The sequence below is a fragment of the Panthera uncia genome (genome assembly GCF_023721935.1).
Source record: "Panthera uncia isolate 11264 chromosome D3 unlocalized genomic scaffold, Puncia_PCG_1.0 HiC_scaffold_8, whole genome shotgun sequence".
Lineage (NCBI taxonomy): Eukaryota > Metazoa > Chordata > Mammalia > Carnivora > Felidae > Panthera > Panthera uncia.
In genome coordinates, this window is record NW_026057586.1 from 30,006,650 (window position 1) to 30,078,738 (window position 72,089).

A 72,089-nucleotide genomic window follows, 5' to 3' on the forward strand; every position below is an offset into this window, starting at 1 on the left:
ACAAAGAATAGAATAGAATAGACCAGAGTTAACCACATATACAGAGGTCACATGTGGGGAGAAGAGATTACATAGGTTTTTCTAATTGTTGAAGTGACACATGTTTATTAGAAGGGAATGGACACAGGAAGAGCAAGTTAACTTCTAAATAGTCCAAGACACGGTGTTGTTTTAAATAAATGGAAATGAATATTTAACTGCTAAGGAGGGCCAAATTCCTACATTTCACAGGTGGCCACAGTCAAGGCCCTCCACTGGTGCTAAAGCTGTAAAGATGAAGAAGTCTAACATAGCCTCTCTTCAAGGGTTAATTGAATTGTAGCACCATTTTTGATAATTCACTCAGTAGGTTGAATCATTTTGGTCACAGTTTATTTGTAAACTATTAATTTCTACCTAGTGTGTAAACAAGTACTTAATTGTATAGATGTTAATATATTTAAAGATAAGCCTGTAAATCCTGGCATTTCTGATAATGAGAAATAAGTACCTTGAAATTAGTTCTGGTGGGGTTTTTTTTTGTTTGTTTTGGGGGGGGTTGTTTGTTTTTGTTTTTGTTTTGCTTTATTTTCTAGATTCTAGATATTATGGGATTCTATAAATGTTGCTTAATTTGAATCCTGTACTGTCCCCATTTACTAGATTTATATGTGATAGACCGATCTCCTGCCATGAAGACCACATAGTGTTCAGGCTCAGTTTTTATGCTTTTCAGATGAAGTTCATTTGCACAACTCATGGATTTGTATCTATCTAAATATTTATTAAGTTGACATGTTGATATTGAAGGAAATTCTTTCTGAAAAATTATGTTCTAAAGAGAAACAGGAAGTAATCAGGAACTGTGCAACATGGTTAATGAAATTTTCTTCTATATGTTTCCAACATGCTGCCTCAAGAATAAGCTTTATAGGGGTGCCTGGGTGGCTCAGTTGGTTGAGCGACCGACTTTGGCTCAGGTCATGATCTCACAGTTTGTGAGTTCGAGCCCCACGTCGGGTTCTGTGCTGACAGCTCAGAGCCTGGAGCCTGCTTTTGATGCTGTGTCTCCTCTCTCTCTGCCCTTGCCCCACTCATGCTCTGTCTCTCTCTGTCTCAGAAATAAATAAACATTAAAAAAAATTTAAAAAAAAAAACAAGAATAAGCTTTATAAAGGATGGTTTGGGCAGCATTACCTTACCTCATAGTCTCAAAGTCAGCTTCCCCTACCTGAAGGAACATGGCACACTGAATATTCAAGCCCTCCAATAGGTGTTCACAGTATATTTTTTAAAATAATAAAGAAAAAATTAATAGTATAAGTTAAAAAAAAAAAAGAAATCCCACTTATCTAAGAAGGACTTTAAGTACCTACATTTGATTTTACAGTGAAGAGAAAGGAGACAAGTGAATTCTAGAAGCTCTGTAATCCTGAGGACTTTCACTGTTCAGAACGGAGGAGTAGATGATAGGGCAATTAAGGAAAGTGGCTCTGGTCATTGCACACTTCTATAAAAAAAACCTTTTGATGATTGTACACTACAGCTTTAATATAAACTCCTCATCTAGGTGCTTGAATAAATTTGCTAAGGCTGTTGTAACCAAGTGCAACAGACTGGGCTGGTTAAACAACACTTTTTCACAGTTTGGGAGCCTGGAAGTCTGAGACCAAGGGCAGAGCTGGTTCCTTCTCAGGGCTGTGAAAGAAAGGATCAGTTCTAGGCCTCCTTCCTTGGCCTATAAATGGCCATCTTCTCCTTGTGTCCTCCCTTTTTATCTTTCTGTGTCCAAGCTCCCCTCCCGGCCCCCCCAGGACACCAGTCACATTGGGATGGACTTACCCTAATTACTTCATTTTAACTTAATTACCTCTCTAAAGACACTGTCTCCAAATATGGCCACCTTCTGAGGTACTGAGGGTTAGGTCTCCAACATAGGAATGGGGAGGGGCACATGTCGGCCTATGACAGTAATGACTCTGTATACCTTCAGAAATAACTATTTACCAGTGAGGAAACCAGTATTCAAGTTAGGGGAATGGTCTAAAATCACAAAGCAGTCAAGGGGCACATTCAGGACATGAAACTGGGTATCTTGAGTCTAATTGGGTCTTCCTCCTAGTTTCGCACTGTCTGAACTACAAGGAACTCAGAATATGGCCCTGCCTCATGCTTTTCATTTTACCTCTTACTTGCCTTTGTTCCTTTGCAAATGTCTTTCGATTTTCACTTCTATCTCTGCCTGTCAAGATTTTATCTATCCATAAAGGTTCTACGTCAAATATAACCTATTTCATAATTAAACACCTGATAAGATTTAGAAAATCTTGATGTCCTTCCTACAACCCATGCCGATTAAGTCAGTATCTCTGGAGGTGGAGAACACATGAGTATTTCTTAAAGATCCCTGGTGATTCCCATGTGCAGTTAAAGTTGAGACCCACTGCCTTAAAATCTTTTCTCATTATCAACATTTTTATCTTTAGCAACATTTTTCTGTATTAGATTTTTATACCAGAATTACCTTTTACTCATTTGGTCTTCTCCTTGCCCAATTCCCACCAAACACAATGCCTTACATATTTCAGAAATTCAGTAATAATATTCTTAATGGAAATGAATTGGATTCACCAGAATGAGTATGGGGAGGAAAGGGAGTGGTTATGGACTCATTCTTCAGGAAATAATTTTAAACTTTTTTCTTTGGAAAAGCAACTTGAACTTTTAGCCCAAAGACATCCATTAAGCCAAACATAATTCAAACATTAGTTCATCTTTTAAGACTTCCCCTTATGATGTTTTCTGGCTTATTCGTTCAGTTGAGACCCTTTAAACTTAATGCACACAATTTGGAATTTACCACTTAAAGCAATTACCCATTCATTTGTAATATCTCTCTTATATTAAAGACAATATGATAATGGCCTGAAACTATATAGCTGTCATGCATCAGAGTATTTATATTTCCAAGAAAGCCAGATGAGGACATTTTATTCTGATTTACTTTATATCTTTTATTGCAATATCCATTGCTTGTTGGTGCTACAGAAATGTTCTCACACATATCTCTCTGTCAAGTTGTTATTAATACTATCTCCACCGGCATCCTCTTCCTCCTCATCATAATCGCTTCCTAGCTATTGACCTCAGGGAGTCATTGTTGCTCACTTTGACTATTGCAGGAGATTCCTACTTCATCGCCTGCTCCCCTTCCATTCTCTACTCTTTCTTCTGCTTAGCTTCCACAGGTACTTCCCGGATCCAGATTTGCTTCGCTTAGTCCGCAGCTGAAATACCTTCAATGGCTCCTTCTTCTCATAGAATCATGTTAACACCTGACATGCAATACCTGGCATTCAAATTCCTGTCAAATATGACTTCACCATGAAATTTGCCTTATTTCTTTTCATAATATACTCCCTACCTTGTACCTTATGATCTATAGAGAAGCAGTCACCATTCCCTGAATATATCCCAAATATATTTTGCACACACAATATCTGTCTGAGGAAATCCGAAAATTGCTTTAAAATCACATGAAATTGATTGACTGGCATTCTGTGGCCTCAGTACTATGTAACTTTTCTCTAGCAAGTTAGACAATACATGTATAAGAATGAGGTGGCCAAGCCAACTGAGCAATATCATAAGGAACTTTTAAAGAAATACTAATTTAATTTTTGAATTAAAAAAAATTTTTAATGTTATTTTTAAGAGAGAGAGAGAGACAGAGACAGAGCGCAAATGGGGTAGGGGCAGAGAGAGAGGGAGACACAGAATCCAAAGCAGGCTCCAGGACCTGAGCTGTCAGCACAGAGCCCCACACAGGGTTCCAACTCACGAACCATGAGATTATGACCTGAGCCGAGGTTGGACGCTTAACCAACTGACAGCCCCCAGGCTCCCCAAAGAAATACTAATTTTAAAGAAATACTGATTTCCAGGAACAAGCAGCTGACATTTTAAAATAATAGTGGAATTCACCATCAAAAGGGTTTGAATTCCTAATGAAATAAAGACTCTGCTGGATGAGAGAAATGCGAGAGTATTTTATTTTCCTGTCTGCACCTCTCTAACACCTAATCCAGTTCGTTGAGGTAACTGGTACTTGATATCAATTTATGGATTTCATGATTAACTAAGTAAATGAAAAGTGCACATGTGATGGAAACATATATATCTCCTGGTGATAAATTGCTGAAAATGGCAACATGGTGCGTTTATATCATCTGACCTAGATGGAGCAGCTATGCCTTAGGTAAGAAACGTTTGGAAACTATTTCCCTTTACCCCCCACTACATAAGAAAAAGTGAGTTATTTTTTACAGATCATGCAACTATTGCGGTGAAAATACTAGACCAAAAATAAGTAGTATCCCATGTGCATTAATAGCTGAAGGTAAACTCTATTTGGCACCAATTTATCAGGACCGTATCGCTGATGGGTTATGGCACAGCATAGGTGGTAACTGTGGAGAGAAAATCAGACAAGAATGTGAGAAATTTTGCCTTTGAATCAATGCTTAATATCTAACCTTCAGCACTTTTGTGACCTTCTTCTAATTCTTTCAACACATCTCGATTGATAAAGCAAAAGAAAAGGGGTGGTGTTAGCTTAAATACTTCACAACAATTTTGGGTGGACCTAATATTGGAATAGGTAAAAGTGAATTTTATGACAATGTTTGATGCCCAGGCTAACTTCTTACCATTACTGACATTTCCTAGATGGTAACAAACAAACAAGCAACAACAAAATTGTACAATTAACTGGGAATTTTGAATTGGAGCTTTGAGAACTGTGGTTTCCCACCACCAGTGGACACCATGGTGGGGGGATGACAGCATTTTCCAAAGTTAAAAAGTGTTAGAAAGTTAAAAAGACATATTTCCTGTCCTTCAAACATGCATAATGTTTGCAGTGTTTAAGTTGCCATAGGCCATCACTGCTGTAGGAGCAATGAAACCAGGATCCCACCAGGAGGAAGAGCTTCCTAACAGCATGTTCTAAGAAGAAAAATCAGTCTGGATTCTTAGTTTGCTGTGATGTATGGCATAGTTTCAGAACAACCAGATAAGGTGTCTGTTGCACTAGCACATTTCATACAGAGGCAGAGTTGGAAGCTTCATCCAGCCATAGGAAAAGCCCATTATCCTGGTGAAGGCAACCATCTGACTACAGAAAGAGCAGGAGGCTGGCTCACAGCAGGACTTGCCACATTAGCTGATGACAGGGCAGAGAGCCCTGCTTGACCACCCCAAACAAAGTAAGCCCTGCTCATCTGATCCAAAGCCTGTTAAAAACCACCATCATTCCACCATCTCAGATGTTTAAGACAGGTACTTTCTTTAATTTGGGTCAGGATAAGTAAATATTGTTTCTTAGTCCCTTCGTGATTGCTTTGAGATGCAGTATATGCCGATTGCCATGGTTGTTGTTAAGGTATTGTATGTTTGGTTGCTTCTGCCCAGATTTGCCACAAAACAAAAATAGCTCTGAAGTGCGGGCATACTATAGAGATCTTTGGTACTACAGAGAAGCTATATCGGCTGTGTAGATCAGTGGTTCTTAACTCGGGTGTGACCTGGAGGTGACTTGTTAAAACACATTACTGACCCCACTACCAGTGTGTATGATTCAGTGGGAATAGGTGCTGGTGTAGGAGCTGGTGATGCTGACCCTGCTGGTCCAGAGAACACACTTTTAGAACCATTGATGTATGGATCAGAGAGGAGATGTAAAATTATGAGGAAACTTGTGCCAGTTCTGACGTATCTGTCACTTTTGATATGGGAAGATCTTGATGCTGTCCATGGACATGCTCAGCTTTGGTAGTCATCTATTCATCCATGTCTGTTTACCTTCCAAGAATGGAATAGATTTGTTCCAGTGTAGCTACTCCCTTCACCTGCTTCCTTCTCCTCCAGTGGTGGTTGTTGAGAATCATCTAAAAGGCTACCAACTACTCTGAAAGACACTGATTCAGACCAGCTCAAGGAATGAAATATGAACTTAATAAGGAAAGTATGTTTTCCCCTATTTTTAATACAAGAAGGTATAAAACATTAATCCTGCTATATTTTTTTTATGTTTATTTTTTCTTGAGAGAGAGAGAGACAGAGTGTGAGAGGGGAAGGGGCAGAGAAAGAGGGGGAGACACAGAATCCTAAGTGATCTCCAGGCTCTGACCTGTCAGCACAGAGCCTGATGCAGGCCTGGAACCCGGGAGCCGTGAGATCATGACCTGAGCCGAAGTTGGACACTTTACCAACTAAGCTACCCAGGCGCCCCAATCCTGCTATATTTTAAAAAGGAACACTAATCATTTTCATGTTTTCCCTTTTCTTTCTTTTATTTTTATATTTAGATTTGCAAGTTTAGTAGGCATAGCCATGTGAATAACCACACACACACACACACACACACACACACACACACACACACCCATTGAAAATCACTTGCAAAGAGAAGATCAGACATCTAATCTGTTTGTTTTATGCTTATTTTAAATAAATGTAACCGTGTTTTTCAACCATACCTTTAATTAGCACGTTCCTTTGGGGAAGACACCATTTCTCTTGGTTTAAATCTTATCTCCTGACACTTGCATGACTCCAGAGACTAAGTTCAAGTTAGCCCTTGAAACTTCTCACTACTTGTTTATGGGTCTGTCAACTTAGTGTAAAATTACAAAGACTATATACTTTCATAGCCTACTTCTGGAGAAATATAGTGCTGTTTATTTCCTTTGTTTTTAAACTCTTTCTGAAAATACTAAAAAATTACAACATATATCTGCCTAAACAACCATATATATTTTTCCTGAAATAGATTATTTCCTACTTGTCCCATTTGAATTTATTTTTTCAAAGAAACTCTTTTTACTTAATTTGTTTGGTTTTATTAGCTAAGCTATGATAAATCTAAACCTAAAAGATTCACATTTGCTCATAATGTAGAGATATTAATTTGTAAAACTCACTTTATGGCAAATATTTGTTCTTTAAAAAAACAGAATTGTCAGAGACACATTATTAACATAGGAAATTTGGGCAAGATTTTAATTTTTTTCTTGTAAATACTTTACATTCTCGAGATCTAAAGTGAATGATAAAAGTGGGATTATCCAATTTGGCATCTGTATATTCTGCATGTTAAATAATTGCATTTTGATGAATAGCATTCCCTCTGAGAAGTTGTGGGGCCAGATTTTTTTTATATATTTAAAAACTTCCTTTTATGTTTGTTAAGATTCAAGAAATGTAACCAGTATGAATGCATACATAGATTGGTATGGAGAACTGACATAATTTAAAGTGTGGCACATCTTTAGGTACCTGATAAGACAGTTATGTGCAGGGCACAGTGGGCAAACAACAAAATAAGATTCATATGTGTAGGGAAAAAAACAGAAGGATACACATATGTTAACAGTATTTTTGTTGTAGTTTTTCTGTTTATTTTTCTAGGTGACGGAATTGTTTTTTTTTTCTTTTGCTTTCCTTTGTCTGTTTTTGATGATTATGATATAGTGAATTCATGTTGCATTCATAACATTCTTGAAGGTCAGTGATTAAAAACACCCTAATTATGACGGTCACTGAGCATAATGATACATTGAAGTGTTACCTTCTTTGAAACTGCTAGTAGAAACTTGGAAGTATTTTTGGTTTGGGTGGTCAAATTGTAAATTTATCCCAGAAAGTCAGAATGGCAGATTTTTTTCAAACTATGACATCAATGTCTATATTATTAAACAGACACATAATAGATACATGTTAACCTATTAGTTTAGTGAGTCTAGATTTATTAATTGTTTTATCAACTGTGTTTAAAACATGTCAAAGAACTGTTAATAACTGTTAATTAACTTTGGCAGGATTCTAGACTATTCTATAGTTTTTTTTTTTTTTAAGTAAGCTCTATACCCAATGTGGGGCTTGAATTTATGACCTCAAGATTAAGAGCCGCACACTCTAACAATTTAGCCAGCCAGGTACCCCTGTGGCTGTATTTTAAAATTCTCCCTGACTCATTTTTATTTAATGTTTATTTATTTTTAAGAGAGAGAGAGAGAGAGAGAGCACACACACACAGGTGTGCACACACATAGGCACACACACACATTCACAAGCCGGGGGAGGGGCAAAGAGAGAGGGACAGAGGATCCAAAGCAGGCTCTGGGCCAACAGTAGACAGCCCAGTGTGGGGATCAAACTTGCGAACCTGCAGGGCTCAAACTCGCAAGCCATGAGATCATGACTCAAGCCAAAGTCAGAAGGTCAACTGACTGAGCCACCCAGGTGCCCACTTACTCCTGTTTCTAAATTAGGATCAGTTATGGCATGTTTGTAAGATGTTAATGTATTTATGACACCATTCTTTTTACTTTCCCTACTCCTCTATCTTACTTCACATATGGGCTTCTATTTCTCCTCATTTCCACCACTACCTCTCTTGGTTGAGAATAATAATTATAACTTCCTTATTAGTTATTCCTCTCTCCACACAGTTTGTTCTACTTTTCAATCAGTTCTACACATGGTTGCCATATTAAACTCAATAAACAATGAATTTCTAGTCTAGACAGATTTCAAAGGATTCTATGAATTAACCCTAAAATGCTTTCAAATTCAACTTACTCCTAAATCTCTTTCATGAGCTGTGTACTGTGGCCAAATTTAACTATTCATCTTTTCCTAAACAACCCTTAAGCATCTGTATGCATAAAGGCAAAGTACTTTGCATAAGCTGGCCCAGAAGAGGTGCTCAGAAATGCTAGCCTTACTTCCTTTTTAGTTGTCCATATTCTCTCTTTACCTACTGTGATAAAAAATCCTGAAAAAATGCCATTGCATTCATAGAACCTTCCCTAAAGTACCCTTACTAGAACTCGTCTGTCCCTCTTTTTGATGGTCATAACACTTGGTTGTAGCATTCATGACTATTACCTTTTGTACCCTGTGACATAGCCATTTCTGTATTCCTCTTTATTGAACTGAGTGCCCTGAAGTTCATGGTTTTGATACTCCGGTGTTGCTTAATACACACTTCCACGTTGTAGGTACTCAACAAGTATCTATTTAATTAAGGAATAAAACCTGCAGCCTCCTGGAGATCCTAAGTGGGTTCCCTTATTGATCTCAAAAGTAATCCTTTTCCTGATGATTTCTTGTCAAAACTCAGAATTCAGTTTTTTGAAATTGTGGTTTCAGGAATGGTAATTTAAAACTATCACTAATAATCATTTGTATTTTTAAACCACTAAAAAATAAAAATTCTCACTTCAGAAAAAAAAGTAAATTCTGTTTTATTTCTATGATTACAAAAATATATGTACCCAAACATGTACTTTTTTCTCCAAGATTTCCCACTGTGTTATAATTAGCAACAATGTTATTTTTCTTAGGGAAATGTTTTCATTGGTTAGAATAAGCAGAATTCTAAGCATCAGGCCTACAAAATTTCTGGAAGTAGAGGTTGGAAATTTGATTTTTTATAAGCTCCAGAGATTTATGCAAGCTAAATCTTGAGAAATGAAGATTTAATAGGCTATTTCTCTTGAAGAACAGTGACATTCTAAAAGCTGTTTTTTAATTACTGACTCTACATGAAGTGCTAATGATACAAATATTAGCTAAAGTCATGACTATTGTAAGGGTTCCCTTCCATCTCTAGGATGGTTGGTTCTGTTCTCTTTGGTTCCGTTCTCCTTTAGGAGTAGAAATCAGGAGTTCAATGATAAAATTGTTTAAAAATTTGAATATTCTTTGGTTGTAGGAAAATAGTTGCAGCTGCAAGTCTGCTTGCTACTTGATGAGAACTAACAGTGAAAGATAAGCATATAGAAGCGAGGAAGAGCTGGGAGGAGTAAAATCACGTCACATTTGCTTATACATTTAGTTGGATTAAATGTATTGGATTTTACTCCATTAAGGAGCAAGGAGTTTCCATTTTCTTCTGACAAGTATAAAAACAAGAATGATTGTCGGTACCATTAATTACTAAGTAACCATTATCCAGAACTACCTTATTATGAATGGGAATTGCCATCCCAAACCTGTCTAAAGGATGTTAATAAACTGCATTAATTATCAAAGATAGCAAGAAAATAGCAAGTAAGAAATTGCTTACCAGATTAAAATTTCCAACATTTCAATTATAACAAGCCATCGAACATATAAATGCAATGAGCCTTGTAACACGTATGAATTATGTTCTGGCTATGGGAAATAGCATCCCAGTGTCTCCACCTGATAGAGTAAATAGCATTCCATTCATTAATAAAGGCTGGCAATGCAAATGTTAAAAGGCTGTTGGAGTGAATGCACACTCATCAACACTCTATCGGTGTCCTAGGTCATTTCCTCTTTTGCCCTTACCTCTTCATCATGTTTCAATGTCAGTGGCATCTCTGCAAAGAGAAGGAACTTCCTGATGCTTTTTTTACTAAATTCAGCCAATGTTAGATAGTGATTATTGTGAGCTAGGGAAAGCCATTTGATCCTTAAAGTAATTTAAGTAATTAAAGCCATCCTTGCTTTCTTATAAAAATACATGGACAATTTCAGCCCAACTGTCAGAAAGAGCAACTTTTTTTTCAAATGTTTATTTATTTTGAGAGAGAAAGAGCATGCATGAGAATGCACTCATGTGCAAGCGGGGAAGGGGCAGAAAAAGAGGGAGAGAGAGAATCCCAAGCAGGTTCCACTGGCTGTGAGCTCAGAGCCACGTACAGGCCTCATTCACATGAATGTGAGACCATGACCTGAGCCAAAATCCAGAGTTGGATGCTTAATTGACTGAGCCACCCCTGCGCCCTGAAGATCAACTTTTATGTGAGAAATGGATATACATTTTTTCAGTTATTTAATGTATTTCTGCCTATGATTCATTCCTTTTTTCCCTAAGATTTTTTTAACAGTTTGAGTTTCTTTTCTGCTGTATAATAACATGATAATATCTCACTTACTGTTTCCCATATTCTTGGTAATTAATACAGTATGAGTATCTTTTAGGTAAGCTCAGAATGACAAGGATAATACATGGCAATGGTAAAGAAGTGCCACAGTAACAAAAGTATGTAAAGAGTGGCAGAATATGGGGTGCCTGGGTAGGTCAGTTGGTTTAGTGTCTCACTTTGGCTCAGGTCATGATCTCACGTTCATGAGTTCAAGCCCCGTGTCAGGCTTTGTGCTGACAGCTCAGAGCCTGGAGTATGCTTCAGATTCTGTGTCTCCCTCTCTCTGCCCCTCCCCCACTCACACTTGTCTCTCTCTAAAAATAAATAAACATTAAAAAAAATTTTTTTTAAAGAGTGGCAGAATATGCCACCCCCAAATATGCCATTTGGGCATAAAGATTATTTTGAGCTAAAGGCACCTGAAAAACAGAAGGTACAACAAGGGTGTCTATGAGTATTCCCTTTTCTTCCTGAAAATAGGAGATAAAAACTCCAATGTGAAACATGCCTTCCTTGTACTGGAGGAAAAAAAGTAACAGTTTTTGATGAAGACTCATAGCTGAGAGACTTCTGCACAAACAGACCTTGTTAAAATAATTCTTATCTTCTTTTAACTTTCCCACATAATTTGGTTACTTTTCCACAATTTCTTCTCTTTGTTCAACTTAATAAAAAAGACTTCAGATTTTGACATGTCTTTGAATCTTTGTTTCCTTCTGAGGGCTCCTGTGTCACATAAACCTTATATAAATTGGTATGCTTTCCTCCTGAAAATCTGTCTATGTCTGTTTAATTATTAGGCCTACTCAAGAAACCCTAACTTTTGCCTCCCCTACATGTGTGAACAGAAAAACATTATTCCTCCTATATACTTGCTGGAGAATACCATGTTACATACAGTAAAGCCAATTTTTTTTTTTGTTTTCTTTTTACTTCCACCTCAACACCTTTGTTATTCTCCCTAAAATAAGTTCTTGCTAAGATGAGGCTAGTTGTAGCCTATAGTTTGTATCTTCCACTTCCAGAAAAATGTTATGAAGCTAATCCCACCCCCAGATATTCTGTGTGTTTGTGGCAGTGGAGAAGGGTGTTACTCAGTAGCTCATGGATCTGTACTATAAGCATTATTGTTGTCCACTGTAGATCTGCAGAATTTAAATCTCTTGTGTAGGGCCCTGCAGTCCTTGTTTTAACAGTCTCTCCAGGTGATATTTATGCACAGTGAAGTTTGAGAAGTCCTGCTTTGATTGTACTTTGTATCATTGACTCTTTTGGGAAATATTTATTGAGCACTTTTCAAATCAAGGAGCTGGTCTAAGTGGATCAGATAGAAACCCTCTCCTGAGAGACTACACACCATCTAGTAGAGATGGCAACTAGTGTAAATAAATGTTTGAAGTGGATATTGTCATAAGAGATTCAAAGTACTATGAACAATTACATAAGATTAAGATTCTTTCCAACTAAGATGCTTTGAATAAAATCTTATGGAGGGGTGGATTGCAGCAGGACTTTGATAGATGAATGGATATGGAGCTACAGATGGAAAAAGGAAAGGCCAGTGGTATGGAAGACAGAAAACACAAAAGTACAAAGTGGGACCATAGGCAAGAGCAGAGAATAGCAAGTGGTTGAATCTGAATGAAGCATAAAGCTTGTAAATGTTAATGGTTGGAAACAAATTTAAAGAGTATGGCTATTCAGAGAAGGTTTTGAAAGAAAGTCTAATACATGTATATTCTACGTTATTTTTCTATATTTCCAGTTTAATCTCAGAAAAAAAAACATGGTATTAACACACAATGAAAATTCCTTAAAGGCTTAACATCTTTGTATCTACAGTTCCTGGCATGGTTCCTAACACACTTTACAGACTTGATATATATTGTTATGTAAATAAGCAAATCTTTATTTGGAAAGTTAAACATTTAACTAAAGGCAAATAGCAGTTTTAACTCTGTACACAGTTTCATGCATCTGGTTAAAAAATTAAAAGTCCCAAGGGAAATTTAGATGGTTAGCTATGTCCAGATAATAGACATGCAAAATAATGGAGTTCGTCTAAGTAATCACTTTTATGATTTATAAAAGTATAGCGGCAGTGAAATGCTTTTTGAGGAATTAGAAAGATGTCAGCATATGCTGTACACGTTCTCACAAGTCTAGTATTGGATTCTACTTCACCTCTTATGGGCAACAGGCAAAATTCTAAAACTTCAGACAAAAAGAGGAAGTTATTAGTTTTTCCAGGACAGATATCACATTTATTAATCTATCCCACATAGTGTCTTGTACATAACAGGTGATCAATGAATGTTTTGTTTTTTAATTAAGTAAGCACCCAGAGAAGTGCTTGGGACAGCCAGATTTTAGAAGGTTTTAAAGACATTACAAATTGATAATGGTTATGACAGAAATAAAAATTTCTGGATTAAACAGGATGCATTTGCAATGGTAGGTTGAGGTGGGGATTTTATTGCTATGCGGGGAAAATACGTTGTCAGCCTTGCTGGGAAGTCAGAGGGTCAGCAGAATGACCCATGCACATCTATAATCAGAATTTTATTGTTGCCCTGGGATTTGGACAGCAAATAGAGACAGTTATGAAGCCTTTTTTGTGAACACAGTATGTCCACCTTAAATGAGCCAAGATAAGTGCAGTAATATTCCGTACCTTCCCAGAAAGGGGTCGTGTTACACTTAGGGCTCCAAGATAGAAGCTAACACTGTAATGGGGCAGATCTTTTTTTTTTTCTCCTCTCTTTCTTTTACAATTGTGGCTCAGCAATATTGCAAAGTTTGTTGCTTAATTACTCCTATATGAGTCTCCAGGGTAGGTTTCTTTTCAGAGCTTTCAGAAGAAATGGAAATAGAAATAATGACTGTCTCAGCCACTTTTTTGTTGTGAAAAATAAGAAATGAGCAGTCACCTCAGCCTGTAAAGTAGCTAACAGGCAAATCTGTTTCATACAACAGGGCTAGAATTTGATAGTCTTGTAAAGAAAATAATAGTGTAAGGGCAAAATGAACAAGTTCTTTCTCTCATCCACTTTTTTTTCTCTTTTCTTCCCAAAATGATTGACAGCTCTATTAAATATCTCCTTGGCTAACCGGGAAGACAAATGGTTTGTCACAGAGATTGCTTATCCTGGAAGACATTAAACCTTTGTCTACCAGACTGGATGTGCTGTCAGTGGGGGCGAGGAAGGTAACTTGTTAGGATCTGAGTCCTTTCCTCCTTTCTGTACCCAGATAGAGAATCCCATTTCCTATGGTGGGGGATAGCTAACTCCAGATGCTCAGATCTTTTCTTGGGGACTTTGAAGTAAGCATGAAGGGTAAAAACTGTCATTTTGAATTATTTGTAGGCTATGATTTAAAGCGGTGTGTCCTTTTAATGATTTGAAAACCACTTGCAATGTAGTGCCATGTAAGAATACTTTGAACTTCCTAGAATTGAAACACTCTTTCTCCCAATAATGTTTCATATTACAATTTCAAAATATAAAATCCCATCTAAGTCCCTATTATATGCTAAGGAAAATGTTAATAAATTATGTAGCTTATTCTCTCTCTCTCATTAACTATTGCCCCTCTACCACCCCACTCCTCAAACAACTACCACCAGCCAGAATATAAGTTCCAAGAGAGCAGAGTTCTTTTGTCTGATTTGTCAATACCTGCTTCCTCTGCTTAAAATTGAGCCCAACACTTAATAAGTGAAAATATTTTTGAATAAATTATTCCCATACAATTAATAAGGAACATGTTGGTTGTATCTTACTCAAAGTAACTTACTCAAAGTTACAGAGCCACATGGAGTTGAATTCCGTTCTCAGCCTGGGGCAGAAAAAGAAGGTGTTTCTTTTTTGATACTCACAAAAACAACACAGGTGCTGGCAGCCCTTGTACCAGAGAGTCTCTGAGCAGGAGTGATCAGCTCAGTTCTCTTGATTTAACAAACTGTGGAGGCAGGAGGCCAAACAAGTCCTGTATGACTTCAGCCATGCTTTCTCTGCTATATCAACAGAGAAGTATTCACTTTTTGGTCAGTGCTCTGTACCCATTTCAGAGTTATAAGGTGGTGGGGAGGTACCAGTTCTCTTTGGAAAACTAGTCAAAGCTCAAAACTCTAAACCCTCTCCAGACACACACACACACACACACACACACACACACACAAACACATTTCTGCACAATTTTTTAAAGTTCACAAGAGGACATGAAGCAAAGATTAAGAATGCTTGATTTAGGGGCGCCTGGGTGGCTCAGTGGGTTAAGTGGCCGACTTTGGCTCAGGTCATGATCTCACGGTCCGTGAGTTCGAGCCCCATGTCGGGCCCTGTGCTGACAGCTCAGAGCCTGGAGCCTGTTTCAGATTCTGTGTCTCCCTCTCTCTGACCCTCCCCCGTTCATGCTCTGTCTCTCTCTGTCTCAAAAATAAATAAACCTTAAAAAAATTAAAAAAAAAAGAATGCTTGACTTAGACATTACTCTTATATAATTATCACTCGTGCCTGTTGTGAGCCAGTTTGGAAATTGTACTAGAACACCTCCTTTTTCTAATAAGCACCTATACTTGATTTTTAATGTAGAATCTGAAAATAGGTTTAATGTTTCTCAGTAGCTCTGGAAGCCTTATGGGTCAGTGTTCAGGTTTTCCATTGGTTCCTTGTCCCCTGGTCAACTCCTGTTACTCAGTGAGCACTGAGAAGTACACTTTTCAAGGGCAAATTTTATTCATCATAGCACTGCTAGTTTTGAAGCATTCTTCTTTTTGTCTGAAACAGTGTAGCCATGATGTCAGAAATGTGACAGTTAGTTCCAAACATAGGTAACACAGGGAAATTCATTAATAATAAAATGGAAGATATGTACCTAATTTTAATATGTAAATTTAGTTTTAAAATCTCAGTAGAGATTTTTAGTATTTGAAGATAAAATCTATTCATGAATGTATTATCTCTTTGGATTGAACATTCAACTTTTGTTCCTAGGAATCTAAATTAATAAAATGATAACAAACTTTTAAAAGTTGGAAAACATTTATGAGCTGGACTTTTGTTCTTAAGACCTGATTTACTGACCTAATAATTGGTCAGAAGTACATCTAGCCAAGGAGGCTACTTCTGATCTAAAAAGGAAAATAAGGATATTTGCTACAGAACTTCATGGTTGCCATTGAGAAAATCTCCCAAGTGGTAAAGGATATTACTAAGAAAATTCTTACTTAACAATCCACTGAAATTTTGTCTAATGTCTTTTTAGAACTAGTTGTTATTCACAAAGAGAATTATAGAGTGATGTTCTTGCTAAGCAAATTTCTGTTTGATTCAAGATAAATGATTACTTTCATCATGGCATTTCCTGGTAGCTTCATTATACCCACGTGTAAAGACCATTTCCTGGACAATAGTTACTTCATTTGCTTATATCTTAAATGGCTCATGGATTTTTCACCTCTTATTTAAATCTCTTAAGTGCAAGTTGTAATACAGCACATAAATGAAATGAGAATAAGGTCTTTAGCAAAGTATTTTCTACTAACAAGTGTAATGATCATGTGTTTTTGTTCATTTGTTATCTAAATCCTAATTGCATTTCTACCCTGAATCTTGACACAGTAATTTGTATCTCAATGCATTCCTAATTTAAGCATTAAAAATAAAAGCAAAATCTGTTTTTGGTTCTTGAATAAAAAGCACCATAGCACCATAATTGTAATTAGTGACAAACAGTGCTGTAGTTTTCTTATTATAGTGATAGATAAATACTATAACTGCATTGCTGTCTCCTAAATGAAGTATAATAAGCTCTGTCAGCACAAGATGGTTCTCTTTTAGATATGAATACATTTTGCCCCATAAAACCAAAAAATCCATTTTTGCTGCTATTAATTTCTTGATTATTTATTATACAGAAGACATTTAAATCATATTCCATGAGATAGCTTCACATTGTCCTGCATCCTTTGGTCCCAGAGAATTTTCTCCCTTCCCATCAATGCATACTAGCTATGATAACAGAAATCTAGTCAATTCGAGTATTAAAAACAAGCATAGAAGTTAATTGATTAGAAATGGCTGTTGGTCCTATTCTTGAGATCATGTAACCTCATCTTTTTCTTTGTTAATGTACTGATTGTTCATTGCCTGATTTGTAGGGTAGAGTGGTAACTTGCCTACACAGAGATGAAATAATGACAAGAACAGTCTCCTCTGGCTATAGTATAATTTGTCACTAATTTAAAAGTTATATCCAAACAGGTTATTCAATCACTGGTGTGTGGAGACTCGACCTCAAGATGTTATGCATTCCTTGATTCTGGGTTGAGACATCTTTTCTTCTACCAGGCCCTTGGGAATATCATGGGGTCATTAATTTTCAGTTTGCTTTAACAGCAAGATTTCTCATGCTCACAAAAAGGGAATTGAACTCTGTGCCCCTTAGTAATTTGGTTCTTTGTGTTTGGGATTGAGGGCAGGGGAATACATTGGAATGCATTTACATCCAATCAATATTTATTGCTTATACAATATGGTAAGGTAAAACCTGGCTGCGATTAAGCCACAGGCTGTTAGAATCTTCCCAAATTCTGTTATATGAGCAACTGGAGGAAAAATGAATAAAGGTGCAACCCCACACCTTAGAGTTTCTTTACAGAGATCAAAAGGGAGCTCGTAGAAAATGCCTGGGCTACCATTGCCTCTTCTTCCTTCAGTTTCTCCATCTTCTGTACCCACACACATAGGCACAGCTTTCTGGGCAATATGTAGCACATACATCATCCCAGATAGCACACAACTTCAGCAAAAAATTACGGCTGCAGAGAGTACATTTTGAACTCTCCCACAGCCGAAAAGCTGTTTACCATAGGATTAGTTGATTTGAGCAGGGGAGATTCAAGCCAGATTCATTCTTCTTGTTTGCATGCCAGGAAGGCAGAGGCCACCCAGAGCCTCCCAGCCCACAGCTGTTTCAGAGAACTACTTTTCTGCTTCTGAGTGCAGAGGTGGTGCCATCTGCACTGCTTGAGTTTTTCTTGTGGGCACATTCTGTACTCTGCTACAGGCTTTTTAATTAACTGAAAGCCAGCTAAAGGGATGCTCATCTATTGAGGCTGCAGAGTAGGAGAAACAAAATCACAGAAGATGAAGAAAATGAAAAAAAAGTCTTTATTATCAGAAGACTAATATTCTGCAACAGTACCTTGGATGAGGCCCAATGTTTTGAACCAGCCACCAGGGAACAAGATCAATCCCATAAGGACAAAAACATTTATGCTGTATTAAGAAGGGGAGCAAATCATCATAGTTATGCAAAGCAGGCAGAGCATTATGCTATAGGGCTCTATCCATAAAACATAAGTGTTTGATAATTATCATAAAGGTAAAATGCATTCGCTAAAATAGTGTGCCTTGGAAAGTAGCATGCACCACACAGTTTACTTTTGATTTTGCTGGAGGTGTTTTCTTAAATAGTTCAATTAAAATAATTTTCTCTACTTATGAGTTAAACTCAATGTAAGTACAAATCTGTGCATATAATGGCATAATTCAAACCTACATCCATATCTAAGTACTGTAGAAAAAATTCATAATTCTTTCTTATTGCTTCTGCCAACTCCCTGCCCTGCGGGCCTCCTTCACAATATTCCCTCCCTGCTCCCAATCCAGCAGACTTTCCTCTCCCAGCTCTTCTGGGATTTTTCCTGCAGTCTTATAGATGGTTTTCTTTAAGCAGTCACATAAGTTGTTTAAAGGTCAATTTTGATTGAATTCTAATAAACACTTAGTTATTGCTATTAATATTCTGTGTTTACATACCATAAGTACTACGCATCACAATTATTCTTTTTTTTCAGTCACCACAAGTGACTCTGAAAAAAATATCTGTGCCTGGTCTGATACAACTCTAAGGCAACCGAGTTGCATTTCCTTTTGATTTTTAAAAAAGAGGAAACAAATTGGACCTCTGCAGTCAGATTTAGTCTGTGTAAATAATCCTCACTGTTGATAAGAAAAGATTCCATAAAAATACAGGATTTGTTAGTCCAACAATTTAAATCAGTATTCTTTATCACTGTATTCCTGGAATAAACCAGTATTTGTTGAACATATTGAAACAAATGAATTATTAGTTCTTCATGGGTTTTCTTCTTGAATCCCAATTTCAACTCTGGGTTTCAACCCTACCTTTCTAAAGGCTTGTTGGATATTTCTGTTTGCAGTTAGTTAGCACTGCTCTCTCACTTAGCAACACCTTCACCACTAAACCTACTTCCCTTTAAGACTACCCTTCATCCAATTTCCATCACTAATGGGTTGAATGTACCAGCCACCAACATTCATGAGTTTGGTGATTTTCCCCTCTCCCTCTGTTTGTGTCTCATTTGGGTTACTGTCAGCCCGGGTCCTTGAGAGAATGCAGTGAGCACTTCTCTGCTCACCCTTGTTAGGCAGGTAGTGTGAATAAAATATGAGTTTTTGGTTTTTAAGCATCAAATATTTTGTGGTTCTTTGTTATCACAGAATAATCTAGCCTGTTCAGACTAATATAATCATACTGAATTCTACATAAACAATTTATCTCAAGAGTAATAACAATTTAATGTCTTCCTTTTAAATAACCCTATTTTATAGGTTTTTCTTGTCATAGAGCACTAGCCAAAATCTGCACTATATTATTGAATGAGTGAGGATATAGTGCACACTCTTGTTTTCTTCCTAATTATAAAGAAAATACCATTTAGTATGAGGTTTATCTTGAGCAATTTTGTCAATACTTTTTAGCAGATGAAAATAATTTTCTCTTCCATTCCTAGTTTGCTAAAGGAGTTTAAAAGAGAACTTTCTATTACTTTTATGTACAGAAAATTCAGCAGCACACACTTAGCTCAGTTTGGTGGCCAGTTCTTTAGACTTTGCCTTTTCCAACTTGGTAATGTGAGCCATCAACTATGGACCCAGGATGCTGCCTCCCCAGTAAAGATGGATCTCATCATATCTGTCATTGTCATTGGTCCCAATAGTTTCCACCAGCTTATCCAGAGCTCCTTTGTTTTCCCAGTTAACCTGTGTGAAGATGTAGGTCTTCCTGTGGACAGGGTGCCCCAGCCTGGCTTTCCCCTTGATGATGCAGTAGGGAACCCCATCTTATGACACAGCAGGCAGGAAGACAATCAATTCAATGGGATCCACATCATGTGCAATCACTACAGGCTGAGCCTTCTTGTTTTCCACCAAGGTGGTGACAGTATTAACCCCAGCTCAAATGACAGGCAGCCTCTTAGTGGGGACATGCCCTTTGCTGGCAGCTTTCTTCTCAGCCCCAGGGGCCAACAGTCTCTGCTTCTTCTCTTGCTCTATCTCTGGTCTGTATTTGTGAGCCAGCTTAAGCAGTTGAGTAGCTGTTTGGTGGTCCAAAGCCTGGGTGAACTGGTTAATTGCAGGAGGCACTTTTAGACATTTATGGAAAATAGTCCTTTACTACTGCAGCCAGAGGTAGTGGGGTCATTTGACAAAGTGGGTAAGGTCCCTTTTGGGGTGGATGTCCTGTCTGAAGGCAGAATTCTTGGACCTTTTCTCAAACAGGGGAGTGACCACCTTCTTGTTCTCCTGCTTCTTCACGACAGCAGGAACCAGGGCCACCTTTCTCCCCTTAGCCTTCTCTCCTTTTTTGCATCTTGGATGGCTGGAGGAGACAACTAGACTTTTTTTAAATCATCAGTGGGTTGTCAGATCTTATCAAATGATTTTCCTACATCTGTTGACATGCAGATATAGTTTTTCCTCTTTTAAGTTTTTAATGTGGTGATTTTATTACTTCATTTTTCTAATGTTAAACCAAACTTACATTTCTAGGTTTAATTTAACTATACTATCCTTTAAAATGTATTGCTGGATTCAGTTCATCAACGTTCTTTTAAAAATTTTGTCATTTATAGTCTTGATCAAGATTGGTCTATAGTTTTCCTTTCTTATATTTTCCTTGAGAGGTTTAGGAATCAAAATTACAAAATGAATTGGAAAGTATTCTCTGTTTATCTAGACTCTGGAGAAGTATATATAAGATAGAATGTATCTATACCATGTGTGTATAATTCACAAATGAATAAATATTCATATAGTGGGGTTGAACTAAACTTTTTTAATGATGAAGGGATGTTGAAATTCTTTGGTGACCAGTGATACACATAAAGCATATAAATTCCCTAGTTTGACATTTGACGCTCTCTACAGTCTAGCTCTAGGCTCTTTTTTCCAATCTTAAGCCTTAGGGGAAAATATTACTCTTGATTTCCATTAGCTATATTCCTTTTCTTTTCCTAAATTTGTAGAACTGGTATTTTAAACCCATAAGAGAGCTTGTATGGTCTCTGGAAAAGTCTTATCCTTTTTCAGATGAATTTATCTGGTCTCAAGAAGGTTGAGTTAGTTTTCCAAAGTCACGTGACTAAAAGAGTCACCCTGTAGGTTCTAACCTCCTTTGTGAGGTTGTCTCTTGTTTTTCTAACCACTTTCCTGCAACAGCAGCATGACTCACCACTGCAGTTATAACACACTATACCAAACTCATCCCCTCTCACAATACATGACTTCCCCAGAAGACTGCTAGTACTTACGACAGTCTGTTATTTATGTGGGTAGAAAATGCAGGGTATGCTATAGACACACAATAAATACTTGTGGATTGAATGTGCTGTTGAATGCACTGTGTGTTCCATTACACTGTAAACTTCCTGAAGACAAATTCAGTGCACAGAAGGTGCTCAAAACATGTACATTAAGTAAAGGAATGCATGGGATAAACCATATGGTTTGGAATAAACCATGAATAAACATATGAAATAAACCATAAAGTGCTAGAACCAGCCCAGTGATTTTTTTTCTACTCTAGCTTGCTACTCTGTAGACAAAGGACATAAATTCACAAACAATACGTATTTGAAACACCTTACTTTATTTTCTGAAAAAGAACTGATTATTCAGGAGTTAACAGGAGAAGAGATTCCCTAAGGAGATTTTTTCTAAAAACAGCCTGTTTCGAAAGTTTGCCTCAGGGATTGTTGTGCTAAATGCTCTCAGCAAAATGCAGAATAACAGGCATCCATGTGCTCTTTGTGTAATCAAAAAGGCTGTGCTATTCATGTGTGTGAGTGTGTGTGTGGAACAAAGAAGAATTTATAAATATTTATAAAATATACTCAAAAGTAGTACGTGCTTCCAGAGTTAGAAACGATGATTTGTGCAATAAGATTTAAAGTGTGGTATTTTCTTTAATTAAGCATTTATAAATTAATAACACAACCTACCATGTTCTATTTAAAGTTAAGATTTTATTTTTTATTGGTATTTTTAAAACAGCTTTATTGAGGTATCACTGACAATGAAAAACAGTGTAAATATTTAAAGTATACAATTTGAAAAGTTGACATATACACCTTCATGCAACCATGACTACAATCAAGATAATGAACATATCAGTCATCTCCAAAAGTTTCCTCTTGCCCCTTTGCTATCTCTCCCTTCTCCTCCTATCCCTACCAACTATGTCCAGGCAGCTACTGATCCACTTACTGTCATGAAACATTAGTTTTCATTTCCTAGAATGTTATATAAACGGAGTCATGTGGTATATATACTTTCTTTGTCTGGCTTATTTCAGTAAGGTTAATGACATTGTGATTCATCCATGTTATAGTATATACTAATATTATAATTCTTTTTTTAATTGCTGAATAGTAGTCCATTGTATGGATATACCACAGTTTGTTTTATTCACCTAGTTGATGGCCATTAGGATTGTTTTCAGTTTTTGACACTTAAGATTACTAGATATTAATGTACAAGTTTTTATATGGACATGTATTTTCATTCTTAGAAATACTTAGGAATGGAATGGCTAGATTCCATAGTAAGTGTATTTTGGGGGGAGGGGGTATGTTTTTTGCTTTTCAAAGAAATTACCCAAGTGTTTTCCAAAATGGCTGCACCACTTTATGTCCCCACCAGCATGCTTAAGAGGTTCAACCTAAAGTTAAGATTTTAAACAACTAAAGTTTATAATGTGCTTTGTTTTTTATTAATCTGTGCATTTCCAGAGTACCTATCAGTTATTGAAAATGAAAATGTAATTGAAACACCACCCTAAGGTTGAGTCATTAATGTTTTTTTAAGGTTATTTGTTTGAGAGAAAGAGAGAGCACAAGTGGAGGAGGGACAGAGAGAAAGAGAGATAGAATCCCAAGCAGGCTCCTCACCATTAGCACAGAGTCTGATGTGGGGCTTGAACTCACAAACTGCAAGATCATGACCTGAGCCGAGACCAAGAGTCAGACACTTAACGGACTGCACCACTCAGGCACTCCAAGTCATTAATGTTTTATAGAGGACACAAATGCTGATAAATTTCATGTATTTGGTCATGATCCTCATTATCACCAGGTTGTGAGTCAACTCATGTAGAGATTCTCTAGAGTCACAAGAACAGCATATACCAAGGCCCGGTCAGAGCCTGTGGAAGGTTGAAGAGAAAATAGGATGCAGAAGTGTTTGAACTTTGCTTATATTCCAAGGTGACAAGTCTGGATGTTATTCAAGAAATTATGGAGTGGCAGGAATAATATCATTTTATATTGTTTATATGATTGTCGGTGTAGTACAGGGTTATGAAAAGCAGTGTTGTGTAGTGGATAAGATAATGGACTCTGAAATCAGATTGTATGGGTACATACCCAGTGCTGCTTCTTTTAAGCTGCATAACCTTAGGGAATTTCACAGCTCCTTACTTTCTTCATCTACAAATGAAGACAACAATTGTAACAACCTCCTTGAGTTGTTTGGAGGATTGATGAATTAATAAATATAAAGCACTTAAGACAATGCCAAGCATACTGAAGCAGTATATATGCTAAGTTGATGATGATGAGAGATGATGATGATGATGATGATGATGATACAGTATTAAAATAGAATTAACAGTGAGGTCCATAGTTGGAAGTGGGGAAAGCATTTAGAGAAGCAAAATTTTACCTTAAAGAGAATGACTTTGAATAATGACCAGATATGCTATTATATTTACTCCTTGTCTCTTCTCTTCTGGTCAAACTGGGATCAGACATAACTCTTGTTAGACAAAGGTGTTTAAATGAAATGTGATTGGAATATAAAATCTGGAATTTAGATAACTGAGATTTGGAATGGACAAGAAAATGTGACCTTACAGTAGCAACTTCTAAGAAGTTCTTTTTATTTCCCCTTATCAAATAGATGTAGGGATTATAGTATATGCTAAGAGGAGAATGACATTGAACAGTGAAGATTTGGGAAATTAATGTGAAGAAACCTTTGTGAAAGACTCTCTTTCTGTCAGCTTCCATCTTAATTAACTCTATTGGAATGGCTGGCAACACAGTTCTTCAAATAGTCCCGAAACACTTGCTCTTAACCATTATGCTACACACGACTGCTGGGGGTGGGGTGTTGAGAGGTGAATAGTTCTAAATGTTTAAAGCAACTAGATCCCTTTTTAGTAAGTTCACTCTGGAACAGTGTGAAACATGGTCTGAAATTGGGAAGCACTGAGAGTAAGTAGTCCAGATGCATGTTCAATAGTCCAAGGTCAGAAATGGTGAAGTTATGGATCATGTCTAGAGAAGGAGAAGTATTTTAGGATAATGTTTTGGGTTTGTTGATAGCATCTAAGAAAGAGAGAAGTTCATGGGGTAGATGTTGAGAGTGTTAATTTTCCTTAGGAGCACAGAAGTTGAGAGTGTTGTTTGGGTAAGGTAAGTAGGTGAGAGACATATTAAGTTAGTGTTGTCTGAAGCTGGTCCTATTTGTGATCAATTGAAGATAAATTAGAGTTTCTGAATAGCAGGGGCACATGGGTGGCTCAGTAAGTTAAGCATCCGACTCTTGATTTTGGCTTAGGCCATGGTCTCGTGGTTCATGGTATCAGGCCCCACCCTGCATAGGACTCTGTATTGACAGTGTAGAGCCTGCTTGAGATTCTCTCTCTCCCTCTCTCTCTCTGTCCCTCTCCCACTTGTTCCTCTCTCTCTCTCCCTCTCTCTCTCAATAAATAAGCATTTTTTAAAGATAATTTCTGGAAAGAAAATGTATGGAGATTTCATCAACCTGGAGGCAAAGGCAAAAATGGATAAAATTACCAAGAGAAAAGCATGTAAAACAAACAAACAAAGAAAGGAACAATAACAGAAAGCTGGAAAACATTGGCATTCAAAAGGAAGATGAAAAGTAATGTGAGAGGAAAGATGAGCAAATTTTCCTTCAATGACCTCTTTCTTCATCCTTCCCTTATATTTTGATGTTCCCAGGGTACCATGTTCAACCCCTGTTCTTTAATGTATATACCTTTGTCTTCAGCTCAGAAGCCAAAAAGCCAACTGCCTACTAGATAATTTCCATTTCAGCAGCCCCCACCCGGCAATTCAAACTCCTCCAGGGAGTCCCTCATTTGACCATATTAAGTCCAAAAACTCCTTTTATGCCCCCTCTTTTAGTGAAGTGCACCATCATTCACCTAGTGGCTCAAGTCTAAACAAAGCTCTGGATCATTCTATGGTACTTTCCCTCCCACATTTTCTAAATTTAAGTTTACTGCATTTCAAAAATTCTATACCATTTAGAGCTAACTCACTCCTTCCTCTTATTAACCATAGTAACTCCCTTTTAAGTTAGGCTTTCACATTTATTCATCTGGTTGCTGTGCAGTTTCTTAGTTGTGTGTTCTGCCGTCTCATCTCCTTCTGCACTTCCCCCGTGATTGTTTATGTCATTTCTTGCATTAAACATAGTATTGATTTCCCCATGGATAAAATTCAAATTCCTTGGAATTGTATATAATGATTCTTCAAGTCTTGGCTACCTATTGATCTTTATCTTTCACAAATTCTTAAGTGTGAAGCCCCTAATATATATACCTTGCTGGTTTGAATTTCAGAATGATCTGATGTAACTGACCATGCATATGTATTTGATTGCTTGAAATGTCTAAATCAGTGGTCATCAATTATGGCCTGTGGGCCAAATCTAGGCTGACATCACTTTTATAAGTTTTATTGGAATACATCCATGCCTCTTAATTTACATGTTATATATGGATTCTCTCACACTATGGGGCAGAGCTGAATGATTGTGATAGACATCATCTGCCCCCCAAACCTATAGTGCTTACTCTCTGGCCCTGCACAGAAAAAGCTTCCCTAACTTGGGTCTAAAGTGATGTTATAAATACTAAGGAAACTTAATCCAAAATAGGATTTCAGAAGTCAAGGAATGTTTTTGCAGGGAACTATGCATCAACTTCCTATAAGTGCATAAGTTTAAAACAACAGCAACAACAACAACAAAACTCTGTCTCTCGTATATTATAGGTAGAGCTTATATCTATTGTGTCCTCTTTATACACAAGAACTGAGATTGTCATGTCATCTCCCAATTTTCCACCCCACTCTGACCACATTATTGTCTACTTTGAAAAATCCCTTCATTAATGGCCAGAAATCTGAAACCAAACACTTCAAGGCTTGTGGAAGCTATGGGAAAGGGCTTCACAGACTCCAGTCACAGACAACATGGTTGACTGAGGGCCAAAGGCACTGAGCTCTGATATCCATGGCTGCTTTTACACTGAGGTCATCCTCCCCAAAGCTGTTGCCAGCTGATGAGTTCAGTATTGACTCCAAGGGAAACCTGTTCCTAGAAAACACATATTCCTCTGATGCTGGCCTGAGGATTCCTTGAAGGCCTTGTCAAATATCCCTTCACTTTCATGGGGTCTAGGATGCTTATACCCAACCTTCCTCTTTCCTTCACTCAGAGACAGACTTGCATCACTACCCAACTGCTCTGCCAGCCTTCTGTGCCTCCCTTTCCATTTTTCTTTCATGGGCATTTTCCTACTAAATACTTGCATCTTAGCTCTCTCTAGGTATCTTCTTCTCAAGGGAATTAGATTTTGTTCCCCTTCTCTACAGAGCATGTCTAGCATTTTAACTTTCCCTCATCTTTTCCTCATTCCTCATTCCTCCCCCCTCCCCACTACTTCCAAAAAGAAAATCAACTTTCTTTTTTTTTGTCAAGATGGTTAAAAGTCTATAGTGGAACATTCTCAGTGAAGCAATATAATGGAGACATTCTGGATCTTATTACCTCCTTAAAAGCATCAGAGTCTGCAGAATCTCAGAATGAGGTGAGCATTATTTTCTGTGACTTACACAGCTTCAGAAATAGTAGGCAAATGGGACACATGCATTTCTATTTTCATCTGGGACTTTTCTACTCTGATTAAGTAAAGAAATGAAGAGAACTACACTGGGTTATTCTCACATGGTGCCTAGTCATTGATTTATTAAGCAAATATTTATTGACTACCAGCTATGTGAGAGTCAGGCACTGTTCGAGGTCTGTGAATCAGGCCCTTCATTCCCAGCCTTTGAGAAGTTAGTGCCCAATATATCATGCAGGCTCTGCTTCTTGAGAGTAGCTTTGATGGCTCAGAGATTAGTCAAGAAATTATAAAGTACCCTTTATAAAGTACCTTTGCCAACATCTACCAGCCCACATAGTCTACAAATTAGAAGTTAATTTTGTCTTATTTTAAATTGCAAATATATGGGCGCATGGGTGGCTCAGTCAGTTAAGCATCTGACTTTGGCTCAGGTCATGATCCCACAGTTCATGGGTTGGAGTCCCGCGTCAGGCTCTGTGCTGACCGCTCCGAGACTGAAGCCTGCTTCAGATTCTGTGTGTGTGTCTCTCTCTGCCCTTCCCCTACTAACACTCTATCCTTCTCTCTATCTCTCAAAAATAAATAAACATTTAAAAAAATGTTTAAGAATAAATTGCAAATATATCTTTGAAAAGTTAAGACTAAAATTGGATCACAACCTGATGTTTTGATTCAATCAAACAATTATATCAACTAGTGACTTGGGAAATCTGCCAGTGTGAGTTTAGCAATGTAAAATAAACTAAATAAATCATACAAGAACCAAACATACGTGAAAAAATATAACAAAAATAAATTTTTAAAAAGGAAAGATGAAATACATATGAAGAATGAATTAACAAACCAGAAGAAATAGAAAGAATAAAGAAATAGGTAGAAAAAATATAGCTATGATATACAGAATATAGAAATAAATGTGATGGCATGCAGCTAGTCCAAGAAAGGGTGAAAACTAAAATTAAGAGGAATAAACACTCGAGCAAATAATGGAAATACATTTTTAAAATAATTTTTAAAGAGATGACAGATGTCCGATGAAAAGTGCCTGTAAAGTGCCAATAAGGAAAGGCACTTGGACATCTTAGAAATGCAAGACTACTATAGATGCCAAAAACATTCCAAAAGCTTAGAGAAATAACAGATCATGTTCAAAAGGAAAAATGTTTTTAAGATTACACTAAATGCAGCATGGAGTATAGTTTTCAAGATACTGAAGGAAAAGATCTTAGAACTTAGAATATTTATCCAACAACACTGTCATACTAGAATAGTCTGTCATACAAGTCCTTAGAAATTTTAGTCCACATCACCGACTAGGGATCAGTAAAAAAAAATTTAACAAAAATAAAAGTACTAGCAACATAATTTTAAAATAGGCAAAACAAGTTTTCTAGAAAATGGAACACATATGACCAGTAAACAACCTAAGATATGATCGATATCTCTCATAATCAGGGAAATTGCAAATCAAGATTGCAATCAAATAGAATTTTAAATCCATTCATTAAGGAAAAAAAAGTATAGGAGGAGCCATCATGGGGGAGAAGTAGGGGGACTGGAATTACCCTCATCCCTCAAACATAGCAGTATTGAGGTGAGAACACTTGTAATACCAGGAATCCAGGCTACACAGAGTGACAGAAAAGCCTCCACAAGGTACAGACACAGCTTGGTGAGACACAGGTGTGTGTTTGCAAATTGAGAGAGATAAAACTGCTGTGTAGACATGGAGGGTATGGACCCCTTTGGTGGAGACACAAAAGGGAGAGAAAGACAGGTTGTGGAAATGTGGGATTGTATTTGGACAAGGGAAAAACCTCACACGACCACAGAAAGGGGAATGAAAAATACAGAGAGATCCAGTTTCTACTTTGCAAATGGCCTTAGAAGTGACGATCAGAGTTTTCAGGGTTGTGCAACTTTCTCCAGACTAGAGTCTGCCACATACTTGCGCCTGGGGGCCGGGGGGAGCCAGCTCTGCAGCGATCTTGAGGGGTGTACTGGAAGAGAACAGTTCCCTCCCTCGAGTACTGTGGGAAGAGGGTATATTGCTCCCCCCCACCTCCAAGGACAAAAAGCCCTGCAGGCACCAGCCAGAGGCCCCTTTGTCACTGGGCAGAGTGGTGCTACCCCAGAACCAGGTCCATGTGGAGCTGGATCCTTTAAGACATCGGGTTTTGAATTCCAGTTCATTACCTGTGGAGCAGGGCAAGCCAGCTGCCCACACTGCTCTGTGACAACTGCCTGAACAACGTGGTTTGAGACAACTGGTCTGGGGAGGAGAGATTGGGGTGTCTCCATTTACTCTCTATCACCATCATGGTAGGGCTTCAGCGAAAAAGGTTGGGTCCCCAGTGGAGGTGGACCTTACACCAAACCCTACCCCTCTGTGCCTGGTAACTGCTTATCTACTGGAGTGAGATTGACACTGACCAAACCAGGCATCCTCTCCTCCAGACCAGCATAGCCACTGGTCCCAGGCACCAACAGACAACTGTCTTGAGGTTTTGTATGTTACTTTGTTTATTTTCTATTTTTTATTTACTTTTTTTGTTTTATTATTGCTATTATTTTTCTCTTCTTCTCTTTTCCCTTCTTTTTCCTTCTACCCTCCTCCCCCCTTTTTTCCCCTTTTTCCTTTGGAATCAGGCTCATAGTTCCCGATTTGATTTTTGGTCAATTCTCATTATATATATATTCTTTATTTCTATGTTCTGGTTGTTTGTTTAATCAGGAATTTTTACTCTATTATTTTTACACCTTTTCTATATTTCCTTCTTCTTTATTTTCCTCTTTCTCTGGATTAAGCCTTATAGTTTCTTTGATACTCTGCCTGGTTGTTTTTTCTGCTCCTGTCATTTCTCTCTTTGTATGGGATAAGGCCCCTTCCACCACCACCCCTTTTCCTATTTTTCCAGGGTTACTTCAATGAACAAATCAAAGCACACCTGGTGGAAGATCCAAACCACCACTATGAACAGTGAGATGCAACAGAGATGCAACAACAGAGTACACGAAACACACTCCAAAAACACTTCCTGAAGTTCCAGGCCCTGGACACTGTATGACCCCTTTTTAATATAGTAGTAGAAATTCCAGGAGGAAATGACAGCCAGAGAATTGCTCAAAACAGGTATAAACAATATATATGAACATGAATTTAGAATAATGGTCATAAGACTAATAGTTGGGCTTGAAAAAAGCATAGAAGACAGCAGAGAATCTATTGCTACAGAGATCAAGGACCTAAGAAATAGTCACGGTGAATTAAGAAATGCCATAAACAAGATGCAAAATAAGCTACATGCAGTGACAGCAAGGATGGAGGAAGCAGAGGGAAAAATAAGTGAAATAGAAGATAAAATTATGGAAAATGATGAAGCTGAGAAAAAGAGGGATAGGAAATTACTACACAATGAGGGGAGAATTAGAGACCTAAGTGATTCAATGAAACGTGATAATATCTATTCCCTGACTTTAGCCTGTACTACAAAGCTGTAATCATCAAGACAGTATAGTATTGCCACAAAAACATTCACATAGGCCAATGGTATAGAATAGAGAACACAGAAATGGACCCACAAATGTATGACCAACTAATCTTCGACAAAACTGGAAAGAGTATCCAATGGGAGAAAGACATGTCTCTTTAGCAAATGATGCTGGCAGAATTGGACAGCAACATGCAGAAGAATGAAACTGGACCATTTTCTTATACCATACACAAAAATAAATTCAAAATGTATGAAACACCTATTTGTGAGACAGGAAACCATCAAAATCCTAGAGGAGAAAACAGGCAACAACCTCTTTGACCTTGGCCTCAGCAACTTCTTACTTGATATGTCTCTGAAAGCAAGGGAAATAAAAGCCAAAATGAACTATTGAGACCTCATCAAGATAAAAAGTTTCTGCACAGCAAAGGAAACAATCAACAAAACTAAGAGGCAACCAATGGAATGGGAGAAGATATTTACAAATGACATATCGGATAAAGGGTTAGTATCAAAAATCTCTAAAGAACGTACCAATATCAACGCCCGAAAAACAAATAATCCAGTGAAGAAATGGGCAGAAGACATGAATAGACACTTTTCCAAAGAAGACATCCAGATGGCCAACAGACACATGAATAGATGCTCAACATTGCTCATCATCAGGAAAATGCAAATCAAACCACATTGAGATGCTAAATCTGGTAAGAGCAGCTAAAAATTAGCAACTCAGGAAACAACAGATGTTTGGCGAGGATGTGGAGAAAAGGGAAGCCTCTTGCACTGTTGGTGTATATATGTATATACATATATACAATGGAACACCAATTGGTGATGAAAAATAATGAAATCTTGCCATTTGCCACAATGTGGATGGAACTGGAGGGTATTATGCTAAGTGAAATAAGTCATTCAGAAAAAGACAGATATCATATGTTTTTACTCATATGTGGAATTTGAGAAACTTAACAGAAGACCATAGGGGAAGGGAAGGAAAAATAAGTTACAAACAGAGAGGGAGGCAAACCATAAGAGAATCTTTTTTTTTAATTTTTTTAATGTTTATTTAGTTTTGAGAATGAGAGAGAGAGAGACAGAGCACGAGTTGGGGAGGGGTAGAGAGAGGGAGACACAGAATCGGAAGCAAGCTTCAAGCCATCAGCACAGAGCCCAATGCAGGGCTTAAACCCACGAACCGTGAGATCATGACCTGAGCCAAAGTCAGTCGCTTAACCGACTGAGCCACCCAGGTGCCCTGGCAAACCGTAAGAGACTCTTAAATACAAAGAACAAACTGAAGGTTGATGGGGGTGGGGGTTTGGGGGGTTAGGGAGAATGGGAAATGGGCATTGAGGAGGGCATTTATTGGGATGAGCATTGGGTGTTGTATGTAAGTGATGAACCGCGGGAATCTACTCTCAAAAGACAAGACTACACTGTATATGCTGTATATTAGCTAACTTGACAATAAATTATTACAAAATTTAAAAAGAAACACAATGTTAAGATTAAAGACTTTCAAAAAAAATAACAATCTATAAAAATTTAGACATAACTCCATTAATTTTGTTAGACATCATAATCTTATTTTCCTCTTTATTTAATGAGAAAGGATACAAAACTAAAAATCATTCCAGCAATCTGTATGTTTTATGTCTTATTAATTAAAAGTAGAATATTAAACATTTTATAAGATGAAGGTTGTAGAACTACATAATGCATTATATATTGTTGGTAAGAATGAAAATTTTTGCAACCATTTGGATAATAGTTTGAATATACCTTTTACATTTGACCATTTTTACATCCACTGGTCCAACAATTTCATGTCTAAGTAAATATCTAAAAGAAAATGTCTACATATACAAAAGGAGATGTGTACCAGAATGTTCTCAGAATCACTGTTCACAGTAGCAATAGCCTGGACACAACATAAGCACCCCTCAGTGGGAGAGTAGAAGAGTAAACAATGGTATATTCACTCCATTGAATAGTTACCAATTAGTTTCCCAATGCTGATATATGAAATTACCAACAACTTTGACTTAAAACAGCATAAATTTATTATCTTACTGTTCAGGAGATCAGAAGTCTAAAATAGTCTTACTAGCCAAAATCAAAGTGTTAGCAGGGTTGTTCCTTTCAAGGGAAAAATCCATTTTCTTCTCTTTTCTTTTCCAGCTTCTAGAGTTTACCTATATTCTTTGACTCTTTGCCCCCTTCCCTCTTATGGCCATCAATACCTGGTGGTGTCCCTCTCACATTATATAATTCTGATATACTTTCTCCAGCCTCCTTCTTCTACTCATAAGAATGCTTGTGATTACATTGGACCCATCCTAATAATCCAGAATAATTCTACAAGGCCATTAGCAATGCTATTTTCACCTAGGATCATAATTCTCCTCTGCCATGTAATTTAACATATTCCCAGGTTCTGGGACTAGGACAGCAACATCTTTGGTTGCCACTATTCTACCTCTCATAGTATACAACCATCAAAACAGATAAACTACAGTGACTTAACATCACAAGATGAACACAGCAATACAATATTAAGTGGAAACAATCACTCTCAAAAGATTACATATAACAATATGTCCTTTTTATAAAATAAATAATAATGAGTTTTAAAGTGTATATGGTTGAAAAGCATTGCTAAAAGAGATGGACTGAGATGAGACAAGTGAAATATCAGGATATCTACAGTGATGTCTCAGGGATAGCTTACTTTGTCTTACTCTATCAGGTAATTTTTAACAGTGTGGATTTTAAATCTTATTATTTGTGATAGGAAATATTTTCTATAACCTACAGAAAATTTAAATCAATATTGCTGCTCTTTAGTTAAAAAAAGAAAAGAATATGTATATTCAATTTTACATATATAATTCTATATATGCAATTATAATGAAAGAAATGGAAATGTGATTTTGTGAATTTGAAAGCACTGCTCTGGGTTTCCAGAGTCAGGCCATCAGCATCATCTTACTGAGTCCTCATATCACACATTGGTGTTTTTCTCATTTGCATATCTACTACAGTAAGATTAATCTTATTTAGGCCTGACTAAAGTTATAGAGTAGATTATGATTGACTTTGTTTTTTAATTTAGTGTTTTCCCTTTGAATGAGCATGCACAGGGGAGTATCTACATGCTGTGATGTGAGAGGCAGGGATATATGGAACCATGTGCTAACTCTCTCTTCAGAACATCATGATGCTTCATCTATACTAATTAGAATTTCAGAAGCTGAGCAGGAAATCATTCATATGTAGAAGCAAGATCAGTTGGTCACAGAGTGGATGTATTAATTCAATTTATTGGTCACTTAAGAGACCTGGACACCCCAAATTATTTTATAATTCCCTGCACACATATCATATGTCATGCTTTTCAGTATTCTCTCTGTTCCATTATCTTATTAGAGCTCTCCTGTGATCCTGTAGGATGGGTTGAAAAAGCATAATTAGTGCTGTTCTACAGATGAGAATGCCAAAATATGGCAAGAGTAAATACCTCATCTGAGTTTAAACCTCATCTCTATCTGATAATAGAGCTCATAACAGAATTCCTGTCCTCAAAAGTCTAGCTATATTAACTAATTTTGTTTGTTGCAACAAATACTAAAATGTGCAATAGCTAATATCTGATAGAAGTTTCTCATTCAGGTAAAGTCCAAAGAAGGTGTTCCTAATCAGTAGGCAATTTCTTCAAAGTGTGAATAAAGGACACAGGCTTCACCAGTAGCTTCCAAAGTCACTGTCCCTATCTGCATCAAGCTAGTATAAGAGGAAAAAATATGGAAGATTTATATAGGCCAGGTCCCCAAGTGGCAGGCTTTACTTCTACTCATATTACATTGGTAAAATTCCATTTAATATCAAAAAAAGCTAGGAAATGTTATCTGGTTGTTTCCTGGAAGAAGAAAGTGTTCACAAGTATGGTGAACTCTTAATTTCTTTCTGCCATACTAATCAAGCCCTTTTTTCTTTTCTTTATTTTTTTAATGTTTATTTATTTATTTTGAGAGAGGGAGAGAAAGGGAAGGAGAGCAAGAGAGAGTACATGCATGCTAGCTAGAGAGGGGCAGAGAGAGGAAAAAAGAGAATCCCAAGCAGGCTCTGTGCTGTCAGTGCAGAGCCTCATGCAAGTCTCAATTTTATGAACCTTGAGATCATGACCTGAGCTGAAATCCCGAGTTAGATGCTTAACTGACTGAGCCACCCAGGTGCCCCCAAGCACTCTTTTCATTGTACCAACTCACTGCAAAGGTTAACATACACCGATTTCCCCGCCTCCCCGCAACAAGCCACAAGACACTGAAGAATGAGAAGTTATTCCTTGTCAGAATCAGTAACAGATTAAGTGAATTAACATGTTCAATGGATACTCTGAATGTGTTTGTTGACCCAGTTCCAAAAGGAGTTCTCTAATAAGGGGACACAGGGTTTTCATGGCTAACATTGCAATAGTCACTTGAATTAAGACATAGATAACAAATTGATCTATTTCTACTTAAAACACTTCTGACACAAAATGTGTGTAGAATTTTTTCCACACTAAGAAGTTCTGCAACTCTTTGGACACCAGCTGGGTGACCTATAATTTAATTCAATTCTGACACTAACTACCCAGAATAAGAGATACATACAGCAAGGTATAGAGGAAGAGATACAAGCCTCCATGCCCTTTTTGGGCGTGTTACTCACCACTCCGGAAGCTATCTGAACCCTTTGTTCAGGGTTTTGATGGAGATTCCATTACATAAACATGATAAATTAAATCATTGGTCATTAGTGACTGAACTCACTGCCCCTCCTTGAAGGTTCAAGGGTAGGGCTGGAAGTTCCAAACTTCTAATCACTTAGTTGGATTTTCTGGTGACCAGCTCCCATCCTGAAGCTATCTGGGAGTTCCTCAACCAAGAGTCATCTCTACCAAGGCACTTTTTAAAAAAAACATTTATTTGGGGGAAGGTGCAAGTGAAGGAGGGGCAGAGAAAAAGAGACAGTATTTTTTTTAATTTTTTTTAACATTTATTTATTTTTGAGACAGAGAGAGACAGAGCATGAACGGGGGAGGGGCAGAGAGAGAGGGAGACACAGAATTGGAAGCAGGCTCCAGGCTCTGAGCCATCAGCCCAGAGCCCGAGGCGGGGCTCGAACCCACGGACCCCGAGATCATGACCTGAGCCGAAGTCGGACGTTCAACCGACTGAGCCACCCAGGCGCCCCAAAGAGACAGTATTTTAAGCGAAGTCTTTGCTGACAGGCTTCAAGTGTGGTTCAAGGGTGGAGCTTGAACCCATGAACCATGAGATAATGACCTGAGCCAAAGTCACATGCTCAACGAACTGAGCCACCCAGGTGCCCCTAAAATGTATTATCCAAAAAAACAAAAAAAAAAAACAAAAAAAAATAACGATAAACTTTAAAAATATATGAATAATTTAAAAATAAAGTGCATTTCTACTACGTGAGCTAAGTATAATAGATTCCAATTACCTGTGGTAGTTATGTTCTACAAACTTTCCAAGAGCTGTGAATTAGTGGACACTGAACCAATGCTCTTATGGGAAATACAAAGTTACATTCCTGTGAGACTCTGGTTACAATATTTTCATCAATCAATCAATACACAACCACATTTTATGTATGTTTCAGTTTGAAGACATCTGATTTAATGTATGATGTTTATTTATTAACATTAAACTCAAGGTCAAGAGCACTATAATTCATGCCTAAATGAAGCTTATTTAGAACACATTTTCTCCATAAGGTTCCTCATATATTTCTTGTATTTAGGGACACTAGACTGCATTTCAGCACTATGGTTGGGAGCCATTTTAAGCAGCAAAATCGCTAAGAAGAATCATAGAAATGTGTAAAACATGGCACTAAATATATCATGAAAAGGACAATTGTTTATAAGAGGAGAACTGAAACAAGAGGAAGAGTATCACCTTGTTTGACATAAGCTGGGGACATGAGCATTGGGCAACTCAAATTTTTCACTGCTCTGTGCATGTCTGTGAATGACCATGAAAGCATCACAAATATAGACTTTGGGGTTGCCATAGATTTTAGTGAGTACGCAAATCTACAATATATAGAATCTGAATAATGAGGATTAATTGTACCATTATTATGGCCATTTTACAAACAAAGAAACAGATTCTTGCAGACATCAAGTTAGCTGCCAAATTTATATAATTGGTAAGTGGCATATGTGGAATATACATGGCTCCTGAGGCCAAATTTTAATTATGATGCTATTTATCTCATGATCCCCTGGGTGTGTTCAGGAACCAGTGGCCCTCTCTAAGAATTGTGGATATTTAAACATTGAGTCATTAGCCTAGAGACCTTTAAAATATCTCCAAATCTTAAGATTCAATTATTTTAAGAGATATAGTTGTGCAAATTCTAATGCATTATGGGGCCACATTTTTAATAATTTATCTAACTATAGTATATTTTTCTATAAGCTCTTAATACTTTTTTTTCTAATTTTTTAAACATTTATTCATTTTTGAGAAACAGAGACAGAGTGTGAGTGGGGGAGGGGCCGAGAGAGAGGGAGTCAGAAGCAGGCTCCAGGCTCTGGGCTGTTAGCATAGAGCCCCCAATGCAGGACTTGAACCCACAAGCTATGAGATCATGACCTAGGCCAAAGTCAGACGCTTAACTGACCGAGCCACCCAAGTATCCCATGCTCTTAACACTTTAATGAGATTTCATTATGACCTATTTGTTTTGTAAAATTTCTTTACCTTCCACTATAATGTAAAAACATTACATTTAAACTGTTTTACTAAGATTTTTTTTAAAAATATATACCAGAAATTTCTCTGGATTTTGCTGTTATCATTCAGTGAAAACCATAGATCTAATTTTGTGCAGGCTATAGTTTGCTTTTGATTCATATCACATACCTCTGGTGACCCTTTGGCAGGTCAATAATAATGGTCAGGAATTGCAAATATTTAGTTGGCCTTTTTCAGGAACTCAGTTTGACCTCAGCCTTCAAATGTAGGGGTTCTGAAATTCTTCACCAGAAATGACATTTTTTTATTATTCCTTTTCTTTCCAGTTTTATTGAGAAATAGTTGACATATATAACTGTATAAGTTCAAGGCATAGAACATGATGGTTTGATTTACATATATTGTCGAATGATTGCCACAAATAGGTTCAGCTGACATCCATCTTCTCATAAAGATACAATAAAAAGAAAAGGAAGAAAATATTTTCTCTTTGTGATGAGAATTCTTAAGATTTACTCTTTTTTTAATTAAAAAAATTTTTAACATTCATTTTTGAGAAACAGAGTGTGAGTGGGGGAGGAGCAGAGAGACAGGGAGACAGAATCTGAAGCAGGCTCAGGCTCTGGGCTGTCAGCACAGAGACCAACACAGGGCTCGAACCCATGAACCACCGAATCATGACCTGAGCTGAAGCCAGACACTTAACTGACTGAGCCACCCAGGTGCCCCGATATTTACTCTTTTAACAATTGTCCTATATATTATAAAGCAGTGCTAGCTGTAGTCATCATGTTGTATATCACATCCTTAGTACTTATTTATCTTCTAACTGGAAGTTTCTACCTTTGACTATCTTCCTCCAATCACCTCTTCTCCTACCTCCACATCTGGTAACCACAAGTCTGCTCTCTTTTTCTGAGATTTTTGCTTGTGTATTTGTTTTTGGATTCTACATATAAGCGAGATCATATGGTATTATCATTCTCTGACTTATTTCACTTAGCAGAATCCCTTCAAAGTTTATCCATGTTGTCACAAATGGTAGGATTTCCTCATTTTTAATGGTTGAATAATATCACATTGTGTGTGAATATACTATATTACACTATAATATAATATAATATAATATAATATAATATAGTTATTGTATGTATTGTGCACGTGTGTGTGTATGATGTATATATCATGACTTCTTTATCCATTCATCCTTAGATGGACACAGGTTTTTTCCCTGCCTTGGCTATTATAAATAATGTTTCTATGAACATGGGGGTGCAGATATCTTTTTAAGTAAGTGATTTTAACTCCTTTGAATATATTCTCAGAAGGGGAATTGCTGGACCATATGGTAGTTCTATTTTTAATTTTTTAAGGATCCTCCATACTGTTTTCCATAGTGACTGTACCAGTTTACAATCTTACCAACGATGTATAAGGGCTCCCTTTTCTCTACATATATGTCAGCATTTGTTAGTCTTGTCTTTTAGATGATAGCTATTCTAACAGGCATAAATAACATCGCCTTGTTGTCTTAATCTACTAGTGGAGGGAGGCAACTCTTTAAGCTCTGAGAGTGGGAATGGGGTATGCCCATGGCTGTAACCCACAATACAGGAGAAAACTGGTTGTACCCTCTTGCATTCTCTTTTCCCACTGGAAGAACTGAAGGCTCAGGAAAAACCTCTCTGTGTGGTGCTGTACAAACTGGAGAAGGGACAGTGTTGTGCAATGGGGTGTTTCAGCCTTACCCTTGTGTTCTAGAACTCTTTCAGTAGTGTCTTATTATTGGATAGTTGTAAATTGTTTTTCTTGTGAGGGAGAGTGAAGTCAGGAACAACCTGTGTTGCCATCTTGGTGAAATCACTTACCAAAATCCACTTACAGTACTCCCAAAAGTGTACCATTCAGGAAAGGCAGGAGGCTGCTGTGTATGCTTGTGGTGCTGGCAAGTCCCAATCCATAAGGCAGACCAACAGTCTAGAAACTCATACAAGTTTTTATATTACAGTCTTGAGATGGAATTCTCTCTATAATTTCTAACTTTAATTGCTCATTTGAATTATCATACTTCTAATTGGATAAGCCACCCTTTTATTTCCATCAACCTGCTTATGAACTCCCCTTCCTGAAGCAATTAGATTTTCAAAGGGACCTTCTCGAATCAGGGAAGAAAGGGCCAGGAATTGAATGAGAAACTTGATGCAATCTCAAAAAGATATGTCCTGGACATTAAAACAAATCCTCCAAATCCCTACTCCTACATGGTTATTACAGTAGGAATCTGTGCAAATTATTTTGGTAGAGGGGTTGCTGCCATGAAATGCAAAGGTTACCAAAAAAAAAAAAAAAAAGACTTGTTTTTACAATGTAAGAATGCATCCATTTTTTGGCATCTTTTTGGAAAAATATAATTAGAATTTCTTCCTAGCAGCAAGGATCTGGCTCAATTTGTTATTTTTCTATAATAAAAATTACTATCTCTTTATATCCTCTGTCAGGATATTTTTTGGGGGATACTATGTGAATGACCTTTTGAACATATTTGCCCCATTGCAAATATGTCATTGGTCTTGACTTTTCTTAAGCCTTGTTTGAATAAATGAATATTTCATGAACAGCTGCAGCTACAATTATCTATAGTTCAGGGACGATGTATAAAGGAAATAGTACAGTGATCTGTGATGCTTTTAACCTCTTCATGGAAATTGAATTAAGTCAGTAGATCGGATGAAGAACCCATGTACCTTTCCTTGTAGAATCAGAGTCTGATCAAATCCCCCGCAACTGGCAGAGGTCATTTACAGCAGTCTGTTCTCCAGCCTTAGTCCCTGAGAGCACAGTAGACAGCATCCCATGTACCCAACCCACTCATTATTCTGCACTACCTCTAGGAGTGTCTGTTTGTCTCAGCAGCCCCTGCCCATCCCCTTGCTCTTCTCTTTCTTACACAGTCATCTCTGCAGAGGCTACCTCAGTTCCTCAACCTGTCACAAGAGCAGCAGAAGCCTATGTGTCACCATCCATCTTTGGAGGTGAGTCATGCTGCTCACCTGAACAGGATCCAGCCTGGCTTCTGAGATGCTGCATTCCCATCACCTTTGTGGGCCAGTCAAGTATTTTTTTAGAGGCTTTTTTAATGATTGAGCATTTTCTTCAAGTGAAATCTTTCATGAAAGTCTACTATCCTATACCAAGTAGATGAAAGGTACCTACTATGCACAATAGATAAATTAGATCTATTTTGATTTGGGGGACCCAGATTTTCCTTGCTTAACTACTGCTCTTACAAGTGGCCTCTGAGACATTACCATAGGTCCCCATGTCTTTGTGGTCTAAATCTGCTGGACTAGGCCAGAAACCTAATTGTGCCTTGATTTCCTCTTACTTTCTGGAAATTCTCAAGCATTCTTCCTGCTATAACAGACCTCCTTTCAGACTAGTGTATTATACTGATCCCTCAATAATGGGTGGGGCTTTTGGAACTCCTGCAAGCCCTTCCTTCCCTGAGACCAGAGCCCCATTGTGAATGGACAAATTGCTTTTATTGATTTGATCCTCCAGCTTGGACTCCACCCTCCACCTAAGGACTTACCAGCTTCTGATGGCTAGAAGTAGCCAGTGTATGTAAAGACAGAGAGATCCAAATTAAGTGTAGTCCAACATTTAAGATCTCAGCCTGGGACTCCTCCCAAGTCTTCATCCTCCATCTTAGTTGCACTTTGACCTGGGTGTAGTGCTTTTTACATCTGGCCCACAAGTTCTTCCAGCAGTTCTTTAACCCCCCCCCCCATCCCAAGAAAGACTATTAAATATTTTGTCACTTTGTCCCTGGCTGCTGAATATGTGTTTGTGTGATGGCACCTCCTCCTGGCTTCATTCTGTTCAGGGAAGTGGAATAGAAAGTCTGATTTTACTCAGTATGCCTGTTATAGTGGAGACCTTGTAGTGAACCATTAAACCCTGGTCTAAGGAGTCCTAGATGAGGCTATCTAATGCTGGAGGGGCTACCCAGGAGATTGGGCTACCTTATGTTGAGCATTGCTGTCCTGAGGGCTGACAGGATTAAGATCTTCATACATATATAGCTCAGTTATGCCCAGTGTGCATTGCAGGCTACACAGTTTGGGTTAAACAGTAAGAGACAGAAAGAAAGAGGAGTCAGCTCTGGGGCCCTGGTGGCACAGTCGCCTGTGATATTTAAGCGGTCGGTCTGAAAGATCAAAAGGTACAAAGGTAAGATGACGATGGTGGATCCCTTTAAGAACAGTCACGGTAGTTTCCTCTACCCTTATTTCAGACACTTTTCTAAACTTCACTAGCTAGAAGTCTGTCTACATAAGCCATACAAGCCACATACACAGGCTCGCATATATGTGTATACATGTACACCTGTTCTTGTCTGAGTAAAACACACACCTAATTAGTTAATTTAGTATCTTCGAAGGTTTTATGTTGAGCATTGCCTTTTGTTCTGAATGTTTGACCTTAAGTTTCACCCACTTTAATATCACTCTTATTATTATTCATGAGATGCATACAGAATGAAGAATTCTTACTGAAATTTTTCACTGAAGTCTGATTATAACAACCAAACCCACTTGGCCACCCCCATAGTTTTGATAATTTTATCTTAGGTCAGAGAAAAATGGTTATTGATACCATGGGGTCTAAAGGGATAGAAATTCCAATAATTGGGGTATAGAAAGGAAACCAATTTTCTCATGTAAGGGAACACAATCAATGATGCATTACTTTAAAACCAAGAGTGAAAGGGGTACAGCTATAGAACCATTTCTACCACCAGATGGTGTTTGTCTGCTTCTGTGTACTAATTGCTATCAATAATTAAACACAGGTCTCTGATTCATATGCACAGAGGCAGTGATTCTTAAATTAAACATTTTAGAATCATTATAGTACATTTTATAGGTTCAGCTAAACACAGCACTCTGGATGATTATGATTAAACATACTGATACTAAATTACATATTGATCCATAAATATCAATGTGCACAGAGAAGCAATGAGAATATTGCTTGTAACAAGAAGGAGCATTTTAATTTTAGATGATAATGGGTACAGCTTTTAATGGGACATCTTGCAGAGGTTTGGATTCTTCCAGTTGACTTTCATCATGTAGGAATAAATTTTATTTTTCCTTTTGTAATATTAAACATTAATTATAGACTATATCTAATTTTCTGAAGTACATATCCAGCAAAAGTAGATTCAAGTATCTCAAAAATGAAGAGAAGAAATAATTTGTGTTTTTCCCCAGCATTTTCTTATAACTTTAAACAGAGTAACATAACTTAAAATTATTTCAACTTCCTTGAATGTTTATCAATAAGAGAGACAGATGAACAGAGATATTTTGAATGGAGATAGCATTGGTTGATTAAAAAAAGAAAAAGTGTGGTTCAAACTGGATTCTACCATGTGTATGACCTTGTACCAAAACTCTATGACCCTGAGTGATTGTGTCTCCACCAAGATTTTAAATAAGAGAGTATAAAGATCTCTGAAGTCTTTTCAGCTCTAAAATTACATGATTTTATTATCTTATTAAAATCCACAGCTATTTGAGAGGAAGCTGCATTAATGCAAATGGGAACTGAAGTTGCTCATAGAAGCCAGAAGTTGCACTTGATGATTCACTCATTTCCAGTCATATCTTCTGCTGCTCTATTGACTAATGCAGATACTTTACACATTCTGCATCATCATCCTCAATCAAAGCCATCAGATGATGCACATGTATAAAGAACTATCTCTCAATTATGAGTCATGTGTTCAACTTGCTTGAGGAGACAATAAATAATAAAAAAATATATTAGAAGTGAAAGGACACTGTTCTTTATAAAAATAGATAAATGAAGCAATATTCTTATGGCTAAATTGTTCATTGCTCTGAAAAATATTGTGTGCCAGTATTACTCAGCTGATTAGAAAACTGTGGGAAATTATAGTGTATGAGGTACTTAAAGAACAGACAATACTTTCTTAGAACCTCAGATACTTTCATAAAGTTTTTGTCTTCAAGGGGTTCCAAACACTTTGCAGTAAATTTTAAATGTCATAATTGGTTTATTCTCCTTTCTTCTTCATCACTTTGGTTGGCTACCAGAGTCCCTATGCAGGTTGGAGAGGAGACAGTATAGCAACAAAGCACATTGTCTCAACAAGGTCAAAAGTTGAGTTAACAAAAGTTAACAAAACAAACAAAACAAAAGTTAACAAAAATGTATGCAGTGTAAACAAAGTCATTTTTATCTTTTTATTTTCCAGTGTGGCTTCAGGGACTTATCAGTTCCATCAACATCTGTGGAATGCATTTTTTAGCGGTATATTTATAAAGGTAGGTAAGCTACAAAAGAGGAAACCCCTATAGTGTCTATGCTGTGCCTTAATATCTTCATCTATAAAATAGATCTATTAATACTCTAATAAAAATATTAAATATATTCAGGGGCGCCTGGGTGGCTCAGTCGGTTAAGCGTCCGACTTCAGCTCAGGTCATGATCTCTCGGTCCGTGAGTTCGAGCCCCACGTTGGGCTCTGTGCTGACAGCTCAGAGCCTGGAGCCTGTTTCAGATTCTGTGTCTCCCTCTCTCTGACCCTCCCCTGTTCATGCTCTGTCTCTCCCTGTCTCAAAAATAAATAAAACGTTAAAAAAAATTAAAAAAAAATATATTCAATAATAAGGTTTGTCAAGGAATGGAATTATATAAACCTCATGTTGTATCCCACTGTAACCATTTTATATCCCTTCTGATTCATTTAGAGGTAAACATTGTGCCCACTGTCCTCTGTAGCCTTTTCAAACTTTTCCTACCAAACAGTTATAATGACAATGCTGGGTTTGTTTTTTGGAAATTTTCACTAATGTTCATGAAATGATATTAATGATGTTGTTATTTTGGGTTGATGCAATCATCACAAATAAGCATATGAGGTTTCAACATAAATGTAGGATCATTTTAGATTACTTGCCCAGGATTTTGAAGAAGCCAAGAGAATGGCAGTGTAAAATTTTTAGCATATTGATCTGTATTGTATGAGTTATAAAAATACACATTGCCTAATAAAACAAAAAAATAAAATACCAAGAATAGGCAAGAAACACAATACGTTGTGCATGTTATAGAAGAGGTCAAGTATGGCATGGAAGTGTCATCCTTACCAAGTTTGGTGATGTAGAAAAATAAGAGAACGTATTTTTATTTTTCTAATACTGTGCTTCAGAGTGAAACCTCAATAGATACTGACACAAGGTAGACTAAAGCAAACATCACAACATCACAAGGGACCATAAAAATGACACAAAGATTGGATGATTGTAACTAAATCTACAGACACCTGGGAAGAGAAAATGCAGCTTGTGGTACATACACAAATACAAAGAACCACATTATACATGTAAGCTGCTGCCCAGGCAGATAAGGAAACATTACTTATTATCAGTTATCTGTTCTCAGGTTTTAGTTTTGACTCCGGAGTTATTGAAGATATTGCAAAAGCAACAAAGCAAAATTACTTTCATCCCTGCCTTCTTGAATAAACCCTTGTTTTCAAGATTCATCTGAGTTTTTTCAAGCTGCTCAAAGACTTCAAAATCTCATGACAGAGAGAAAACATATATCCTCTCCTCTGATCACAGAGAAAAGTCAGCTGAAAGAGAGATGCAGAGAATTATCAAGACAGGGACAATCCTTATAGGAAAGAGTCACCAATGTGATTTTGTATATAGTGTCCCTACCACAGCATTCAAAACTTTTTTCATCTTTTCCTTACAAGTCTCATGTTATAAGTCTCATGGTTTTTCAAGTACAGTAGCTGCTAAATTATAAATAGAACATAAGGGGAATAATTACAGAAAGCCATTATGACTCAATACTGAATTGAATCTAATCAATCAGATAAGTCCTAGCAAGGGTGGGGAAAAGCCCAGAAAAGTTTTTAAAAAAAAGATGAGAAAAGTGAAGGGGAAAAGCCAAATTTGGGTTTAAGGTAAATTCTTTACTCAGTGTGGGTAGCCATGTGGTAATTTCTGAGATTTTCAGATGCTTAGAACATGAAGAAGAAAAAGGAGGAAATGTAGAAAGTGAATAGGAAAATGCTGAACACAAATTTTTCTCTCTTCATTTTTACACCAAGGACCACTCTTACTCATTACCTGGCAGAGGAAGGAATGTTGCTGCAAAACAGGTTTCACAGTTAGAATTACCCTCAATACCTTTTAACTCTCTGTCATTCATTTTCAAGGACAGCAGCAAAGGGAAACTTTAGAAATAGTTGAAAACGATAGTAAATATTAAACGATCAAAATACAAAACCAGAAGGAGAAGCTTACAGAACTGGATTCCTTTTGGTAGCACTTGTGGTAGAATGTGGTAATAAAATCTGTTTATCTAATAGAATATCAGTTCCTCAAAGGCAAGGACCATCATTATGCTTCTATCTATTATCCCACAGTTCCTAAAACATTTTTTGGTCCCTACATATGCTCAATAGATATATGTTCATTCTCTTTGTTAACTCCATAAATGGGGATCAAATGAGTCTAACAAAGGTGTACAATTCTAGAAATGAGTTTGAATTCTAAATTCATAACAGCACGAAATTTTGGTGATGACTTAATGCGAACTTGAGACCACCCCGGGTGCTGCTAATAATAACCTGAAGACTAGCTGGCATAGGTTGATAATCTCTGGGCAGGAAAGGCATAATTCATGAATGACTGGATTTGGGAAATAGATTTAAATAACTTCATTTACTCTTATGAAAGAGTTACAGTCATTTAAAGTTACCTTAGATAGGCACTCCTTACCTCTAGAAAGCATAAAATATTTTCTTTTTTTAATGTTTACTTATTTATTTTTGAGAGACAGAGAGAGAGAGATCATGAGCAGGGGAGGGGCAGAGAGAAAGGGAGAGAGAGAATCCCAAGCAGGCTCCACACTGTCAGCGCAGAGCTGGATACAGGACTCAATCTCGAGAACCATGAAATCATGACCTGAGCCAAAATCAAGACTCAGACACTTAACCAACTGAGCCACCCAGGGGTGGCTTATATTTTGAAATAATCACTTGGTTAGAATGGGTAAATGTGCATTTCCATTTATAACACTTATTGCATGTTATTGTGATTCTTTGATGATGTTTATAACTTTATCTTCCTCACTGGAATACATATTTCTTCTGTATAAACACAGTTTAATTCACCCTTTTAGCTTCAGTCCTTATAGTAGCCCATAGGTAGAGACATACTCAATAAATGTTTATTGAATGGACAACTCAAAAAAGCACAAATCTCTTAATCTGGTGTTTAAGCTGTACCACAAACTCTTCCCAAGCCATTTCCAGTATTTTAAGCACTTCTGTCCTGTCCCAAAATCTAATTTCTGTGTGTAATAAGCCTGTTTAAACCCTTACATTTCAGGGAAACATTTGTTGATACAGATCTTTTATATATATGTATCATACAGTCATTTGTACACTTTTCCTTTGCTAAACCTGTGTTAAATCATGGTTAAACCAGACGACTGATAATAATTTACATTTGGGGCTAGTATTCTAAAATGGACTTTAGTCCTACCTTACTACAAGAAAACCCAGAAACTTTGACATTGGCGTATGTACTTCCTATTAATTTTTTTAAACTAAACATTTTATATTGGAATAAGTTTAGATTTATATATGGGTTGCAAAGATAATATAGATGTCATAAAATTGTATGCAGAAAATCCCAGGGAATAATAATAATAATAATAATAATAATAATAATAATAAAAGACTCCAAGAGCGAGTAAGTGAGTTTTATAAGGTTCTAGGATACAAGGTCAATATAAAAATGTAATTGTATGTTTCTATGTACAAATGATAAAAAATTGGAAAACAAGATTTGAAAACACAATATCACTTAAATAAATTAAAAAATGAGATACTTAGGTATTAATCTAACAAAACATGTACAGGAGCTATATTCTGAACACTATAGAATGTTGATAAATCAAAATGACTTAAATAAATGGAGAGAGTTACCAAGATCATGGTTTGAAAGACTCAACATAGTAATCATGTTAGTTCTTCTCAAAGTTATCTATGAAGCTTATACAACACCAAACCAAATCCCAGCTGGAGTTTTATAGATGTAGACAAGCCAGTTCTAAAATTTATATGAGAGGGGGGCTCAGTTGGTTAAGCATCTGACTCTTGATTTCTGCTCAGGTCATGATCTCATGGTTTGTGAGTTTGAGACCTGCATCAGGCTTTGCACCGACAGCATGGAGCCTGCTTGGGATTCTCTCTCTCCCTCTCCCTCTGCCCCCCTCTTCTCAAAATAAATAAACTTACAAAAATAAATAAAATGTATATGAGAGGTTAAAGGAACTAGAACAGCTAAAGCAATTTGGAAAAAAAGAATAACGTTGAAAGAACCACACTACCAAAACTTAAAACTTACTATAAAGCTACAGTAATAAAGACAGTGTGGTTTTGGCAAATGGATAAACACCTAGATCAATGGAATATACTGAAGAGTTCAAGATAAACCTATGTAAAAGTGGCCAGTTATCTTGACAAAAAAAAAATGCACAAAAGTAATTTAAGGAAGAAAGGAAAATCTTTTCAACAAATAATATTAGAACAGTTGGTAATCCATATGAAAACAAAAGTGGAGCTTAACCTAAACCTTATACCTTATTAAAACATTAACTACAAGTAGATTATAAATGGAAATGAAACTATTAAGGAAAAAAAAAAAAACTTAAGGTAGGGGAATGTGCAAAATGTGAAAGGGCGTGGGAGATACAGGCTTCCAGTTAGGGAAAGAATAGGTCACAAGAATTAAAGGCACTGCATAGGTAATATAGTCAATGGTGGTGTAATAGCTTGTATGATGACAGATGCTACCCTTGTGGTGAGCAGAGCATAATCTATAAACTTGTCTAATGACTATGTGGTACACCTGAAACTAACGTAACATTGTGTCTCAACTATATTCAAGAAAAAAAAAACCTAAAAAAAAATGTTCCGGACTAGGGTTAGATCAAGAATTCTTAGAAATGACAGCAATACTATAATTCATTAAAGAAAAAAATGATAAAGAATTATACTTTTCAAAATTAAAAAACTTTGCTTTGCCAAAGTCACTGTCAGAAAATTCTTAGGGGCACCTGGGTGGCTCAGGTCACCATCACACAAATTTATGAGTTCAAACCCCACATCAGGCTCTCTGCTGTCAGTGAGGAGCCCACTTCAGATCCTCTATCCCCCTCTCTCTCTGCCCTTCCCCAACTCTCTCTCTGTCTCTTCTCTCTCATAAATAAACATTAAAAAAAAAAAGAAGTAGGGGTGGCTTGGGTGTCTCAGTTGGTTAAGCATTGGACTCTTGATTTCGGCTCAGGTCATAAAGACCCATGTCAGGCTCTGTGCTGACAGCACGGAGCCTGTTTGGGATTCTCTGTCTCCCTCTCTCTCTGCCCCTCCCCCACACACTCTCTCTCAAAATAAATAATAAACATTAAAAAAAGAATGCATAGACAAGTTTCAGATTCATGGAACATATATGTAAATCACATAAGAGATTGTATATATATGTATATATATATATAATTCCCCTATGTAATATATATACTCCCCTTATAATATATATATAAGTATAGATATTATATTATAATTATTTATATTTTATATATTATAAATAACATATATTCCACCAAAATATACAAAGAAATCTCAAAACTCAGCAATAACAAAACTAACAATACAATTTTAAAGAAATAATTAAGTGGGCGCCTGGGTGGCTCAGTTAGTTAAGTGTCCGAATTCAGCTCAGGTCATGATCTCACAGTTCGTGGGTTCAATCGCTGCATCAGGTTCTGCACTGACAGCTCAGAACTTGGAGACTGCTTCAGATTCTATGTCTCCCTCTCTCTCTCTGCCTCTCTGTGTCTTATGCTTTCTCTCTCTCTCTCTCTCTCTCTCTATCTCTCTCTCAAAAATAAACATTAAAATTTTTTTTTAAATAATTAAATATTTGAACAGTGTTACATTAATTAACCAAAGGAGGCCAGTTGACTGGGGAATCTCTCATGTCTTTGTAGCCTATGTAGCAAATGGAAACCTAAGCCAGAGTCAATGCACTAGAGTCCAAGAAAATGAAACTTAAGAACATCCAATCACAAACAACAAATTTAGCTTCCCCACATTAAGCAATCACTTAAACTGTAGCCAATTAAATAATCGCTTTGCTTCTAATTCTTCTCTATACAAAATTTGCCCCTAGCTCCTGTTGGTAGAGTATTCTTAAACACTTTTTGTTTGCTTCTGCCCAATTTTAAATGATGTATGTTCAAAGAAAGCCCTGAATATTTGAATGTGCCTCAATTTCTCTTTTAACAACAGACACTCCATCAAAAATGATGTAAACACATGAAAAGATGTTCAATATAATTAACCACTAGAGAAATGCAAATTGAAACCAAAATGCAATATCTCTATACGCCTTGCACACCTAATATAAAGACTAAAATGAAAAATGCTAATAATACCAACTGTTGGTGAGGATGTACACCGGAACACATGTATTACTGATAGAAATGCAAAAATGAACATTTAACTTTGGAAAAGGGTTTAGCTGTTTCTTATAAAATGAAACAAACTTACCGCAAGACCCATCTATCCAACTCCTGGGTATTTGCCCTAAAGAAATAAAAAGATTTTCACAAAATCCTGAGCATGACTGTTTCTGGCAGTTTTCTTTATAATAGACAAAAACTGTAAACAACCCAAATGTCTTTATTGGGTTACTGACACACTATGGTTCATCCACAAAATTTAATACCACTTTGCAATAAAAAAGATCAAACTGTTAATACATGCAAAAGCTTGATGATTCTCATAAAATGCTATGCTGAGTGAAAGAAGGCCATCATACATATTATTTGATCCATTTATGTGAAATTCTCAAAAAGATAAAACTATGGTGATGGAGAACATATCAATGGTTGCCAAGGTTTGGCAACTTTGTGGGGGGGGATATAACAATAAAGGTGTAAAACAAGGAAGTTTTTTGGGGTGATGGAACTGTATCTTAATTATGGTAGTGGTTATATAATCTACATGTGTGTTAAAATTCATAGAAACATACACAAAAAGAAAAAAAGTTAATTTTGCTGTATGATAATATAAAAAGTTTAACAAGGGGTCCCTATGTTGCTCGGTTCAGCGTCCGTCTTCAGCTCAGGTCATGATCTCGCGGTTTGTGGGTTCCAGCCCTGCCTTGGGCTCTGTGCTGACAGCTCAGAGCCTGGAGCCTGCTTCAGATTCTGTGTCTCCCTCTCTAACTGCCCCTTCCCACCTTGTGCTCTGTCTCTCTGTCTCTCAAAAGTAAATAAAAATATTAGAAAAGAATTTTTAAATAAAAAAATAAAACATTTAACAATAAGCCCAGGATGAAAAAAGACAGCTGACAAAAGGAGAAGACAGAGGAAACAGAGCATAATAATAGCAGGAGTCAAAAAGAAGCATATTTCTGTGGCTACTAACCAGCCATTTGCTGGTAGACTACTAAATTAGATATAACTTCTCTACTCAAAAGGAAATTCTTTTTTCTTTTCCTCCCTTCTCCTTCTCTTCTCTTTCTTCATTAGTTCCTCACTTATCTCTCTGCCTAACTTATTTCCTTCTCCAGTACTCTTGCTATCATTTCTCCGATTTTCGAACCCTTTGTTGTCTCCTTTGTATTATGTCCGTGTGTGTGTGTGTTTCCTTTTCTTCCTTTCTCTGTTTCTTGGCCCATGCTGCATTCTAGACATTGATAAAGTTTAACCTTAGATGTTTTGATGACACTTCATAATTTTCTAGAACTTCAGTAGAAATCAACAATTCTGGGAGCCACGACTACACTTCAAATGGACTAAATGCGTTTGATGCCAAAAGTTAATTAATAGATTATATAACAGTTACAAAAAAGAATGGGAGGGGGACAGGAAAATGTACAAACTAGACTAAATTAATTTTAGCTATTTCTAACTGTGTCACTGTGGTCAGTCTTCTAAAAATACAACATTTTAATAGTTATGATTTGACTTGTGATATAACTGGCAGGAGCTGGTTGCCAAGAAGACCAATCTTGTGATTAGAGGATTGAAACTGTGGGGAGGGAAGAATCAGCCCTTGGACAATGGCTTAGTCAATTATTACTATGCAATGAAGTCACCATAAAAACCCAAAAGAACTGGGCGTGGAAAGCTTCTGGCTGGGTAAACGGGTAAACACGTGGAGATCAGGACAATGGAGTGCTCTGAGAGAGCATGGAAGCTGCTTGTCCTTTCCCTATACCTCACCCTACATATCTCTTTATCTGCCTATTGATTTGTATCCTTTATTATATTTTTAATTAGCTGGTAAATGTGTTACTCTGAGTTCTGTGAGCCTTTCTAGCAAATTAAATTCCTTTAATGAGGAAACTTTGGTGTGTAGCCAGTGTGTCAGTGGTGACCAGCATTTGGAGTGGGGGGTGGAGGACAGTCTTGTAGGACTAAGCCCTTTAACCTGTGGAATCTGTTATCATCTCCAGGTGAGTAGTGTCAGAATTGAGTTGAGGATACCATCAAGGTATCTGAGAATTGCTTGGTCTTGTGTGTGTGTGTGACCCCACCCTGTCTATGAAGAAATCGAGTCCAGGAGCCCTAAAAGACTTAACCAGGGGCGCCTGGGTGGCTCAGTCGGTTAAGCGGCTGACTTCAGCTCAGGTCACCATCTCGCGGTCCGTGAGTTCCAGCCCCGCGTCGGGCTCTGGGCTGATGGCTCAGAGCCTGGAGCCTGCTTCCAATTCTGTGTCTCCCTCTCTCTCTGCCCCTCCCCCGTTCATGCTCTGTCTCTCTCTGTCTCAAAAATAAATAAACGTTAAAAAAAATTCTTTTTAAAGACTTAACCAAACTATCATTGACTTTTTCTTTCTCCAGATTATGGATACATTGTTGAGTATCAAATGATTTTCTAAGTTAAACTTTTCAATTTCTTGTCTTTTTTTCTTCCTTCCCACTTAAGTAAATATCTTTAAAAATTGATCTTAATTTTCCCGATATTGCTCAAATATGTGTTCTGCTTTCCAAGAAGAGATACTGTGAAGAGAGATAAAGTAGCATAATCACATTGATTTTACATGATTACATTGAATTATGTGATTTTAGAGGCTTGGGTAGGAAGACAGTTTATTTTTCATTCGTTTATTAATTTCCTGGGGTACAGAAGCATATTTGGTTATATTCACAGATATAAGTATTTAAAATACATATCTTCTCAAGAGAAGTCACAAAAGGACTTTATTTCAAAGTATGCTGTGAGCAATAGTTATTAGTTTTTCACCTGAAAGAAGGCATGCGTTTGTGAAGGAAAAAAGGGAAAAACCGATAAGCAGATGAATACTAACTTGGTGAAGAGTGACTCTGTAAGGTAAAGAAAGTTTGCATGAAGCAAGGAAGATGATGTCAAAGCCACATTTCACCTTCATTTTTTATTCTGGACATGTGCTTTGCTGTATCTGGACTTCTGGCATTGCAAGCAATACTCAGTGCAGAATGGGTTCAGTTATGTGAGGATTGGAGCTGTTTTCCTCTGAGATAATGGATTGTTTCTTAGCATTGAATAATTGGAAGGAAGTATAAGGTCATAGAATTCTAAACCATCCCATTCCTATCCCTCCAATCTGATGCTAGATGATGGTTTCAGCACCCTGAACTTTCCCCCTTGCTGAATTATATACATAATTCAACTCCTCACATGTTGTGGAGTTTTTAGGATTGCCAGGTGAAATGTATGACTTTAATCTTCTTCATTTCTTTTGGTAAGGCTGAGACCATGGGAAGAACATTTAAAATGCATATTCATTTTATGTAGAAGTTCAAGAAGTTCACATTTAATATACATTTTCTTTGCATAGTCTTTATATGCAGAGCTGATTCCTAGTACTTTCAGTCCTCATACCATCTATTTTTATAACATCTGTACCTGGGTAAGGAAACAGCTTAGAACTGATATATTACTGTAAATCAATAGGGGAAGTGGAGGTCGTTGTGAAATAGGATTCAAACTGAGTAGGTACTGGGAAAACTAAAGTTCAGAATACTCAGTTTGGGGAGGGGGAAAGATCATAGTTGCATAATAAATTATGCAGAGTCCATCTCTAATTTATTTTTCTGCTTTACATCCAATTACCAGTGATATTTTCCTCCCTTACATGCATTTACTTTAATATCTACCCTAATGTGTTTGTACCTGTCCTTGAAAATATATTTACCCTTGTAAAATATGTAGCAAACTGAAACGTAGAAATACACACACACAGAGACATACAACATAGTACACAAAGTATTACTGAACAACCTAATGTATTAAAAGAAAATCCAAAATACTTAGTAACTACTGTCCAGACCAAGACAGGGAATATTATTAACACCACAGAAATCTGTACTGTGCTTCATCTCAATTTTTACCTCCTACAGAGATAGTTACTATGTGACTTCTATTAACATTGATTGGGTTTTCTTGAGTTTTTTTTGAAATTTAAACAAGTTGGACCTTCCTGTGTTTAATTTTTCTTACCTGGTTTCTCTCATTCAACATTGTAGTTATGAGGTTCACCTTTGTTATATACAGCAACATTTTGTTCTTTTTCATTTCTGAATAGTATTCTAGCATATAAATTTATTTATAGAATCTAGTTGTTTCAATTTTTGTCTACTGCGAATAATGCTGCTAGGAACATTCTTGTACTTGGATGTAGTCATTTCAGTTTAAAAGTTAGCAATGGTTGGAATTGCAGGGCCATAGCTTAGGTCTATGTTCTGCTTTAGTAGATACTGTCAAACAGTTTTTCAAAATGTTTGTACCAATATAAAGACCAAAAGCAGTGCTTAAGACTTTCTGTTGCCCCACATTCTTATCAACATTAGGTATTGTCAAAAAAATTTTGGTTTTGTCTTCATTGACCATTTTAAGCCTTTCAGTGATTGTGTAGAACTGTCCTGTGGGTGGTTTTAATTTGCATTTTGTAAAGACTGCTGCTGCTAAGCTCCTTTCATATGATCATTAGCCACAGGGATATTATATCTTTTTCAGTGATGTGTCTCTGCAATCCTTTTGTCCATTTTAAATTGCAATGTGTCTTTAAAAATTTATTTTTCTTCACATATTTTTGGATGCAATTCCTATGCCAGAAATAAGCATTGCAAATATATTCTCTAACTCTTGCTCTGTGGCTTGCCTTTTTTTACTTTCTTGTATCATTTGTGATTTGTACTTTTCTCTCCCTTTTGTTTTCTTGTCAGTGTTGTCAGAAATTATCATTAACATAATCCTATCAAAAAATTATTTTAGATTTGTTGGGCTTTTCTTTTTTACTCCAGATTTTTTTTTATCTTATTAATTTATTTTTCTGTCATTTTTTTCCTTCACATTCTTTGGGTTGAATTTCCTTTTTATTTTCTAACATTCTGCAATAAATAGTGAGATCACTTTTCCCCATTCTTTTCTATTCAAATATGTGCATAGAAGTCCCTATATTCTCTAAGCACATTTTAAGCTGTATTTCATAGATTTTATCTCTGTTTTATAGTGTTATCATTTTCATTCAGTTTACACTTTTTTCCTAATTTCTGTTGAGATTTCTTCTGTGACCCATTGGCTATTTAGGCAGGTTTTGCTTAGTTTTCTAACAGTAGAGTTTTTCAGAAAGTATTTTCCACTACTTTCTTGCTTAATGCCTCTATGGTTAGGGAACAAACCGAATTATTTCTGTCCTTTGAAGTATTTTGAAACTTGTTTATGGGCACCTTATAGTCAGTTTTACTAAATATTTTATATTCACTTGAAATAATACTACATATGAAATTTGATAATTAGCTCAGACTTATTAATTCATTTAGATTTTGTGGGTTTTTTATTGAGCTGTGTCTACTTCTATCAGATATGAGAAAGCCTGGGAAAAAGTTCCTTCAATGATGTGAATTTCTCTATTTCTCATCTAACTCTTTCAATTTAGGTTTTATATAACTCAAAGCTATATTAATGAGCACATACAAATTTAGAAATTTGTCTTCCTGATATAATTACAAATTTATCATTTTATGATACCCTTTATTGTCTTTCCTGATGCCTTTTTGTCTGAATTAAAAATCTAATTATCTAATATATGTATATCAGGAAAATAAATATTATAGCCCTCTTCTGGATGGTGTACAGGAGGTGCATTTACTATACTTTGATGTTTTCTGTCTTTTAAAATTTCATCTCTTGTAACTGCCATAGAGTTGGGGCATTGGGTTTGTATCTTTTCTCCAGTCTGACAATCTTTTACCCCTTTTTAATAGCAGTATTTAGTTCATTTTAGTTAATGTAATTACTGATATCTTTGGGTTATTATCCTCCAAATTATCATTTGTATTCTATTGGACCACCTGTTTCTTCTTTCTATTTTTTCTTTTATCTTTTAGCTTTTATTAGCTTTTTCATATTTGCTAACTTCTTGGATACACATTTTTTTTTCTACTCTTTGTTCAGAGTTTCCCTGGATAACAAATTATTCCTTTTACCATTTCTCAGGTTTTAAAACATGGGAACTCAACTTATTTTCTCTTACCCTCTAAATTAATGTTAGCCCTATATCCAGTTATACAATATTTTAGATAACACAGTACATTTTTACTGTTTTGAGCAGTTAATATTATTCATTTATACTTAGACATATATTGACCCTTTTCCATGTTCTTTATTTTGATTGCCATTTCTGTTTTGGTCGGTGATCATTTTCTCTCATTTAGTTAGCATTTGCTGTTAATTAATTCTCTCACCTTCTACTTTTCTAGAAATTTCTTTCATTCACCTTGACTTTTGCTGATATAAAATTCTAGATTGACAACTATTCCTTTTTATCAGTTTAGTTATTGTCTTCAGACCTGTCATCTCTAATGGGATATCAGATGAGTCGTTTTCTTGTTTTTTGAAGATAATATATTGTATTTTCTGATTGTTTTCAAATTTTCTCTTTGTCTTTTGTTTTTAGTCATTTCACTGTGATGCACTATGTGGTTTTCTTTATATTCTCATTGCTTGGAGTTCTCAATGCTTTTTAAATATATGAATTGATATTTTTCTTTGGGTTGAGAAATTACATTATTTTATTTTCAAACATTACTTCTACCTAAGTTGCCAGATTACAATCATGTTATTACCTTTTATCATGTCCCATGTATCTCTGAAGCCATTTTCTGTATTTTCCACGCCTTTAGTGCTCTGTTCCCTAGTATGGATATTACCTATAGACTGTTCTTCTGGTTCATTAGTTATCTATACTTTATTTAATCTTCTCTTCATTTATATCTATCCATTTCTTAATTTCAAAAACCATATTTTTCCATTCTAGAATGTTATTCTGCATCTTATAAATTCTAGTTCTCTAGTATTTTATCATCTCTTTTATCAAAATATTAATTACCATTATATCACTAATCTATGGACCTTTTTTTAATTGTGCATTTTCTCCTTGGTTTAGTTTCTCATTAGGCCTGATATTTTTTATTAAATGATGGGCATTGTATATGAAAAGTTGTAGTAGCTCTAGATGATATTATCTTCTTCAGCTTGGGTTTGGTTGGCTACCTTTGTGGGGAAATACATCACATTAATCCATTTAGGAATTAAGCTAAATGGAGCCTGGGTCCTAATTCTGTAGGGCTCATTCTTCCCCTGATTTATCCTCTCTTCTTGATGTAGTTCTTTAGTGCTTCCAACTGAAGCCTATAGTGATAACTAAGGATCTTTCACACTGATGAATACTAAGGCATAATTTTTGTTTCCTCAGCTGCATGAGTCAACTGAAACCATAATTTTGTTTTTCAGTGCCTTTTTGTTTAGCTTCTAAGACTTGCCTGCAAAGTTGAAGAACTGAGCATGTGTCTTGGGTGTAAAATCACTCAGTGCAGGAGCTATCTCTGTACCTCCTTCCTTTCCAGGATCCCAGCCACTTCTTTCCTCACTGTCTAGGATTTCCCTAACTCCAATTATTGCCTCTCCAGTCCCGTGAGACTGCCAAAAAATCTGTTTGTTTTTCTGTTTCGTAGCTCAGCTTCTTACCGATTTTTAAGAATCAGCCAATTTTCCTGAGAGGAAAAGTGACTTGCAGAATATCAGCTCATCTCTCTGCTGTTTCACTTATATCTTGGCCCTTGAAGCCTTAGTTGTTTCATCAATTCGTAAATGCTTTAAAACAAATTTTTAAAACAGATTTTACGTGGATTTTCTAATTATTCTTGGCAGGTCTGCCACAAATGAATCCACTAGAACCTGAATAAAATCTGTGTATTTTTTTTTTGAAAATGTGTAGTGATATTTTTTGTGTGTATGTGTTTATTTTGCATCAACGATATTTTTATGTAACTTGTTTATTCAATATTTTACAAGATATATATGTATATATATGTATAGTTTGTATATGTGTGTATGTGTGTGTGTATATGTATATATGTATATATGTAGTTAGTATAGTTTGTTGTTTTTAACTCCAGGATAATATCACATAATTTGCTTTCAACACAAATTATGTATTCATCTACATTGTGCTGGACATTCACATGTTGCCTTTAACTCATTGCTACCAAGGACCATTTTATTGTGTATAATAATATACATATCACCTCATGGTCCTGAGTGATAATTTCTTTGTGATGTATATGTGCTAATGAGGGAATAGTGGAATGAATGTTTATACACATATAATTATTTACTTCTTTAAATGATGTTCTAATATAGCATCTTCAAAAATTATTTTGTGTTGATGTTTAAGTCAATATCTTTTAATAAAATATTATATAGATTTTAATATCGTCTCACTTTTTGAAAAATTCTTAGTAACACTGCATTACATATTTGAGAAAATTTCCCTGCTTTCCAAGAATTTGTATGCTTTAAAAATTAATTGTTTCTGGTTTACAAAGACACTGTCAGTAAAACTGCCCCACCCTAGATAAGTGGTCTAAACCTGTAATTATGGTGATCTGTAAGTGGCTGAAAGAAATGATTATGTCTATTAAAAAGTAATGTTTCAGTTTATTTTTCTTCACCACTTACCATAGTTTTGCATTATGTATTTAATGATAAGTTATTTGGAGCATAAGCCTTAAAAACTTTTATTGTCAGTATATTCTTTTACCTATATAAATTGCATATTTTCTTCCTTTTGATATGTTTTCTTGACTTTTTAACTTTAATTTTTCATCTCCATATTTTTAATAAATCATGATACATTCTATTATTTTAATTTTGTAGTCATTGTTTGGTACTTTCACTGTAAGCAGTATATTGTTAAACTTTATTTTTTAAACATATTATGAAACCATTTATCTTGGAGTTTGTAAATCTTTTTGCTTACTTAGATAATTACATTTTAATTATTTTGTCTTTTTTTATATCGCTTATAGTCATTTCAATTTTGCCCTTGCTGTCTGTTCTGTGTTATAGCTATTTTATGGTAGCTATAAATAAGTCCAATGATTTATTAGACATTAATCTTTGTCAATTGTACCAGTGTTTATTTTTATATTTTAAAAAATAACATTAATTATTAAGTAATAAAATATTTGTTAAATCTCCAGTATTTCAGTTGAAAATTTTAGTATAATCTTGCTGATCCCAGACTTCCCAAAAAACATAAAGTATCCCAATTTTTATTGTTATTGGAAGGCTAAGAGAAGTCTCACTTAAGAATAGATTGGAAGACCGAGGATAGATGTGTTGTAAGGAGCTAACAAGAAATAGCTTCAAGGTAAACTGAAACAGGACAAGCTTCTAAAATGGCTCCAGTTTGGGGTGCCTGGGTGACTCAGTCCGTTAACTGTCTAACTTTGGTTCAGGTCATGATCTCATGGCTCCTGCTGTAAGCACAGCGTTGGCTTTGGCTCCCCTGCCTCCCTCTCTCTCTGCCCCTCTCCTGCCTTTTACACACACATACTCTCTCTTTCTCAAAATAAATAAACATTAAAAATAATAAAAAATAAAATAACATGGCTACAGGTCAAATTCTTCTTAGAGGACCAAGATCCAAGGGTTAGAGATGTCATTTCAAAGATTACAACTTAAAAACAAGCCTGGAATGTAAAAATAAAATGAGGTCAGGAGGCATGAAAAAATTGATGCAAAGAAGATCATGAACAAATGGGAACCTTGTGGATTATTTGGAGTGAGCATTGGTGGAGACCTTTGATGTATCTTTATGGGAATTGTTGGTATATAGCCAATAATATGTCAAGCTGACTTAAAGGATTTCAGTAGAGATAGTGTTATAAGAATTTAAATTAGAATGAATCCTTGAGTAACTGGAAAGTCAGAAACTTTGTAGTATAAATGAAACTTTAACTGACTCTTAAAGGAGAGAGAAGATGTGGACAAACATAGGAAATGGAAGAATGCAATCTGACACAATAATAATTAATCTATAATTATGGAGAGAAGGGTCAATAAGGACAGACTGAATATCTTTGGAATATTGTTGGCCACTCTTTTTTTTTTAAGTTTTAATTTTAATTCTAGTTAGTTAACATACAGTGTTATATTAGCTCCAGATATATGATATAATGATTCAACAATTCCATACATCACTCAGTACTCATCATGAGAGTGCACTTCTTAATCCCCATCACATATTTAACCCATCCCCCCCCCCACCTCCCCTCTGGTAACCATCAGTTTGTTCTCTATGGTTAACAATCTGTTTTCTTGGTTTCTCTTTCTCTCTCTTCCCTTTGCTCTTTTCTTTTATTTCTTAAATTCCATATGAGTGAAATCATAGATATTTGTCTTTCTCTGACTCTTTCATTCACAATTATACCCTCTAGCTCCATCCATATCATTGCTAATGGCAAGATTTCTTTTTTTTTTTTCAGTATATGAAATTTATTGTCAAATTGGTTTCCATACAACACCCAGTTCTCATCCCAAAAGGTGCCCTCCTCAATACCCATCACCCACCCTACCCTCCCTCCCACCCCCCATCAACCCTCAGTTTGTTCTCAGTTTTTAACCGTCTCTTATGCTTTGGCTCTCTCCCACTCTAACCTCTTTTTTTTTTTTCTTCCCCTCCCCCATGGGTTTCTGTTAAGTTTCTCAGGATCCACATAAGAGTGAAGCCATATGGTATCTGTCTTTCTCTGTATGGCTTATTTCACTTAGCATCACACTCTCCAGTTCTATCCACGTTGCTACAAAGGGCCATATTTCGTTCTTTCTCATTGCCATGTAGTACTCCATTGTGTATATAAACCACAACTTCTTTATCCATTCATCAGTTGATGGACATTTAGGCTCTTTCCATAATTTGGCTATTGTTGAGAGTGCTGCTATAAACATTGGGGTACAAGTGCCCCTATGCATCAGTACTCCTGTATCCCTTGGGTAAATTCCTAGCAGTGCTATTTCTGGGTCATAGGGTAGGTCTATTTTTAATTTTCTGAGGAACCTCCACACTGTTTTCCAGAGTGGCTGCACCAGTTTGCATTCCCACCAACAGTGCAAGAGGGTTCCCGTTTCTCCACATCCTCTCCAGCATCTATAGTCTCCTGATTTGTTCATTTTGGCCACTCTTACTGGCGTGAGGTGATATCTGAGTGTGGTTTTGATTTGTATTTCCCTGATGAGGAGCGACGTTGAGCATCTTTTCATGTGGCTAATGGCAAGATTTCATTCTTTTCCATGCCCAAATAATATTGAATTGTATATATATATATATATTATATATATATACATATATAATATATATATATGTATATATATTATATATATACATATATATGTATATATAATATATATATATATGTATATATAATATATATTATAATAATATATAATATATATACACAATATATATATTATATTGTATATATATTATATATATTGTGTATATATATAATACATCTTCTCTATCTGTTCATCATTTGATGAAACCTTGGGTTGCTTCCTTATCTTAGCTATTGTAAATAATGCTGCTATAAACATAGGGTGTGTGTATCCCTTTGAATTAGTGTTTTTGTATTCTTTGGGTAAATATCAGTAGTGTGATTGCTGGATCATAGGATAGTTCTATTTTTAACTTTTTGAGGAACTCCGTATTTGTTTTCCACAGTGGCTGCACCAGTTTGCATTCCCACCAACAGTGCAAGAGGATTCCTTTTTCTCCATACCCTCACCAACACCTGTTGTTTCTTGTGTTGTTGATTTTAGTTTTGATTCCATTTCCCTGATGGTAAATGATGATGAGTACCTTTTCATGTGTCTGTTGGTCATCAATATGTCTTTGCAGAAATGTCTGTTCATGTCTTCTGCCCATTTTTAATTGGATTATTTGGTTTTGGGTGTTGAGTTTTATGAGTTCTTTATATATTTTGTATATTAACCCTTTATTGGATATGCAATTGCAAATATCTTCTCCCATTCTATAGATTGCCTTTTAGTTTTGTTGATTGTTTCCTTCACTGTGCAGAAACTTTTTATTTTGATGTAATTTATTTTTGCTTTTGTTTCCCTTGCCCAAGAAAAAAATTTCCCATGGCCAATGTCAGAGAAATTACTGCCTGTGCTCTCTTCTAGAATTTTTATGGTTTCGGGTCTCCCATTTAGGTTCTTAATCCATTTTGGACTTTTTTTGTGTGTGTATGGTGAAAGAAAGTGGTGCTGCTGACCAATCTTGTAGGTCATGTAGCAGGCAAATGAAATATAAACATAATTATCATCTATTTTTCCCAGTTCTAGAGGAAAAGCTGCCCATCTGTCCTGTAGTCTATAAGCTCCATTAGGGTAGGTATTGTTTTTATATCTTGACCAATATAAACCCCCTACTTACCAAAAACCTAAGAGTTAGTACATGTTTAATAATTGTGTGTTGAACGAAAGAAGAAAGGAAGGAAGACGATAAGCTTTTTTGCGGTTGGGGTAATGAGTTTTTCACTCATTAGCCATCACAGCCTAATTTAGTTTGTCACAGAGTAAATGCTGAATACGTTGAAGAAAAACAAATGTAGAAATGGTGCATAGTGAAGGGATTTTTATGATACCAAATAGGAAAGCATTTGTCTTGCAAGGTTTCGAGTTGGGTATGCTTGTAATAGAAATCTTTTCCATTAACATCAGAGCCAGCATTCTTAATAGAATGATATGGAACATTACAACAATTATCCATTATCCATTATCAGATACTTCACTCTACTCCACCCACATACCAGTAAAATGTCTTGGTATTACTAATCTGTGCATTACTAAAGATTGCTGAAGATCACTGTAACATTTTCAAAACCTTTTGAAATTTTCTTTTGCCTAACAGAAGATCCTAAACACATCCAACAATACTATTTTTAAGAAACCAGAGTAAATATAGATTAAACTATATAATTAATAAACTATATAAATAAACTTTGTCAATCTATGTATTAAGTAAAATTATTTTAAATGAATAAAATGGATGGAAACAATCAGATAATGAATCAATAGTCTTCAACTGGATTTCTTAAAACCAAACTGAACTGAAATGTTCTGTTTTTTTCTCAAGTATGTATAGATATTTGTAATTGAAATCTGAAATAAAGTAGGGTAAATACTGAACCATTTCAACAGTCAAAGAATCATTCTGAGGTAAACACTGCCACTTGTACAGAATGGTCTACATTTCCCAGGGTGGGAACTTGTTTGAGGCTGTGTGTTTTGGGTGGCAAAAAGGTGGTTACCTAGCAACAACCCCTCCTCCCAAGTCTATGCTGCTAGAATGGTATTGTTCACGTCAGCGAATTGATTACTTGTTTGCTGAATCTAAAGAGAACAATGTAATAATGTGGTAGGGTATGAATTTCAATCATAAGAAACTCAGGTTTGTCCTCTGTGTTGGACCAGTTTCTCACTCCTCATCTGGTGCTGGTAGAAGCTGTCTAAAGAGATTGGATAATAAATAACATACTATTCATCAAGAGAAAATGAGGGAAACCTCTGACATTTTAATTAATAACATTTATTTCAGTTTGCTTTTAAAGCAAGCAATGAAACAGTTACTATATCCACAATAGCATTAGCTCTGGGCAAGATGTAATTTTATCACAATGTGTCCTTAGAAATGAGACAGCCCAGGGTGAGATAGGGTTCTATAGAAACAGAGTTTAAACAGTCTAGACAGGTTTTAGATGACAGCAAATTGCCACCTGAAGGTAAAATTAATGAGATACTAATTTATATAGAACATACAAATAAGGTACTTATGTTTACAACAAATGAGTTTAACCATATGTTAGCAATAACTTAGCCAGGAAACACGTTTTAGTGAACCTCACACTATATATTTTGTTTACCTATGGTATGCATCACAAATAAATACCACTGTCTCTTTCATCTAATGAATGTCTATTCCTAGGGACAATCCCACTAGGTACAAGCATAACTGAGGAAGCAAGTAATCTGAATGAATTGAAAAGATAAGGACACAAAATACAGGTTCTGCCAATAGAAAAAATTAAATACAGTAAATTGGTTTGTGTGTTTTCATAGCATGACAATATAAGGTTTTAAAAAATCTGTTGGAAGAATTTTAAAATGCCAACTATGTGGGAACAAGTAGAAAGGGAAAGAAAAGGACTTTGGTTCATAAAATTTTCCATGATGCAAAAGACTGAAGCTAATTTTTCCCAAGACACAGTCCTGACACTCAGAGCAACTGCTCGCCAATGTGCAGGAACCTGTCACTTGTATAGTAGCTTTCTGAGAGTCACCCAATGCCCCTTCCTCCCCCATTCCAGTATATACTAAATGTCATTTGCTCCTAAGCTCCAGAGCAAAGGAATTCTTTGTGGAGCAATAATTGATAGTTGGAGTTACAGCCTCAGTTCTCTCCTTTGGAAAATTTCTTAACATTTTTAAAAGGCACACTCTTCTGATTAAAATTAATCAGAATCTGACACCATATATTGCCCAGTTCCTCAACCCCAGAAATATCATCAGTTTAGAAAAAAAAAAATGTTTTCCTTTGAAAATAACCAATAATTATCATATCATTCACTTTCAATTTCAGTCTGATTCTTCTAACTATTTTGCACAATCCTATTAGAAGTCAGGGGTTTCAACCAGAAATGTCATTCCAGGAGCAGTCTCATTATATGCAAAAGTCATAACCGAGAGTGAGTCTGAATACAGAAGGGATTATTCCCATCTGTTCCTAAGTACTTTAACTGGTCAAATGTCAGATATTAAAGGGGAGAGAGCTGACAGACAGATGGAGCAACAGCATCAGCAAAATGTTTAGACTATTTATTAGGAAGTAAGTGATTATAGTGGGAAACTGTTGTCTTATTTCAAATGGATCAATGTGCGGTGCATCTTTTCTAACGAAAATATACCAAAGAAAATTTTAGAAAGCAAGAAAACATATTCTTGCATGTCACCGTGTTCATATGATGCAGAGATTTCTCTCTTCTCACTCTTACCCGAAATCATCTCTGTAAATTGCATTATTCTGATAACTCGCAGGCACATTTTTACTGATCTAGATGATCAGGAGATTTTCTATTAAGAACTGACACGAATGAGTTTGGGGGCTCATCTCCATGTGCTTGTGAGCCCCCACAGAATAGCAAAGCTAATCTCCAGTAGTCCAACAGTTAAAATAATTGATGAGTATGTGTTGAATCCTCAGGAGAGACGGGAGGAAGAAAGAAGGAAAGGGAGAGGAGAGGATTGGAGGGCGGAGGGGAGGAGGGCAGGTGCTGATTTCAACCCTGTAGCGTCAGGATTGCGTCAATTCGGGTTTCAGCCACGTCTAGAGTCTCAGAGACGAGCTTCTCAGAAGAGCCAAAACAGGAACAGGGGTGGCAAATCACTGTGCGAGGGCGAGCGGACCACCTCCTCCCCCCTTTGCCTCCTCCCGGTTGCAGGCGCAGGTCCCCTGGGCTCTGCGCTGTTGTTTTCAGCACTCCGGAAAGCCGGCGCTTCAGATCCAGGCAAGTGAATCAAGCCAGGGAGTTTTCCGTTCAGCACCTCGGACAGAACACGCAGCAAAAAATGGCTCCGATCACTACCAGCCGGGAAGAATTTGGTAAGCAAGTTACTCAACTTGTAACTGCGGTTGTTTCTTGAATACTCCGGGGTGGGCTGTGTTGTTGTTGTTGTTATTTTTATTTTTCCATGGGATGTTGAATATAGATCTCCTAGGTAGTTAATCTGAAAAGAAAATGAGAACTGTAAAGGGGCAATCGTGGCTTATCTGTTGTTTCTCCCTTCCTCCCTATCTTTCTCCTCAAAAAAATTGCTGTCTGCCAGGGAGATTTTACATCCAAGAAGTTCCTAAATGTTCGGGTAGCTCTGTAAATTGCAGCACGCGCTGAGTAAAGGAAAGGGGGTCTGTTGTTTGCAGTTGGTTTCATTAATTCTGTAGGTGATTTTTATTTGTAAGTAAATCTGTATTTAACTTACCAGGAGAAGCCAATGTTTCTGTGATTACATAAGGGTTTGATCTCGGTATAAAACAACTTATATGTTGAGGGTTTGGAATGTATATTTTATTATAGAGTGTACCATAAGGTTGTTTTTCTCTGCTATGTTTTTCTTGTATTCTTGAAATATGTTGCTAGTGAAAAACACAGAATCCTATGATGCGAGGGTGTTAGAGTGGTATTTGAAATGAACTAGCTTGGTCCATTGCATTTCACAGGTGAGGTAACCAGAGCCCAGAGAGATGAGGGACGTATTTCAGGTCAAACAGTTAATGAAAAGCTTTTGGAAAGTAGAATTAGGACTCCTATTTTCCAGTTCAATTTCCCTTTTCCTATACCAGATTTTTGGCATCATTGCTCTCCTTCTCTCTTTCAGTAAATAAAAACAGATGTACTTCAAATTAAAAAGTAGTATTTTAGGTCACATTATATTCCAAAGATAAGAGGTAGAGTTTTACTTACTTCACAAGTATTCAAAAAAATCAAGACATTTTATAGAAGTTTGTGAATAAGGAATGATATCTATGAGTCCATGATAATTGTTATTTAACTGAGTGAAATGACTGAGGTCTTTGCTCTCAGAAGCTTAAAATCTCATTGGTAGAGAATATACAAGGAGTGGTGAGTCTTTCCATGATTTAGTGAATATTTTGCCTTGTGACTTACGTATGAAATAGGGACAATCTGTGACATTATATTCAGAAATGAGTTTCATTTACAGGCTTCCATTTGGGTGATTGATTTATATTATTATGATGTGTATTCCCAATTTCTGATTTGAAAATAAGAAATTTTCCAATACTGAGGCATTTTCAGAGATTGTGCTGGTAAAAAATATGTTTCAGCTTGGGCCATTGGTCTGTTTAAGAAAAAAAAAAAAAGAGGATCATTTTCTATTGCTTTTATTGTTCTCCTAGCATTGGCTAAAGAATTGCCTTAGTTCATGACTTTGGTTTTGCTCCCTGGCCTTGGATTATTAGAGTCCAGGAGTGGATTCTCCCCTGCCACCCCCCCACCCCCTCCACGCACAAAGACTTGAATAGAAGAAAAAAACTGAAAAGCTGATACTAAGTTTAGCTGATTATCTTTAGCTCTTGTTTGATTCTTTTTCTGTAGCATTTGCTGTGTTTTCTACTTGGGGAATTCAAAGGTTTATTTTTCATCTCTACATGATTCAGTTTCTTGATATAATTAAACTATAGAATTTTTATTATTGTTTTTTAATCTTCTTATATATGTCTTCTCTTATTTGTCATTGCTGGTTCTTATATTCTTTGAGTTCAGTTTTGAAATTATGAAGTAGGTAGGCAGAAGATTTGGGGGGGGGGAGGGGAGTAACAAAAGATTGTTCTTTCAGGGGTTATTCAAACAAGGGTTAACCCTTTTCTAACTGAGACTTTTAACTTTATTATTCACTATTTGGGATAAAAACAGATAAGAATGAAACTAAATGCAGATAATACTACATTAGTTATATTCACTATGACTATATTAAACATTGACTCAATTGATGCACTGTGTCCAGATATAGCAATACTGCTTTTACTTACACACTGTTACTAATCATTTGTTGGAGAAATATGCTTACATATGGTACATGATAAGCTTCATGCATAATCAGTATTACCTAATGTCAGTAATTTAATGTGCCCTCATTCAAGAAAGAATGCCAAATTCAATTTGATTACCATTTGCCATGTGGAAATATGCTAGAAAAAAATCAGTTATGGATAAAATTGAACTCTAAATTATCTATTCTCACTCTTCTCTTTACATGTTAAGGAACGATGATTCATTCATAACCATTGTTTTGTTTTTATCCTACTTAGGTGTAATTAATTTGTTCTTTGGGTAATTCAGTGTTTGAGAAATTATGAATCTGTATCCAAGGAGTTTGTAGTGTTAAAAGTTACATAATATTAATATCCTGTTGTTCATCTTTTTTGTTCTTTTTTTCCTAATATATGTAACATTTCTCTTATCATAATTGGGATGGAAATTATTGATGTTTGTGACAATAGCAGATAATGTTCCTCCATTTCTTAAAATTATTGGAACCACTGAGCCCTTAGATGTTTGCTTCTTGAATCCGGGATAAATAAAGAACTACTAAGAATACAAAATCTCCCAGTATTTCAAAATTGTGTATTTAGAGCTCCATAATCAGTAAAAATTGATGCTTCTGGAAAGCCTCAAAATGTCAAGAAAACATAATGAAATTAGTACTGACCTACCATGCTGTAGTTGATTCATGTTATCTGAGAAAACAAAGGTAGGTCAGGGTCATTTAGCATCCCCCATCCCGACCTAGGCCCTGTTTCATCTTTTCTTTTTATTTATGAAAAAAAACTGAAATGAAGAAGTTTCTGTCATACGGTATTTTTTTCAGCATGTCACACAGTGGATGTGTTTATTCCTGAAGGTGACATGAAATGTGTACATAACTCATACCCAGAAGAGTTGGAAAGTAATCCAATCTGTGCAGCCTACAGCATTTGCCAGCTCCAGTATGCTTTTCAAATAGGCTCATGTCTCCAACTCTGCTCCTTTAATGTATGTTATTGGTCATTTGATTTTTCAGATGAAATCCCCACAGTGGTGGGGATCTTCAGTGCATTTGGCCTGGTCTTCACAGTCTCTCTGTTTGCATGGATCTGCTGTCAGAGAAAATCATCCAAGTCTAACAAGACTCCTCCATATAAGTTTGTGCATGTACTAAAAGGAGTTGATATTTATCCCGAAAACCTAAGTAGCAAGAAGAAGTTTGGAGCAGATGACAAAAATGAAGTAAAGAATAAGCCAGCTGTGCCAAAGAATTCATTACATCTCGACCTTGAGAAGAGAGATCTCAATGGCAATTTTCCCAAAACAAACCTCAAAGCTAGTAGCCCTTCTGATCTGGAGAGTGTGACCCCAAAGCTCTTTTCAGAAGGGGAGAAAGAAGCCGTTTCCCCTGATAGCTTAAAGTCCAGCACTTCCCTTACTTCAGAAGAGAAACAAGAGAAGCTGGGAACCCTCTTCTTCTCCTTAGAGTACAACTTTGAGAAGAAAGCATTTGTGGTAAATATCAAGGAAGCCCGTGGCTTGCCAGCCATGGATGAGCAGTCGATGACCTCTGACCCGTATATCAAAATGACGATCCTCCCAGAGAAGAAGCATAAAGTGAAAACCAGAGTTCTGAGAAAGACCTTGGACCCAGCTTTTGATGAGACCTTTACATTCTATGGGATCCTCTATACTCAGATCCAAGAGTTGGCCTTGCACTTCACAATCTTGAGTTTCGACAGGTTTTCAAGAGATGATATCATTGGAGAAGTCCTTATTCCTCTTGCAGGAATTGAATTATCTGATGGAAAAATGTTAATGAACAGAGAGATTATCAAGAGAAATGTTAGGGTAATTCATTTTTAGTGCTTAAAGTATTTATAAACATTCTTTTATTCAGCTTCTTTGTATCTAGGGGATTTTCATTAAAATGATAAATTTTATACATATCATCTTTACCATGTTTAATTATTATTAATCATAATCAAATGGGGAGCAAGGGAATAGAGGAGATGAAAGAAAATTTAACCCACAGCTGAAATGTTTAAAGTATTTTAATTATATCAAATAAATAGGCATCCTTTGTGGATATTTAAAGAATACTTATATAAATATTTTTGTTAATTTCTATCTTAAGTATTGTGACTGCCACTTAAACTAAAATGCAGGCAAATATTTCTTATAAGCAAGTTAACAAAGATATTTCATAACTGAATTTGAAATTGAAATTGAAATATAAAATTAAATCAATTTGTCCTGAGGATTTGGAAGTTATATTGACTTTTCATGGAATTGCTTTCCAAGGAGGAGACATCACATCATATTGAATTATAAATGTCCATGACTATGTTGTATGACAAGAAGTGAGTTACTCTGCCTTTGTAGGTATACTGCTTTGGTAGTTCTGAGACTATTATAAGATATAAAATTAATACTATTTCCCCTTTAAATATAGAACTTAATTGATTTAAACTATAATATTTTAGAAAGATTCTGTAGAATACTGTAAAGCTCACCTTTATTTCTTTGTTGAAATTAATGAAAAGTCAGAGTTCAGAAACGCTAAGTAGCTTGTTTGAGACACTCAGATGTTTAGCAGCATAGTAGGAATAAATATCTATTCCTACTTGGACTGTTTATTCATATAATAACCCCATGTGTATATAGACTGAAGTGTTAAGAGCTCTGGCCAGCCATCATTCTTAGTTATAATCCAGCTCTGAGTTTTCATTTTGTTTCATCAGTTAAAACTTGTACTTTGAGTTCTTGGTCATCTTAGCTAATGTCTTTAAAGTGCAAATAAAATCTAAGTAGTGTACAAAGAAGGATCTTATGATACTCTTCAAAAACAAAGTATTAAAAATTGAGTCAATTTCCTCCAAAACTTATTTCATTCCTTGGATTAAATGAGGAATTTGAGTGGGGGCTGAGGATAGAGAATTTTAATTCCATCAGCCCTGTGGGTCAGGAGAGTGGTGGCAGTCAGAATAAATTTCAGTTAGTCTGAATTCAAATTCCAGTAATGTTAGTGTTTTTTAAAAAATTGAAATCAAATCAAACTTAACATGAGTCATTTTGCCCTATATAGATCCTTTCAAATGAATAGACAATTTTCATTACTATTAGTAACTTCAAAAAGCAATTATTTAGTTAAAAAGCAAAAGTAAAAAAAAAATCCTCTGTAAAAGCTATACTCTAAACATCTTTAAACATTTCTAGTAATGGGTGTGGCTAACTCATTACAAATTTTAACAACCTGTAGTACCTAAAAACACCACAAGGTGGCAGCCACCTGTTTTTAGAAAGTGGTAGCACTGCACAAAAGCTTGCAGTTACTCAGATTCCTTAGCATAGTAAAATAAAAATAAGTAGGAAAATTACATAAAACTAGCAATATTATATTGCTTTAAAATATTGCTATAAGCACAAATTTCAAACCCAAGAAAACAATGAGAATACTTATACCACATCTCTCTTTGTTTAGAAGTCTTCAGGACGGGGTGAGTTACTTATCTCTCTCTGCTATCAGTCCACTACAAATACTCTCACTGTGGTTGTTTTAAAAGCTCGACACCTGCCTAAATCTGATGTGTCTGGACTTTCAGGTAAGAATGCTTCTGAAAAATTCAGTCTCAGTGAACAATACATTGGGCAAAATAGCATCTAACGTGAATTTGATTTGCCTTTTACTCATAGTTTCAAGTGATGTGATTGTTTTTCCCTGTTTCTCATTATGGAATAATGATGTGATTCAGTGCCATTAGCAAGAAAAATAAAACTACATAGTTCTACCAACTAAGCCATTGCTAATACATGGTAGATGTCTGATTGAATGGGTTTGAAGCAGAAAACAGTGATAAATGCAGAGGTAAGAAGCCATTGCCAAAAATATAGCAATTGTTTGGGAGAAGAGTTCTTCATTTTAGTGTTTTTAATGAGCCAACCTACACTTATTCTGCTGGTGTTCTTTTTATTATTTTTCCTTTAATTCCTTATGTATCTTCTTGAAGAATTAGCTCTTAGTTTTTGTTACTATTAAAAAAAATTCCTCATATCACATTGTGAAAAGAACACATGACCTATGGGTTGAAAGGATCTGAGTTCAAATCCTAACCCTTCCATTTTAACATATAACCTTGGCTATGTTTCATAATCTCTACACAAACTAATAAGTAATGATACTTACCGTGAGAGAGATTGTGAGGACTAGAAAGATATACTTCATTAAATATCACCTAGTTCTATTATTATTTTTAATATTATTATTGCTATTATTTAATGGCAGTTGAACACATTGTCTTAAATGTTTAGATTAGGAAGCTCAAATGAACTCATATGCTTCAACCAGAAAGAGGCAAAAAGAATATAATTAAATGTGTGAAAAAGTAGCATGATCCTAAAATCCACATATTAAAGGAAGATCAACTCTGAAAAACAGGAAGCAAACTCAGCAGGTGATTAAAGAAGCACAAAATTTAAAGCAAAAAGGACATTGCCATTGTGAATTCTAAATGCCTGTTCAACAGAAAAAGCAGAGAGGTAGAGAGGCTTATCCAAAGTCA

The 72,089-nt window shown here is 36.2% G+C and overlaps 1 protein-coding gene and 1 pseudogene across 1 annotated transcript in view; one reads left to right on the forward strand and one right to left on the reverse strand.

Moving 5' to 3' along the window:
• Positions 1-19,834: 19,834 nt before the first annotated feature.
• LOC125914312 (60S ribosomal protein L7a-like) lies at positions 19,835-29,521 on the reverse strand (annotated as a pseudogene).
• Positions 29,522-65,259: 35,738 nt separating this feature from the next.
• Positions 65,260-72,089, forward strand: part of SYT4 (synaptotagmin 4) — a 9,910-nt gene continuing 3,080 nt past the window's right edge. The window contains exons 1-3 of the mRNA XM_049620172.1: positions 65,260-65,585; positions 68,564-69,378; positions 71,012-71,132. Coding sequence (XP_049476129.1) covers positions 65,552-65,585; positions 68,564-69,378; positions 71,012-71,132 — 970 coding nt within the window. The 5' untranslated portion in view covers positions 65,260-65,551. The remainder of the gene's footprint in view (positions 65,586-68,563; positions 69,379-71,011; positions 71,133-72,089) is intronic.